Below are 60,948 nucleotides of genomic sequence, written 5' to 3'. Positions count from 1 at the left end.
ACTATGCCCTTTTCCATGGGAAGAGGTGCTCATTCCCCCAGTCTTGTGTCATTTCATAGGTAGCCTTTGGGGCTCTGTGGTCATCCGGAAACCTGTTACTTGGCTACTTTTATTTTGGACAAATCCATCATAGGTCTCATGTTTAGGAGGTGTCACTTCACTCTTGGCTACACGTTGAGTTGTCGCCCACTGTGGCTGTTTTCCTGGGGACAAGAACTCATTCCCGAAGTGTGAAGAGATTTATGATATTCTGGAATTCCAAATCTAAAACTTGTACTATTTTTTCCTGTGGTGTTTAATGCCTTACCTCCTTTCTTCTTTTTCAATCTGTGCACATTTGGAAACTAGTTCCTGTTTACTGGAGTTTTGCTACTCTCAAGTCATTTTCAAAAGCCTCTCATCACAGCATGCAAGTCTCAACAACAATCTTTAATCTACAGAATCCATGAATAATAACAAAGCATTTTCTAAAATAATTGTGATTTGTAACGTCCCCAAAAGTAATTTGTACTAGATGAACAATGACAATGATTAATTTTTTGTGTCAGATTTTTGTTGCCTTCTCCACCTTACCACTCTCCCCATCCCTAGGGGTTTTTCAACCTGGATTATTTCAGTCCATGCCCTTATAAGTTGCTTTAATTCTATGTGGAGGAGGCAGTCTAGGTGAGGCATAGAAGCAGGACCAAGCTGCAAAGGTGGTAAAACCCAGGATATTTTAAGTCAGGTTTACTGCTAAAAGACACTTCACATTGGAAGTTGCACACTAAATCTCCAGCGCCTTTGTTCCATCTATGTTGCAGGTTATTTCCTCTCCTTTTCCCTCAGCTATGCTGGATACATAAGGCTCACTTTGGCAGACAAAATTATTGGTATGTTTAATGTCTCTACTTTATTAGGGGAAAACTGGCACAAAACTCTTGCTTTTCAGTATATCAAAGATAAGTTGTTTGCCCCTTTCAGTGCTGATTAGTAGGAAAGTCCAGAGTGACCTGTCTGGTCTCCAGGATTGAGTGGTTTATCACTGGGTCCTTCAGCTCTGTCTAGGTTTTCTAAATCACAATACTCAGAGAGAACTCATGCAGGATGTCTCAATGGTGTTTCTTACAAACTGACTGCTTGCAAAACTACAATAGAATTCCAAAGACCAAGCAGTAGGCAAAAACCAAAAATGCTGTTTTAGCAATTCCCCGTGAAGAACTCGGGAGGAGTTACACTAAGGAGAAACCCACACAGCCAAGTGCTTGATGCAGTGCTTGAGTAGGCAGCATTTTCTTTATTGTAGGGAAAAGTTCAGACTTATGCTGTCAGGCTGTCTGGCAGAAGCTGTGTAAGGGCAAGGGGGTTCTTTGTGAGAGCAGCATGGGCTTGGGGTGCTGGGGAATTCTTGAGGTACAGAGATAAATCAGAAATACTGCTGGGAGGCCAATGAGTGTTCCAGGCAGTTGCTTTCAGTACAGGCAGGACACTACTGGCTGCAGGCTTGTCTTTCCAACTTCACAGTACACTGTGAAACACTTTGTGCATACCTCAGCTGTACCTGTTTCTGAAAGTCCCAGGCAGGAAGGAGGATTGTAGTGCTTTGTGACTGCCGTAGCTGCTTCTGTTGCTACCCAGCTGCTGCAGGGAAGAGAAAAAGCTCTTGGGCGCTGCCCTGCCCTGCAGGCAGAGGCTCTGAGGAGGATGAGTTCAGCCAGGTGTCAGCGCACAGGTCAGGCCTCGAAATTTCTGCACGTACATCCTATCAGCAGCAGACCCTTTTTGTGCACTGCAGATGGTTCAGCTGCCAGTAGCAACTCCCAAGGCCACTGGGAAGACTGGAGGGAAAGATACTGTCTTCTGCAAAGGTGTGCTGGAGTGTAGGCTGCAAGCCAGGTTTAAAACCATGAACTGTAGTGGTTTGGGACATGGTCTTCAGCAAAATGAAAATGAGATGTTCGGGAGAGAGCTGTGATACCGTGCACTGCATCTCTGATGGAAGAAAATTATGCTCCCCCATCATTTGGGGACACCTCAATATTCATCATTATGTAATTCTTTTTTTTTCAGATTGTATTTTTGCCTAATAGGGCTAACTAACTGTATTCTCTAAATTCAGCCAGACGAATTCTCGCTCAATAGGAAATTGTGTTGATGGGGGAGTTTAAGTTGTAGTTATTATACTTGTGTTTAGGGAATGTATTCTGAAATAAGCAGTCCAAATGAAATGCAGAAAGGCCTTGTATAAGGAAGGACACAAAGAGAGAAAGGAGTAGAATGAACACTGGGAATAGAAATGAAAAGGAAGATGAACACATAAAGCAGTCACTAGAAGGCAGCAAGTGTCACAGAATTTTGGAGAGACATGTAGCAAGGCAGGATCAGAAAAAAAGACGTGGATGGAATAAAGAACAGGGAAGGTATGGGAAAACAAATATTGTCCATATGGCATGAGAAAAATTAATCTAAGTCTAACATAAAATAAGGCCTAGAAGAAAGCCAGATATCTAAGTGTATCAAAGTCATAACAAAGAATCACAAGAGAAATGGAATATTGAAGAGAGATGTAGAAAGCAAGAGAATAAGCAAACTGTAGAAACGCTATACGGATTTTAAAGATTTTTTTTATCTCTTCTTCCTTATTAAGCCTCATCATTAACAGGAATACTGTTTGATCTTATTTATAGCATCAATATACTGCTACTGTAAAATCTCCCAATATTGTATCAGCAGCAGCAGCTGCAAGTAAATTTGGAAGCTTCTGCAGAGTAGTGCAAGATAAAGCCACAATCAGCCATTCATTTCCCTCATTTCCAATGATGCGGATCCTTTGGACTTCAGATCAGTTCTCCTCTGCTGAGGGGCTTTTTAGACTCTCCAGCACCTTCCTTGGAAAAATGTACAGAGCAGGCTTTCAGAGTAACAAGAAGCCTATTGTGGTAATGATTGATTCGGAGAAGAAAAGGAGAACAAGCTGCTAGGGAACCCACATTTGTTAACCACTGCTAGAAATAATGGGGTTAATACTATAAATTTAAAAACAATCATGAAAGAGGGCTATGGCTAATAATAGAGAGAGGAATGGGGGAGAGTAGGTGGGAACACTTCAGATAATGGCAATAAGGTATGAATGCAGAGAATAGATACTACATGTAAATGAACCTTTTGGAGTAAGATAAATACTGCCATGCATTAATGTCAGTTTTGACAGTAATAGTGATTAGTGTGAGTTGATAATTGACAGCAAGCAACTACAGCCAGAGCAGAAACTCTGTACGAAAGTCCTGTGACACTATTACTTAACTCAATTAGCTCAAATGACAGAGGTGTAGCTGAATAAGCAATATTATGAACTGTGACTCACATAAGCATTTCACTCTGGGAAGGTAATTCAGAATCTACTAACTAGAAGCTAATAGCCAGCAGGAGCACATGCACAATTTATGACTTTCATTTAAACAGGACTGCTTAATACAAAATAGCTACTTTAAAAATGAGAGTGCTTAAGTCTGTGTTAACACCTTTCTCAGCACTAGAGAAAAACCTGTGTTAAAACCACCTTTACAACCTGTAAAACTCTCATGTTTTGCCACTAATGTTGGCAAAAATAGATGCAGCTTCATCAACATGGGCACATCCTTATGTCAGAAAGGTGCCATTAGCTTTACTTCGAACATCAGCTAAACTGTGGTTCGAAAGAGTATATTTTTGAGTATACCTCATTTCATCTAGCATCTGACATTGGCTACCTGGTTCAACTTGCCCACCACATTGATCCAGGTGGTGTTTCTTCTGGCTCTCACATCTATTACCTCAAGCAGAGTCAGATCAATTGAATCTAAAGGTGAAAATATTAAAGTAGCAGTGAGAGCTTTCTCTGAAAAGCTCTTCAAAACTTTCCCCAGAAGGAAAAAAAATCCCTCAGTATTTATAATTGCCACCTCAGATTCACCAGCTATACAAAGCCCATTTCTTAAAGCAGGATGAATTTTTCTCATCATCACGTCAACTGTCACGTATATCCAGTCTGAGAAAGTCATTGTTCCTGTGGTCATCAAGGAATATGAGACCTCTTTATCTTCTCTTCAAATTCTCACCTCCACCTCACCAGGACTTGGAGGAACTTTGGGGAACTTGGGCAGACATACTGTTGCTGATTTGTGAGGTTTCCTGCTTTCAGCTCATGGGTTATTTCCTAAGATTTCTCTCACTGTGTTTTGTGCCTGCTACATGTGAGAAGATATTTTTGGGTTTAATGATGGTATGAACTGAGTCTTGAGCTTTCACAAACAGATGTGTAGAGCCATACACAATGCTGAGAGAGAATCAGATTTTCCTCAGAACATCTGCCAGATGTGGCATTGCCCAGGGCACATCATGCCATTGATCCCATTAATTGACAGCACAGCCTGCTGTGTACTTCAGTAAGTCCAAGTAGTTGTCATTAGAGGACATAGTATTTCTTGCAACTCACTTTCTCCTTGGTTTCCACTCATTCTTGTGCTTAAAAATGCAGCTCCTGCTTTGAATATGCACCGGAAATCCTGACAGGATAGAACAATTCTTGTTTTCATATATGAAAGACTGACATTGTTAAAAAAATAAAAAGCCCCACAAAACTCTCTTATGTCACAGGTGTGCTTCTTCTCATCTAATAACTTCTCCACAAAGTCTCTCTCCTATAACAATTGCAGCTGATGTGGCATTATCTCATTTTTAAGGACTTGCTCAGAAATTATTTTCGTGTATTTTCTTTCTGCCACACTGATAGCTTAGCAACAAAAACAAAACAAACCTGCAAAACCAAAAACCAACCAACCAAACAAACAAAAAAACCCAGGTTAAAACTACCTGGAAGTTTTTAGTGGATTATAACACAACATGTAGATCAAATCTAGGTTGAGAAACATTTCCAGAGCTGGGGTTCTAAACATGTAATGATTCAGGCCTAAACTACAGATCATTTCCATTGCTAAAAAATCACAAAAAAAAAAAAGGATTTTGAGACCTATGTCTTAATAGCTATCGTTAGGTCTCTTTACTCAGTTGGTATCTGGAACATATGGGCATCTGAGGAGAGACTGGTTTTTGCACTTTAAAGTCCCTCAGGTGCCTGAATTTGCTTCTCAGCATTGTGTCAGCAATCCTGACCAGACTCTGACTCATAGCGTCAAGGCTACATGCAAACAAGTCAGAGCTCAGACACTGGGCATTGCCTTAGTCCCTGTGGAGCTTATTCTAGCAGGAATGGCCCCAGTGTGCCAGCTGCCTTGATTGGCTTGGGCTTCTGAACTGAGACTGGAATTAGGGATTGCCAAATCAGGGAGATGGAGATCCCAGTCCAATGTATCCGCTGCACAAGGATTTTAAACACCCATGTGTCACTGTCCAGGGTACTGACCTTGATGTTAAAATGCTCTAAGAAAGTGTCAGTAAGATTGCTGGAAAAACTGTGCTGTTGTGCAGAGGGTGCAGAAAGGAGGCAGAGTCTCTGCAGGGAAAGAGTTCTGCTCACAGCCTGGTTTTGCTAACCTGGAAGGAAGGGAAGAAAAGTGGAATATATGCTGCTGTGATCTACTTGCTCCAGTGGCTCAAAAAGCTCATGTATTTTTCAGTGTTGACTACCCTTGTTTTGCAGGTGATGAATTACAGACCCTTTAGCAGCTATGACACTCTCTCTAATTGTGTTTCCTCAAATTAGCTCAGAGCTCTGAGAAACTGGCATGAAGTGAGACAGCCCAGTGGGAGTATGGGATTTTCCTGCCCTTGCACAGTGCATAAATAAAGGCTCCTTTCTACAATCCTTATGAACAGATAGCCAGCTCCTTGCCTGAAGCTGGTCAGAATAGACCCAGTGACTTCAGTGAGGCTGTGCATGTTCACATCAGCTGAGAATCTGGCCTGAAGTATTATTAAATTAGGTATTTCAGCTCTATAAATAGCCCTGCCCTGCTGAGATGATGTGCCTGATTTATCGGGCCTGTTTTGCTGCATAGGGCAGTTGATGGGCAAGATACCAACAGTCAGATCATTAGAACACAATTAGACAGAAGGAAGCCAGAAATTCAGCCGTGATCCTCCCTCTCCCTTTTGTGGCCCAGCATACGCTGGCAATTCCTGCGGAAAGCTGGAGACACACGAGGATGTTACCTCCTAGCTGCCCTGCCATACCTTCTCCAAGGAGAGCAGCAGCTGAAAAGCAGATTGCCTTCCTGAAAATGGGACATCCTGTCAGCAGGGAAAAGCAAACCGAACAAAAGGTCTGTGTGAAAATTATGCAGGCATCCTCCAGCACAAGTTATATTCAAACCGATTCTTCATTAATTCTTTTAGATGGCTTGTCCAAATAAAAGCAAGCAATATGTGAAGCAGCAGGACATATGTGGATATGTATGGACTTCTTCTCATTCCGAAACCAAGGCTTTTCTTGTAGGTAATGATTGTTTCTACTGGTCACAGTAGAAATATTTGAGCTTCTATCTGAAAAGAAGTTAGAACATACCAGAATCTTTTCCTCAGGTGATATTTCCCAGAACTATGTAATGGCAATATCTCTTTCCAGGACAGTAAACTGTCTTGGCCAAGCCTGTTTTTGTATAGATGGAATTAAACTTGTTTTCTTTAGAATATGGTACTACCTTTATCTAAATTTAATGTCTCCACTCCTTTTATCTCCAGTCAATGCTAGAGATCTTCCTGCACCTTTACAAATCCACTTTCCCTTTTCACTAACTTGGGCAAGCAAGTATTGGCAGCTGCCTTTGCAACCTCAGTGTTGTGCTGTTTTCCAAATCACCTATGGGTAGTTATCTAGCATAACTTGCTTTTCTTCAATAAAATTGTGCTAAAAAAAATCTGTATTGGCTGAGACCTTTTTGCTCTGCTGTCAGTAGAGTTTTCATGTTGATTTTAATGGGGCTAGGGCTGCACACACCAGGATTAGGTTTTTCCAGCACTTCTTTTATTTGATTTTTAGAAAGACAGAAATTAATAAATTTTAGTTCTTCTCTTCCTTTTTTTTTTTGTTTCTCTCAGCTCTATAAAGCCTATAAACCCTTAAACAAGAATGAATCAGTTTTAAGAGAATGTAACACAGGGTTACATCATGGTTAATGTAACATCATGGTTAATATTTTCTTGCACTGTTCTGCCTTGTAATACATTATTACAGATAGTCTGCAAAATATTGTCATCTTGCCTTTAAGAGAGCTGAGGTTTCAATTTTTGGAATTAGAATGGAGGCAAGCCCTGGTAAAACTACTGCAGAATTATTTAGCAGAAATATGAAGTCATTTATACTATGTAAACTGAATGTACCAAGGTCTGAAAATTCCTCTTTGTAGTAATGCTTAGTATTTATACAGTGTCTTACATCTTCAACAAAGAATGCAAACATCCATTAATTATTCTTCACACCTTACAGGTAACCTGGAGCTGCCATTCTTTTTTTACATGTGAGATGCTTATTTAATATCCCATCTCACATCAGCTACAGGCTCTTTACATTTCTCTGAAGGAAAAGCTGAAGATTCTGGACTTTTTTTTTTTTAATTTTTATTCACACTACCTGCTTTCAAAATTGTCAAAGCCTCTGTCGCTTCTTCTCACCTCATCACAAGCTGTAAATATAGTCTTTACATATTTAGCCATTTTTGGAAACCTGCTATTTCTTTTTACAAAATAGGAAGTATGAAATTGCGTATGTAACTTATATAAAGTGTAAGAGCTTCAGCTAGAAGATATGTAGCAGTCTGTGAAAAATGTTACTTTTAATTTTTAATTTAGAAAATGCGTAATGACCCACTTTTAAATGCAGCTATATGTAGTTAGTTGATCACTTGATCCTTCCTTTATGCCTTTTTTGGCAACAACCAGAATTTCCCAAATATTTCCCAGATATTCCTTTCCTTTATGATAATTAGAAACTTTAATTAAAATTAGTTTCAAAGCTACTCTAGATAAAGTTTCTCAATCTTACTACCAGTTAATCTAATATTAACTGGTTTTATATAACTGGTTAACTGGTTTTATGTAACTTTTCTGTTTATTTATGATTTAAAGTGTCCAAAGTCTACAAGTAGCTCTTCAGTATGCCAGGAGCCCTCTTAATATCAATCAATATTACATATTGTTTTAAGCCTGCAATTTCAGTGCTTCTTTGGACATTTCTAGGTTCATGTTTTGTGGCAATAAGATGTCATGTATTAGTGTGATGAAGAGGAAGGCAGAGTAAGAATAATTAATAATTATTGCCAATGAACTCTAAATCTGAGGAGAAGGGTGTATTACAGGTAGTCACCTCTAATGTGAGCTCTTTCTTCTCCAAATGGACCAGAGCAGTGTTTTAAGCTGTACTCCAGGCACTGTGTAAGGGTAATCTAACTCACAGAATGTGCACATGGGCTCAGCTTTTCAGAATTGATTTCTCTGTTATGGAGGCTGCTCAGAGAGTGCATAACCTTAGTCTTCAGGACCAATTAGTGGACTCTGTTGATGAAGGCTGCTTTCATTAGCATACACTGCTTCAGACACCTCATGTGTGAAGGACAGGGATAGTTATCCAAATACCTTGCTGTCCCATCTGTCCTGTCTGTTCTGCATCCTACCCAAGAACCTGCTTTTAATTTCTTCACAAAGCTGCAGCATGTTGTTGTCAAAGTCATCGTTTTCCTGTTGCCTAAAATGTGTCATGTTTTAGGATCTAATACTTAATTTTGTCCATACTCATATATGAAGCTGTTTTTTCCACTGTTTCATTCCTTGGCATCCATCTGACCATGGTGGTTACAGATAGCTGTGTATTCCTCATGGTGCTGCTACCGGTGCTAGAGGTGACCTGACATGCTGTTCTCCAACCTTCTCATCCCCTTCTCAAATTCAACAGATGCTGAGTTTGTCTCCCATTCAGTGGCTGCCATTTGCCTCATGGAGTTTGGCATTTGCTTTGTAATCTCCAAATGACCCAGTGAGGTCTTCTTTGGTGCCCAGCCACTTCTGATTAAACATGCACATTTTTGGTGGGTAATGATGGCAGGTAAAATCACTGTCTTCATCCTTCATTGCGCTTCATTGACCCAAATGACAGCCTCTCCATACACCCTTCTGGGTTGTGGTTGTTGAATGATGCAGGAGGAATGCTGGGTAGAAATGAGGCAGACATTTCTGATAACTCCAACAGTTTGAAAATTTTCATGTTTGTTTTATAATTCAGTTTGTGTTGCCATGGTCTCACGAACACTCTTGATGTATTTAATGTTACCTTTATCTTAAACTGGTCCTTGCCAAAGGCAGCATAGAAATACATATGGTTCAAATTCTGCATGGTTGGTTATCTTTGTATCCTAAATATTTATAAACATTTCAAAGGAACGTTTGAACTTAAGAAGAGTTGCCCACAACATTTTTCCATAAAGCTTTTATATTGTTGACTGTTGTAGCACTGACTGTTGTGAGAGTACAATCTCACTCAAGATTGTGCAATTTTTTAGGAACTGTCAAAGTTCCAGACAAACTAAGTCACTGCTCAGTGCTGATGGACTGGTGCAGGTTGAGGAGTCTTTAAAGCCCAGGTCAAATGTGCAGCTTAAGTAAAGGGAAGTGGCTTTAGTTGTGGTTGAAGAGACCCAATACCAGCTTGCTAGCAGGAGGCTGGGCTGTGATCTGAGACTGCTAACGCAATTCCACTGAGAAGACACTTGAGAGGAAAATGAGGTGACACTCAGAAATGTAAATGAAATTGAAATTAGTTGTAAATGAGACTTTACATACCGTGGGAGATCAGAGGCTGAATGTGTGGCCTGGGTGATGGACTCAGGTACTTGGATACCTTCTTTCTAAGAAACAATCCTGGTGCATGCACTCTGTACATAGCATCCAATTATTTATGCCTAAATATATGAAATTTGATTGTCCTTGAGTACCTGATTTGTGCCTAGTACAAAGCCAGGACTGATAGGGTACATGGAAAGGGAAAACATTGCAATGGGAAGGGAAAGTTGGTGGAGCTGTTAAGCCATTAGGCTCCCAGGTTCTTATAGTCTTCCTGAGAGCTTTTTAGGATTTGTGAGTTACAAAGAAGGAGTCAATTTAAGGTCTTTATAAAGTTTCCTGAAAGTCCAATAAATCGTTTCATAGTACAGCTATTCTATCTTTAGGGCCAGTGATACACTTCTTCCCACTCTTCTTTGCACATGTATGAAACACTAAGGTGAACAGCATATTTTGTAAAAGGCTGTCTATCCTACATCTTTCAAATACCTTGACTGGATTCTTGGCTGAGGCTGTATGGAGTATTTTTTTTTAAATTACTGCTCAAAAACATGTACAACCTGATAGAAAATATGTGGAGAAGGGGAAAAAATCCCTATTTTGATTCTTTTTTCGGTCCACAGACCCCTGTTAAAAATATTAAATTAATGCAGTACAGACTTTTTACTGTCTGAAAGGAAGTCAGCTGTGAATTCACGTCAGTAAAGTTTTAATGATGAATTGTACTATTGGAAAAACAAATATTTAAAATCAGAAAACCATGCAGGCATTATTTAAATGTGAAAATTACTTATTTTGATGTGCAAGTTACTAACACCTAGAACTTTGGCACCATTTAAAAAAAATAAGATATATTAATAAAATTGCTAAATATCTTTAAAATCTTATCATGTGCTTAGAAATTGAATATGCGTGTAGAATTCTCTGCTAATAATTTAGGGTTGTTAATGCATAATATAGAGTTGTTGTTGTTCAGAGAACAGTTTTTAGTGTGTCATGCTTGCATGAAGAGAGAAGCACTTTTCCCACCTAGACTTCTGAAATTAATTTCACATTTCTAAAACAAACTGATGTCCTTTTTATTCCTGGAGCATAAACAGACACTAAAAATTCAGCAATGTCTTATCTAGCAAAGCAAGAGCATATTAGTCAGAACAAGAGTTTAAAACCTTCGACCTATAGCTTTCAACGTGCAACTTACCAGCTCTCTTTCAGTTCAAGACCAGGGTATTTGATTCCCTCCCAGTGACCCTAGGAGTAGAAAGGTTGGCCCTGCTTCCTTTGTATGATTTCACATCCATGTCAGACTTCAAATCAAGCTTCACAGCCAGAACAGCCAAAAAGGCTTTTCATCACAACACTGGGGGGAAAAAGAGTGCACCAATGAGATCAAAACTTTAAAAGGCCTCCCTGTGTGGTCTGGGCGCAGTAGCAAAGCAATCCTGGCTAGATCTCCAGCATCACAGTCCATTATTCTCAGCAAATGATTTCCTGCTGACAAGATGCCCCTTTGCTTCTCTGTGTGTTGTAAACAATTGCTAGTTAATATAGAGATTAATTACTGCCTCTTTATTTTTGGGCACCCGTGGGCATAAAAGACCAACTGCATACTTGCAGAAGATACTCTCATTAGTGTCACCTTAGTATTATTGATCATTCTGACATCAGTCTTCTGTAACCTTTGATCCCACATGCCTGGGGTATATCAGGTTGATAAACCTAAATCGAAAGCACCACCAGCACACAATCTTGTTTTTCCAGAATAGATTTTTAAAAGCTTGTAAGTGAAAAGTTCTTCTTCCTCCCTAGCTTTCTGCAATACTGTGTCCCAAGAGTCTTGCTTGACTTCCACAAATGCAACAGGTGCACATATTCATACCTAACCTGAGCACTGCTAACGATGACTAAGTATCGAAAATAATTAAAAATTTCTCATGCAGTACTGGAATCATTACCTTTTATTTCCATGGAAACTTTTTGATGAATAATAATCAAGATTGGGTGGCTGACAGAGACAGCAAGCAGTCTGTTACTGCAATACATCAGCAGTCTTACTCATGACACTTCCATGCATTATTTAAGTATTTACACTAGAATTACTATGCAAAACTGTAATCTGAGGCAGATGAGTATAGCAAGTTTGGGTGGCTGTAGACCACAATTTTTTCTAAGGTTAACTGTGCTAAGCTTATAATGCTCCTGATTACTTTCTGGTTATTTAATGGACTTTGTTTAAAAAAAAGAAGAAATATTAAAACCAAGTAGTCGAGTGGCCAGTCCCTCTTTCTGCGCAGAAAGATAGATTGATCTGCAAGAAAAAAGAAATTGTGGCCTCATAAAATGGCAGGTCCATTACATGAACCACACATATTCCCTGGTTTATGTATTCTGTGAAAACTCACCAGCTGGCATTGGCACTATGGGTACACAGGGACTCTAAGCTTCATTTCTCTGCAAAATTTTAAATCCAAAACTTGGACTTGTGTCCTATAATTTGCATTAGACTTTTCTATCATGTTTATTGTAGAGATGTGATCCTCCCCCTCTACTCAGTCCTGATGAGCTGATGAGGTACATCTGGAGTGCTGTGTCTGGTTCTGGGCTCCCCAGGACAAGAGAGACATGGAGCTCCTGTAGCAAGTCCAGTGGAGGGTGACAAAGATGATGAAGGAGCATTTTTCTTGTGAGTACAGGCTGAGGGAGCTGTTCAGCCTGAAGAAAAGGTGACTCAGAGGGGACCTTACTGATGCCTATGTAAAATGTAATGTAAAAATGTAAATGGATATTGCTGATAATGCCTAAGTTTTATGGACTTGTAAACAGTAATTAAAAAGTCAAAGAACAAACTAGCTAGAATAGTCCTTTCTTTTGACTGGTAAAAATTTTAGCATATAGAAAAGGTTCTCCTCCTGACGCTTTGCAAGGACTAGATTTAGGGTTACTCTGCCCTGGACATGTGCTGTTGCACCTGGAGAGTGTCAACATCCCATCCTCAGGCTGTGTGAGATTCTCAACAGGAGCAAAACTCTGCTGTAGGGACTGCTCCTTTCTTCATCAGCATCTGACTTAATGAACAGCTGGCAGGGTTTTATGGAATACTCCATTTGTAAGGAAAAAATATTTTGAACATGCATCTGAATCACAGGTTGGGTCATTTTTACTCTGGTTTCCTCAAAACTTTGAATCTCTGGATGAACCCATTGTGCTTTTGATCTGTTCCTCTGCCTCTCCAGTGCAATGTCTCTGCTTCCTCAGAAGCAGATCTCTGGCTCTACACAACTACACAAAATGTGACAACATGAACCAGCTGGAGAATTCCCCAGCAGTGAAATCTGCCTCAAACACCTCCTTCCTCCTGCATAACTTTAGGGGACTTGTGATGCCCCAGGGTAGCTATGCAAGCATACGGAAGGGTTCTAGTTATGGAACTAATTAACAATTATCTATATGTGTGTCTTTCCTTGTAAAAAGGATCCTTTTGCCATTTGGATGACTGCCTGTTTGTGTATTGTATCTTTGCAGTAAGGAGGAAAAAAATTAAGGAAGAGAAAGGAGAATGAGGGGCTTGAGGGTCCTTTGTACTGAATATTGCACTGCTAGTAATGTAACATCACGAAGTGGTGGGTTCTCTAGTAGTCCCTCAGTATCCACTGCTGTAGAGACTGCACTGTTTGTAAATTCTTAATTTCTTAGTGTTTTTTATCTTGTAAATTCTTATTCCTGATTATGAATTCAAAGTATACTTATAGTCAGACTACTGGATATTGTGCTATTATTTAATAATTTTTCTACATAGGGTTTATCTGCTTGAAACATGTTGTTATATTTTTCTAGATGCAAAATCAATATAAGAATGTTAAATCGATATAGGTATGTCAAATGCCTTTGTCTTGGGCATAATAGAGCTGACTGAAGGACTACAGTCCCTTTTCAAAGCAGTCTTTGAGATTTTACAATTAGTTTTCCTTTTTTTTTCCCCTCAATTTTTAAACTAAAATTACTTTGGAAGTTTTAGAGGAAAAAAAAATACCTAAAGGTCAGTCTGTATGCTTTCCTAATAGTTATGAAAAAACAAAACAAAACAGAAAATAAGTCAGCTGGCAGTTGATTTACTTTTGCAATATGTAACCAGTCATAAGCACCTCCTCTCATGTCTTAGGCTACAGTTCATCCAATATATTGTACAATTTAAAGGTCTGTAAGGACCCAAATAGATTTAACTTGTAAACCTACTCTAGAACCTGGCATATTATTCCTCCAATTTATTTTCTCATGAAATAATCAAGGAAGACTCTTAAAATTTTCTGTGTTGATACATGATTGAGTTTTTAAAAGATACAAGTTTAAAAAAGAAAAAAAGAAAAAAAAAGAAACAGTGTGGCTGGGAGGCATATTGTGCTATCATTTGATTAAGAAGACATTTTAACCTTTTCCTTTCATCCTTTCCCCGTTCATTTGATGATTTTTTTTCCTTTGAATTATTTTATTTTATTTTTTTTCCTTTGAATTATTTTATTTTCAAATATGGCAAGTGGTCCTTTTCACAACCAAAGTATTATGACTTTTTGAAAATCTGTTTACAGACCTTCAAATAGATTTTGAGTGAGGGAGAAAATTGTAGCTGTATCCTATCACTTCTCACCTGAGCCATTCTGTCCCTCAGCAAGTGTGTTTTTCTGAATGAATTTTTAAGTGACTTATTTGCAGTGGCTGCACAGTGACAGCAATACTGAACAGAAGAAAGAGCCTCCATTGAGCTTCTCCTTGCCTTCTCACCTCTGCAAAGCAGAGACGCTTCACAAGTAAAATCCATCAGCGTATTTTATGGGCGGAAGTGAAGGACACAAGCCTTGTATATTTAATGTTAGAGAAGAAAAGAGGCTCTCTGATTTCCTGAGAGTCTTCAGGCTCAGTCTTCAGGCTTTATATGTGAGCCATTAAGTGCTATACATTTTTTAATCCCCTGAGCATTCATCAGTCTGATGCTGTAGAATGCAGAAAGGAAATTTGGATTGCTTTTTAAAGATTATGTTCTTAATGCTTAACTGGAAGAGCAAAGTGTAAAGAAACATGTCTAAACGCCTTACAGAACCACAGAATCATAGAATCAATTGGATTGGAAGGAATTTTAAAGACTGTCTGATTTCAACCCCTCTGCTACAGGCAGGGAGACCTTTCACTAGACCAGGTTGCTCAAGGCCCATCCAAGCCCAACCTGGCCTTGAACACTTCCAGGGATGGGAAATCCACAATGACTGTGGAAAACCTCTACCAGTGCCTCACCACACTCACAGTAAAGATTTTCTTCCAAATAGCTAACCTAAATCTACCATCTTTCAATTTGAAGCCATCACTTGTTGTAGGATGCTTTGTCTGTTCTGAATGGAAAAGTATGGGCAGTGCAGTGTCTACAGGAAGGCTTAAGGGCATTTTTAAAAAATACTTTGTGGGGGCTATATGTATGTAATGTTATTATATATTGATTTTAGATGAAGATCAAAGTATAATGACTCACAATTTTACAGCCTGCCATAAGCAGAAGAAAAGCTTGTTGTGCTTGAAATAGTTGTGTTGCTAAGGATATATTGTATGGTTCTAATCCAGCTGAGTGATGATCAAAACCTGTTATTATCCATCAGAGAGGAGTCCCTTGCCAGCCAGAGACAGAAATAATAATTCACAAAGGTTGCCACGTGATAGTTTAGTTTCTGGAAACTAAAGAGGCACAAATCAAATTAATAAGTTATTGGTGTTCACTGTCTATGAATAGCCACCTTGAATCCAAATTCTTTGAACATTTTCCTATGTCCAGCAAAAAGATCTGTTGTACTGATTCCTAAACCAGTTAAACCTGCTCCTGAGTCTGATCCTTCATGATCCTGTATCTTTTGCAGTCCCTTACTGTGACTGTTGGCTGTGAATGCCAAACTTCCTGTTTATTAGGCGGGCCTAAGGAACTTGTAATTAAGAAGCACCATTTCTTTTAGCCTTTGCTCAAGTACAGGTTTTCCCCTTCCTCTTGAACTTTACCTTCTGTTGACCAAGACTAAGAAAAGACATGGAGTTTTTGGTTGCAAGCATATACCTCACTGGTTCTAAAGCTGTACCAAGCACTCAGAGTGTCTCTGGGTCAAGTTGTGTTTTGCATGTGTAATTTCTGTGACTTTCCTGAATCCAAAGTGTATGTGGCTTTGAAAAGCAGTTGCTTCTGGTTGGTTTAGCAATTCTCTCTCAAAGTGCAAACAGATTGTGGAGTTATATTCTCCAGATCATCCCAAATACTGTTTTGTTTCTCCTTGCCACTGTGGCTGAGCAATGATAAGTTATAAAAGAGTTACAGAAGATCTCTATTTTAGACTATGGGATTTTTCTGTTCTCCTGAATGAACTTGCCAAAGATGGATAGGCCCCTTTCACCTGAGTGTGATTATGGCACTAATGCTTTGAAGTAAGCAGACTTCCGTCAAAGATGAGTTCAGTCCTGCTGAATGCTTTCCTTCCCTGTGTGAATGTGCCTCTGTGAGAGAATATTTATTTATAATTGTGCTTGTATCTGTAATAAAAACACTTTTTTAAATGAGAGGAAGGGGAATGAGTGACAGTAGGTGCTCAGCCCATGGGGTGGATGAGCAGACAAAGGCGAGCAGCTCAGCAGCCCTGCTGAGCCAACGCGTGCTGCCAGGCAGTGCTGCCTGCAGCTGCTCACTGGGGGCCACTGATCCATTGGATGAACAAGGCTTGAATCAAAGACCAGGAGACAAGCCAGGCCCTTTCCCTTTCCACTCCTTTGCTATCCATTAACCCCCACAGACTTTCCTCTAACAAAAAAATGCAGGCATACACACACAACCATCTGTCCTTCTCGCTGGGTTTCATTTTCAAGATGACTGATGAGGGGAAAAAACCTCTTCAGAGATGTTCACTGATAACATATCAGATAAGACACAAAAATAAGCTCACTGTATGTATTTCAGGATTTACTTTTCCTGAAATAGGTGTTCTTTCCTGTCATGAAACACACTAACAAAGAAATAGGCAGGTAGCTCTTTAGCTGCAATACTAACTGCAAGTGACCTTTAGTGCAAGAACATTATGGAACTTGAAGTAGAAAATGCTGCTTCGGAGGAAGATAATGCTGATGGATTGCGCCATAACAGAGCTACGTAACACTTTGAGCACAGGTCTAAGTGAGCTTAGGCCCATATATTGGCCTCTATTTGCTCAGTGATAAAGAACATGTACTGCTCATACTTAATGAACTTTTCAGCCATGCAACTGAAAGCGTTAAAAAAGGAACCCATTGTTTAAGTGATCTAATGGCACCTCTGTTTAAATTTTGAACTGCATGGCACTGCTGGTGAGGAATATTAACTTTTCTGTTTTGCACAAGAAAGAATGCCTAAATCCAATGCAGTTCCCTATTACCTCAAATTTTCAGAGGTGTTTGAACCTGGAATTGATTTTAAAATCAATTTTAAATGTCAATAGATTTTTTTCTGGTCAATATTATCAGAGCTATGACAAATACATCACTAACATTAAACACAGGAGTGAGGATAAAGAATTTGATTTTGCTATAATCATGTCAATTGGGGTCGACTGTGCTGCGGAGTTGGTATTTATACCTGTTTCAAAAAAACACAATGAAGTGTTTTTTTGAAAATTTTACTCACAGGACAGAAATTTGGCATCTAAGGTCAGGATAAGGTTGCACTGACTGCTTACATTGTAATGTGTGAAGAAGAGCAATGAAAATTAGTACAGATAAGCTGTTGTTTAATGATTACTCAGAATATGCTATTCTGGTTTTTGTTGCTTGGATTTCACATGACACAAATCTGGTGAAGGTCAGGTTTCAGGGTCAGAGACAATAACTTTTCTTTGGAGAGTTTTGTTACATTCAGACTGTGACTCAAAGCCAGACTGCTCTTTACACAGACCTGAGGTAGAAATCCCAGGCTGAAATTGTGAGCATGTGAAAGGGACTTAGATCTGCGCTTCTGCTCTGCAGTGCTCAACCTTTCCTGGAGAAAAAGGGAGAAGAATCCTTAAGTTATCAGCAGCAATGCAAGTGCTGTGTAACATATGGGTTCTGTGAGAGCCAGTCCCTTAGTAACAATCCACATTTCAAAACTGATATTTGCTTCTGGCAAGAAGTTCAAAAACTGCGCTCTGGTGTCTCTAGGTTACTGTAACACTGGCTTTGGCCATGATTTTCAAAGGTTTTGAAGGACTTTTTAAGCTGTATCAGGATCCCAAAAAGGGAAAAAAAATAGTTCATAACCTCCAAACCAGCCAGTTCCTTACATTCCAAGATTTCCTTCAGCTTGGAGGAGTGTGGTCATGGGGAAGTAGTGATCTTGAGGTTTGTCAGGGATTTCCTGATTAGAAAGAGGTATCTTTGCCTTCCATGTTAAAGTGCTGTGAAGAAGTTGAATGACAATAACAGGAAGTTACTGTTTTGGCAAACATCTACATTTTTAGAAAATTTGAATCAGTGATTGAATTGATAGCAGGATATATCTTAAGAGAAATGGAAATTATATTGCACTTGCTTAATTATACTGCTTATCTTCCTTGAAACATTTCCCAGCAATGTATAATATGCAATGCCCACTAGAAAGGAAATTTGATCCAGGGACTAATAATTGTATCCACCTTAATAAAATGTTAAGTATACTGTAATATGCCACATTAAGGAGACATTTGCTTAGTGTGCCCAATCCCAACAGAGACTACTCCTAATTTTCTGGCACAACCTTGGAAACATTGCAAATGATCTGTCTTCTCATATTCCCTGCATCACTAAGAAGAGAAAGGTACCTTGCTCTAGCAGCAGTGCTGGAGAGGAACAAGTCACTTCAGGCTGTTTTCTTAAGTTGCACTGGAGCAGCAGGATGTTTTTCATTTTTAAGATACTGTTATTTAAGCATTATTTGGCTAATGAATTGACTTAACACAGTGGCCGTTAATGAGTTCCAGCACACATAAGTCATACTTGCATGGAAAAAAAGAACATGAAACCAAACAGTTTTCTAGCTGTGAGAGCTGAAAAGGGATTGATTTCTTTGTCCAGTGGCCTTTTGGCCTTTTATTTTTTTCTTCCTGGAGAACACTTCTTGACTGGGGCAGCTGTGATGGAGAAGCCTGTGTGCAATAGCTTGGGAAGGAAGGAGCACCCTCCTCCTCGCTGAGGTTCAGCCCATGGTTAGTTGATGAGCCTGAACAAATCACCTTACCTACTGCAGCCTCACAACTTCACCCTACAAATTAGAGGCAATCATGCTTTTCTACACTGACTGGGAAACAACAAATCCATATTTCATTACCAAGGAGCACTTAAGGGCTTGCTTCATGCAGTTAGAGAGGCACATCTGCATGCAGTGGAGGGTATTCTCCTGTCAATACCCATCCATGGCTGCTTCTCTGCCTCTTTTCCCCCAGAACTGGGCAGACTATTCTACAATGGTTTAGACTGAGAAAAATTTCGTAGCAACTTTATGGTTCAGTGTAAGGTGCATCCTTGTACCTGTCTCAGAGAAGAGAGGCAGTCCTTTATGTCACTAATGTCTTTTTTAATATACCTAAAAATTATGCTGTAGGTTTTATGTTTTTGCTTCATCCTTGTTCTCAGAAGTGAGTTTGAAATGCTTTTCTCCTTTGAGAAAAATGTAAGCTCATTTCACTAGATGGCCATATATATTACTGACAGGTGTCAAAAGTGCAATTCACCTGCCAAATAGTCTCCTATGTATCTCTAGTGAAGAATTTTTACTGTTCTCTAGCTTGCATCCTTTTGTCCACTGCACTGGGACAAAGGTAACCGTAGATTTAGTGTGTAAAGCTTTGGTTTTCCACCTCTGGGATAATGGCTCACATCCAACTTGACCCTCTTAAGTGCAGCCACTGAAACAGATGGAGATGACGCTTGGGTCGGCATGAATCTGACCAGTTATGAGGATGGTTTGTAGCAATTTGGACTCACTAGACAGAGAAGGCAAAATATACTTGAGTAATGGGAATCACATTGAGCACGTCCTTCTGAGGAACACCAGTACATGCACAGGGAAGAAAAAGAAATAAAAAGGGTTTTCAGAAAACTACTAATTGGGCTGATGTTTTCAGAGGAACACAGGGAGTTGGGCAAGTAATGTGGCCTGCTGTTTTGCACTGCAGCATCTGAAGGCAAAGGGGATTGTGCTGAGCCTACGTAATCTTCTCTGTATGATGCTTCTGATCATCACAGGGTGGAGTTCTGATTATTTTAACATAAAGGTGCCTAAAAAAGATAAAAAGGAATTCAGAACTCAGATGTAGGGAGCAAAAAGGAGATCTTTGATATACTTGGGGCTCTGGAGACAGCTGTTAGGTTTCACCTTGAAAATTTGTAGGGAGTGTTCAAAGCTTGAACACTAATGGCTTCAGTAACAGGGTTCTCCTTGGATATGTAGAATTATTGCTGTTTTCTCCACAACTCATTTACAAATTCCTTATGACCTTTCATGGACTTTAGTCAAAAGTAAAGTTGTCCAATCTGAGTAGTTCAGGGTTTTTTTCCCCAGGATTTTTGTATAGGCCCAATAGAAACACTTTGCAAGATTTTGAAACTGCAAGCTCATGTTCTGTGGTCTTTAAGAAGTGCAGCTGAGCTTATAAAGAGGGGAGGGGAAGGTAATTTTTTTTTTTATTTAAACACCTTCAAATTCTTACTCCCTGCCTCAGGTAACATTTTAGCTTTTGTTTGGGGGCAGGGGAGAGGTCTGTTGGTTTGTTTGTTGGGGTTTTTTTTGCCACAGGAAGTTTTTATTTTCCACCCCACCACCCTGAATTACTGCAACTAACACACTTGAGTTTCAGCTTTTAGTTGGTGGTGTTAGTAATTCTCTTTTTTTTGGATCCCACATCTGCACTTTTCTCTTAATCTTTAATTGTGTTTTGAATGCTGGCATATTTAGATCAGCAGCTACCAGGTGAGGAAAGTTGAAACAGCCATTTAATCAAGTTGAAAAAACCCTAGTTTGGGGGAGTTGTGTGGCATGCTGTTTTTTCCTTTTCCTTTTTTTTCTCAGGTACTTTTCAGAGGCACTCTAAGTATACTAATTTTTATTATTCTAATTATTTGTGTACAGACATATTTCTTGTCTGTTGTTTTATATAACAACATCTATAGGCCCACTTTGAGAAATTTATAAGCACTATCCCAAAGAGCCATAGTTGGACCATTCAAATTAATAATCTACGATTTGAAGTCTTTTAAGATAGGTTTGGTTTCCCTCTGACCCCACTTGTATGGGCAAGGAAGCAAAGTTTTCCATAAGTCATTCTTAGTTAAGAGTAAACGAACAAGCAAATGAACACTCTGTGGGCAATCTGGTGCAATTAATGTGAGAGCTGTCAGGGGGGTATATTATAATAAGATGAGTTGACAATGCTATTCAAAGGCTGAAACAAAAGTTTCTACTCCAAGGAGAGAATTATATTTATGCTGATTATAACATGTTCTTCAATGACAGGCTGCTTTTATGAGATATAAATTTATTTTGTTTTTTTTGGGGTAGTTGAGGGGAAAAAAATGTTCCTTTCCTTGAAGGAACTGGCTTAGAACTTTAAATCACAGTGGCTGAAACATTAGGGGAAAATAGAAAGCTCATAACAAACACTCAACAGCTGCTTCTGCTGTATATTTAATATGTACAGCTCTATTAGATTGGTTTATTAATCCATCTGCAGGTATCCTGTAACAGGGGCCAGATGGCTCAGGAGATGAATAACAGCATAAAAAGGTTTGCAAGTAGCAATGTACTGCAGGTCAGAAATAGCCAAATGATGTTGCCTTCAGGTGTCTGTTCAGGAAGCAGCAGGGATGACTCCAGAGGGATGCTCTCGCTCCTGCACCTCATCCTGTACCACCAGAACTGCTCCAAGAATTCTCCCAAATGAAAAGAAAAACAAAACACTAGAAATGGAGACAGGCAGTCGGGCAAGTGCTGCCTACACATCGGTGATGATGCTCCCTGGTAGGATGCTGCAGGATGTTTTATTCTGGGATAAAGCCCAGCAGGTGACTCTATAGGTGACAGTGGAACCATGCTCACAGCTGTCTCCTGGGCTCTGAAACGTGCACACAGCAAGCTTCCAAAAAGTGGCATCGAGGTCTGTGCTGTAAAACTGCAAAGGAATTGCATATTTTGTACACACTGTAATACACAGATTTGTGCACACAGTAATATAATAGACTCCATTTTTAAACTTACATGATCAAATCTGGTCTTGAATTGTAAATCAAACTGCATTCTTTTAGCGAGGATTTCTGAAAACCTAGGCAACAAAATATTAGGGAAAAAAATGAGTGCCAGGCTTTTGTACTTGCTTCTCTGCATTTAACTTCTAAAAGTGTAGGAGTGGTTTGTTGTTCTGAATTTATGAATATGGAAACTCGTATTATTAGGTAACAGCAGGCAGAAAAAAAGAAAGACATGCTACCATGTCTTTCTACCAATAAAGCTAGTAGAAAATGAGTTATACAGATGCAATATAAACATGATTCTGCTTTCTCTATTTGATGGGACCATAAAGAATCATGGTAAGATTCACCATATGACCAAACCTGCAAAAATCAGTTTCATAGTCAAAGCATGCTGCAGGTGTATTTCTCCAGACAGCTGCAGGTGTATTTCTCCAGACACCCTACCTATGTGTGGATATTACCACAGCACTCAGAGTAGTATGACATTGTCATAATACAATATATGAATTGTATCAGATCCCTTCTGTCAATTCTGGTTTCAGACATCAAAAGTAAAATTAATTGGTCCTGCCTCTTGGGCCTCAGGAAGGAAATGCTTTGCCTTTAATCCTTGGAACTGCTTTTGGAATTAAGGCACAGATACAACCTGAGTTGTAGGCTTACACTTGGAGGCCTGTTGTGATGTTAGCAAGGCCAGGTGTACCAGAGGACAAATGATGCATGTGTGAGTAAAGAGGATTAACTACAGCATGAAAACAGACTGTGAAGGCCTTTGCACCCAGATGGAGTGGGATGCTGCCTGACATTGCCCTATTTTAAGTCTGGAGGTGTGCTTAGAAGATATGTTGAGGGTGGTCTAGGAAGGTATCTGTGACACTAAGATAAGTGGTTCTCTCATAGCTCTGTCTCTTGTGATATTCTAAGGGTATTTGTACCTTGCAGGACACTTTGTAATAAGTCACTCTGATGACTGTTTAGAACTGATGCCTTGTGAAGGCTGACCTAGAACAGAGGCTAGATGGAGTTAAAAAATAAAGTAGGTATTTATTAGAAGGCCTCAATGGTTACACCCTGGGCAACACCAGAGTCCAGCCAGGGCTACACACAAGATGGACCCAAAATGGTCACAAAATGGACAACCGGTCACAAGGTTTCACACTTTCATAAGTTCTGGTCCATCTGTATATTGGAGTTAATTGTCTAATTATAGCTTTAGCTTATGAAGTCTCATCCTTCTTGTTTTCTCACTTCAGTTCACTGTTGTTTATGCCCTTGGACCTGAGATTTGGATCATTCGTCCTTGGTCCCCAACTAGAGAAGGAATTGTTTTGTCAACCTACTTTGTGAAGAGAGCTTAATATCCTCTAATATGAAGCTCAGAACTACACACTAAAGCAGCACAGAACCTGAAAAATATAAAAGCTAAAACTTAAGGCATCAGTACAACCATGTCCTGTTGCTGCAATTCAAATAATCCCTTGGTTTCCTTGCATTTCAGGGCATCTGTTGAAACTTAAAGTCTTCATCCCCAGATGCTAACAGATATGGCTGCCAAAATAAACCCAGAGTGCCTTAAAATTAACTGTTATTTTGGGATTCATGTAATGCTGGTTCTTTGTGTGCTTTTCTTAAAATTTACTATTTGTTTGTTAGGGTCTTTGTCAAGCTTTGTTGTTGCTAGTCTGGTAGATTATACCAAAGATAGAAAATCCTGAGATTTCAAACAGAAACAGGGGAAGGGCTGGATTCAGAGCCACAGCTACATGTGTGTAATTCTTGAGAATGATTCTGTTGAAGCACATCAGTCTTGTGTTTGCATGTGTGTGTCTGTGCATTTCTCAGCTCATGCACATTAGTGAAGTAAGAGATGTTAAAATGCAGAAATAAAGGCCCGATATTTAAGTGGTTTAAATAGATTCAACTTCATAACTTCCCTGGACCCAAAGCAGGTTGCATTTGCTGAGGATTTGACTCAGTATACGAAGTCCAAATAGCTAGAAAAATAAAACCTGTAAAAACAATAAAATATTAAGAACCATGTTACATAATTAATTTGAAATCTTAATTCTTCAATGAAATGAGATAATTTGACATGAAAATACAACTTTAATATTGTAGATGAAAAGAATGGCTATTAATATTGTTGTTAATATGACTAGACAGTAAGAACTATTCAGTGAAACATGAGCTGAAGGACTGGGAATGTAAAAGCAGTTAGTTTAAGTACAAAATTACATCCTGTATGGATTCAGGTGGAAGAATCAGATTTGAAGTGTTAAATCTGAGCCCAACAAGAATTTATTTCTACTATCTAGTGATTTTTAAGTTGATCTTCTCTAACAGATAAGTAATTACCATATCTAAAAACAACTCCCTCTATTTTATTTACTTAGGATGCTTTCAGGCTGTCATCTACCTTAGAAAAAATAACAGGAAGGCGAGCAAGAAGGTTCTTGGCTAAAATTGAGTATATTTGCCTTTACAAGGCAAGAATCTAATGAAACGCTTTACCAACATCTTCATAAAAACAATTTCATAAATTGTATCAATACTTAATTAATTTTAAAATTGCTGCATCTATCCTTCATTCATCCCGGGTGTCCTACCTAAAGGGAGCTCTGAAACTGCCTGTTTAGTGTTCCCTGGATGGCTGCAGATGGCCACTATTTAGTCATCTTTTAGCTCCTTTTGTTTCCATTGAGTGGGTTTTCTTTTTTTTTTTTATGGAGAGTTTATCACGTCCTTTAACTTCCCCCCTCTGTTCTCTCTTGGCACTACTTATCTTCATCACACATCTCTTTCAATCTGTCCCAAAATTCACTCTTGCTTTTTGCTCTGTATCTCCTCACTGCTCACACATGGGTAATGCTTCATTCTTCCAATCATGTGTTACTCAGTCACTTTTCATGCACGGGAATAAAAAAGGCTTTTCACAGTGGCTGCTGTCAACTTCATTTAAGGGACTGTACTCATGGCAGAGAGTAAAAACTATGGCTGGGGGCAATTAAATGCACTAGTGAAGCAGAGGAGTTTCCTGACTGCAGGGTCCATATGAGCATAATCCATCCAAGGAAGTCTTATCCTTCACTGAGGCCGTGGGGAGCTGAAAGTCTCTGAACGCTTTGCAGGAGCAAGTAATCAAATTTATGGAGAAGACAAAGAATGCCTCATAAGGATGACTTAATGAAACCTTACTCTTGCCTTGTAGGGGCCCACAGGTTTTATGATGCTGCCTTGGTCAAGGCAATACCATTGTCAACATGGTAAGAACCTTGGCAGCACATCAGTTATGAGATAAAACTGGAAAATGCTCTAGTGAGACCTAGATTTTGCTGGTTTCTCTGATGCCTTGCTACAGCAGTGGCACTGCTCTGCTCTTCAGTGACAATAAAAGCAAATACCACATAACCATGATAGTAGGAGTGTTAAAAATGTACAAAGCCGTGCTAATAATCCTGCCCCTTTTTTAGTACATGGGTTGAGGTGGTTAGTTGTGCAAAGAGCTGGAATAGCATCTCAAAATATGGTTCTCTAGTCTGAATTTGTTAATAAACTAATTGGTGTGAATATTAAAAAAGGTTCTTAAGGTATTTACACATGTACAATAGAAGACTTTCAGTCTTTTATCTACTTGGCTGCAATAAAGAAAATCAGTTAAATGAAATAAAATGCCATCTACTAAGGATTAGTGTTTGCAGAGATTTCATTCAGTAATGATTTTTCAAGAGGAACAGCTTAACCTGGTAGATTTCGGGGATTTGGGTTTTCTGGTTGGTGGGGTTTTTTTTTGTTTGTTTGCTTTTTTCCTTTTTAACCTTAATGGTTTTACTTTCACATGTGTTTCAATTAATTTAAGTATTCCACTTGTGCATTCCTCTTTCCATCTACTTCTGTGCTCACCAAACAAAAAATTCATGTGCCAGCACAGAAGAGTATTGTAATCCTTTAAATTACATTGAAACCTTTAAAATGTAGAGAAGCAAATATAAGAGAGGTTTCAAGGATATGCAGCATGCTTCTAGTAAGTATGGATCAAGAGCAATAGCACTGTTTCAAAATTAACTAGCTCCAAAACAGCAAAATCCTGCTCTATCTTCCCTTAAAAAAACTGGCTTAGATTATTTCATGTGAATTAAATGAAGCTGGAACACCAGCTTCATCCAAAAATTATTCTGTTCTGCTTTCTTTATCCATCTCTCTCAATTTGCCTTGCTGACCAGCACTGGGCAGACTTAGTGTCCAGTGTATTCCTGCACTCAAAATGTTAAATCTCATTATACACTCAATATCCAAAGATGCTGTGCCACTGTGCTTCTTCTGGGGGTCAGAACAACAGTTTCTGGCATAATTTATTCCTCAATTCCCACTCACCTGGCTATCCACACCAATTGGAAAGGTGTTCCCATATTGCTATCCTCTCCTGCATACAGGGAGAATTCACACCTGTTGTGCACAGACACAGATTTGAGAGCTGCCCCCTGACTTAAGCACTGAGTGAGTTTGATCTCTAACTGCAAAAATTGTTTTAACAAGATGGTCCTCAAAAAACAATTTATACGATACTTCAGAAGGATAAATATGCTGCTGATTTAAAACATGGCTGCCAAAATTTTGCTAAGTGGAAAGGTAGCTGATACTCATATGGAAAGTTTTGCTAACTGATTTTGCTGCTGAATGTTCCCAGATGACCTTACATATTGATTTAACTCCCCAGTCCAGCCTGCCTGAAATTTGTATCAGTGTTTTTGTTGCCTATCAATGAGTGTGTGTATCTGTGTATGTTTGGATCTGCATGGCCACACTCAGTAAAAGTGATTTTTCTCTTTAGTGGAATGGGCCAGGACTTGAAGGAACATCTTCAAAATGAAGTTGGAGTAACCATCCCAAAATGCTGCATTTCTGAGAGCTGATTCCATGCCTGATGGATTCCTATTCAGTGGGGCTTATGTATATAATATTCAGATCAGAATTATACTAGGGGAAATAATAGCAAAACATCATGATTGGTTTGAGGTAGAACAATTATAATACAACTAACTACACTGCTTAAATATTAATTTTTATGAAAGACATTCATTATGTTCTTCATCTGGTAAGTTGCTCTCACTTAAGACTCATTCCAGTGTTCAATCTCTGGTAGAACATTGGAAAAAAATCATAAAATATTAAATGCTCTCATTATGTTTTGGGCAGCTTGTATTGGCAGTGAATCTCACACTTCTTTTACAACCAAGCTTACAATTTTTGCCACTTAGGCATAGCTGCAGCTCCTCTGAGTCTTTGCTGCTAAGAGTTAAAATGACAATTGCTGTGAGAGAACAGACTGAAAACTATAAAGCCTTTGACTAGTGTACCATTTTTAAGACCAGCACTGAACACTTATCTTAATTTATTGGGCAGATAACAACAGCTAGACACACTGCGTGGCACCCAGCATTACATACAACACCGTCCATCACAGTATGTAAAAAATACATAAAGATTAAAATGGCATGAAATGGGTTTCTTATATGTTATTGCATTTTAATTTCTTATCTTGTGCTTTGTTCTCTCTTCCTCAGTACAACTTCTGCCAGTTCTTAGTAAAAAACCAACAGGTACGTCTGTAATTTCATGCAATTACTAAACCACCTATTGTTGAATGTGTGCCTGTCTTAAGAATGAATTGTGGTGTTTTTGCTATGTAGCTGTCTTAGATGTCCACCTCTCTAGCAAAACCAGTTTTCCTTTGGCAGGGAGAATCTCAGAGACACCGTGATCTCTTTTGCCTTTGTGCTGAAATCTTGTCTGTAAGAACATATTCCTTGAAGATAAACTGAAAAAGATCCTTGTATATCATTGGACAGAGGCTAGCCACAGCAACTCTGAGGCTGCCCTTCATAAAGGCTTTTCAAAACTACTGTTCTTCTCTGAATATTTTGAGGAAGGCTTTGTTCTAGCTACATCTGCCCCTGAATTCTCTGTAAAGTCTTCCAGGAATATTCTAAATGGTGAGGACAACCATGATTGCCAGCCACCTTACAGATGCATCCTTGGGCCCTGACTAATAGCTTAAAGCACAGATGGTAGGTTTCAACAGTTTTTCTGTGAATTTATAATGAGAAAAAAAGTTTGAAATTAGTATAACTTGTATAATGACTTTGACTTCAGCCTTCTCTGCCCTCCATCTGCATGACACACATCCTGGAATATAGGTTTTTTAAGGTGAGACATTGTATTTTCACCAGTATTTGCCTAATGCTTTGGCCAACAGTGCCTTATTGACTTGAAGGTCTAGATATGGCTGTAACGTAAAAATTAATTAGAATTTAACCCTCTGAGAAGGTAAGAAGTTGTTTTCCCCTTCCTAAGGTAACAAGAGCAAAGAATGATCACAGCTGCTTTAGCTGCATGAACCAGTTATGTCCAATCAGATAAATGGAGATGAATGAGTTTAGTGACAGAAAACACTTAATTGATTGTGGCTTTCTATTCGGAATTTCTCATTGATGCTTTAGGACCCATCTTAATATATGTGAACTTAAAATCCTCTCTGTCATGAACAAAATGACAGTAAGAGAAAGGATATTTATTTTGTAATGATGAAAATGTTCAGGTAAGTTTTGGGGAGTACCAAATACAATGTGGTGTCAGACCCTTTCTGAAGCTTCAAAGAACTGTGGCAATACAAATAACAGGAATACTCTGCTGAGGTCTTCACTGTGAGGTGATATTGACAGAGCATTTCCCAGAAAAAAAAAAGCTGTTGCAGATAACCTTGCATCATGGAAGATAAGCAGAATAAAATACTATGAGACTATCTAAAATACCTACAGCAGGATGAGGGAACAGATTAGGACCAGGTGCTGGAGGGATGCCTTCATTTTGGAGTCATGCTGAAACTGAAACATGGCAGGATTCTCTGGAAGGAGGAAAGGATCAGGAGAGGTGATGGAACATTAGGTTATTGGACACTTGCACTGGAGTGTGATGAACAAACCTAACTCATGATCTTGTCCTGAAAACTGAAGGTTGTTTTTTGCCTTTCACAGATTCATTGTCAAGTGCTTTTACAAGCTGCCTTTGTGAATTTTTTCACCTCCACTGAGGTTTTTCTCTTTCTTTATGCTCATTACTTAGAAATGGGAGTGGCATTGCTTTTTTAGAGTACCTTACATTGCAATTAGTTAACCCCCAAATTCTACACTGATGAACCTTGCATCATTTTAACAGGAAATCTTAGTTACTTCTACCCATCCTTTGTGGCAACTGCACCTAACAAAATGGTTATAACAGTAAAGCATTCCCTGTTTGATACTTTTGCAATGTTGATTTATTCAGTAGCAATTGTGAAGGATTATTCAAAGCACAGACCAATGGGCAGCATCAAGAGCAATGCCTTCACAAATGCTGGGTAATCAATGATGGCTATTTTTTGAACAAGAATATTTTCAGTTGTGCTGCAGACTGAATTCCCTTTGGTTGAATAAGCTGCTGAAGTGGAAAATTTTATTTAACAGCATTTGGTAAGAGTCTTGCAAGTCTCCAGTGAGTCATTAGGAGTGTTACAAAGAGTCCACTTTAGCTGAGAGTTGATTTTTGAGTCCTTCCTGAGTGAATATTGTTATGAGCGGTTGCAGTAGCCCTGCTGTTTTCTGTAACACCCTTCCTGTCCATCCACACAGAGCAGCAATGTGAGTCTCGGTCAAGGACTCCTGGGTAAAATTGCCCAGCTTTCCAAAATTCACCAGCTGTGTCGAAAAACTAAAACATCAGGATATGCAAATATACAGAATTTGAGTTTACTCTGTTAAATCAATGCTTACCAGAAACCCCCAGATTTCACCATTTATCTGCAAAACCAAATGTTTCAGCCAGACCAAACATGGTTTGGTAAGGGGCGTGCTGACCAGTGAGCCAGAGAGCTCCCAAGGGCTAATGTCAGTTTTACCTGTGTTTCTTCATTTACCTCTCCAGTACCATGAGCATTACACACGTACTTCAAGAGCAAAAGGTTGCTATATGATGTCCTGTCATGTTTCCTATGGCTTCACTGAGGTATGTCCAAACACGTCAGGTATCATCAGAAAATGCCAACTGATCAAGCTTGGCCTTACCCAGCCCAAACATATGCACAGGATGAGCATTTCCTTACGAAATGGGAAACAATTTTTCAAATTTTTCTACCATTTAATAGAGCATAAGCTTTCCAGGCTAGAGTCCTGTGAAGGAAACATGTCTCTCCTTTTGGGGACCTCCCACCCTGTACAAAGTAGCTGTGATTTGTCTGCCTTGGTGCAAACTTTTGCTGATCCAAACCTCTTGCTGAACTTACAGAAGTTCTAGGCAGTCTGTCCTTCTCTTTGATTCTTCTTTCACTCATATTTCAGGGGCAGAGGGAGAAAAATAAGATATTACTGTGAATATTTTGATTGTATCTTGATATTGGAGGTGAGAAAATATATAATAAAGTATAGGTGGGAAGGGAAAACAGGTTCTGAGAAACTATATTTACAGCACGAATTTCCCTTGGTTGTCTGAGTGAAATAATTTGTACACTTTCTGGTCAAATTAGAAATCTATGGCTAACCTGTTGCTAACACTTTCATAACATTTGTGGAGATACCACATCATTGAAAAGATGAGCAAAGGCATCCTACAGCTTTTACGTCAACTCAACTTGATGGCCCCTCTCTGGGTCCAGCTGTAGCCTGGCACAGAAAGAGAGAGCAGCAAGAAAACTCTGTCCTTTCTTCTCTTCCCTCAATGTCAGGCTCTGCATTAGCTGAGCTCCCCTGAGCCAACATTGCACTTGCACCAGCCCCCAGGGCCAGGAGACAAATGAGTGCACCTCAGAAGGAACCTGACTGAGTAATAGCAGAGCCAGCTGGAAAGGTTAAAGGCCACCCACCATTTGCGCTGCAGTAGGTCTCCTGTACAGCGCAGCCACAAAAAAAAAGCAAAACTTGTGACTTTGAGCCTATTATTTTGAGTTGCCAGAATGTTTTAACTGAAGCAGAGTAGGCAAAGTCATTTCAAAGAGTTATAAACTGTTTGTCTGCACAGGAGACATCCGGACAGCATGCTCTCCTCTCCTGAAGGGATACCTGAGCTAGCTCTCGGAGCTAGTTCATCTACTGGGAGTAATAGAACCAGACTAGCATGGCACTGTGCCCAGACTCATTTATCTGTCTTTCTGAAAGCAGCAAGTCTGACAGGTCTGCTTTATTCAGTGCCTTAGTTATCACTAATGAGCGCTGTGTAACCAGAGCCTCTGAACAGCACAGTAATCAATTTAAAACTGCTCTCTCAAGAACTCCTTCAAGTTGAGTTCTTAGCCCTGATGCAGGGCTGAGAGTCCACCTATGTAGCCGGGCTGTCTAGAGCAAGCTTGAGGGAAAACTACAGAAGCACAACACGAGGTAGAAGCCAGGTCTCTGTGGCTGGAAGCAGACACACCAGCTTCAGGTCTGAAACACCAGGGTTGGCCCACCTGTGCACCTACTGAAAACCAAAGCTAAAACATCAAGGACTTGATAGAGTGCTCAACTTGTGCTTGAAAAATCCCACCCGCTGTCTGTAATGACCCTGTTTCAGCTATTACTGCATTTTAAATTCCTCAGCGTGCTGTTAAGTCAAGCCATCAGTGAGAGGGCAGCAGAGTTGTTAAGCCTCACAGTCTGGCCCTGGCACTTTGCTTTGATATTTTTATCAGTTTTTCACTTCTTTTGTCTGTTTAATCTATTTCACTTTCCAAAGCCATCATCTGTCTTCCAAATTTATTTTCTTTCCAGGTGTTATTTTTTTAAATTTATTTATTTCAAGGTGTTATTGACAGGTATGATGCAGGCAAACTGATACATAATGCAATAATAAATCAGCTACAGCTGAATCCTAGTTTCCTGATATAATCATATTGGGAGAAAGTATTGTGTTATACACATGAGACCCTAATGAAGTCAACCAGACTCCTCATGTGTTAAACCAGCAGAATTTGATCCACTGACTTCAGCTGCATCTGGCAGCTCTCCAGATTTTCTGAGCAGAAATATTCTAGTTTCAGACTTCATAGTTGCCAGTAGGAGCCAGTAACATTCAACATCAGAGTAGAACTTCCCTGAGATACTCCTCTCTAGAGGCAATTAAAATAACATGACCTCCAGACATTTAATATCAACAACTATTTTACAGTCATTGCTTGAGGGAATATTAGTGTACTGTGCATTACATTGTAACATTCAAAATAATATTTATCATAGCCTGAACCAATTTTTTGCTCAGAGCCATTTGTAAAAGTTAATGAAAGCATGAATTAATCTCCTAACTCTATTCTAATGCTTCAGAAACCACTATATCCTTTCTTGAGTTCTTTCCTCTGAACTACAATTTTAGTTTGTGCACTTCACCCCACTTTTTTTTCTAGTTTTCATATTAAAATCAGAAAAAAAAATTGAATTACCGAATCTTCCTCGTCAAACTCTGCTATGTCTTGTCCAGAAGATGGTGACTCATAACACCCTCCTTTATTTCATATTCTTTTCCAACTGGTGTCTCCAGGCATGGCATCCAGGCTATGTCTGCTTCAGAGAGATGTTTTAGATTTTTTTTGTCTTTAAATCATAAAAGCAACTCTAAGACAAGAGGGATTTTTTGCTTCTCTAAATGCTTAATTAGCTCATCTACTCTGATCACATCTCAAGTGCTACAACATCCTTTTCAATGGTTTTGAAAAAGTATATCTTAAATAAGCAGCATCTTCCTGAAAGTGACATTTACCTTACTAATGGCTCCTTCATTAATTTCTTTCACATCTATTCTCAGATGTGAAAATATGCACCTAATTTTCTATTATGCCACAAAACTGTTCAGTCTATTCAAGTGAGATGATTTTCGTAATAATTTTAGGCATGCATTCTATGGGCATGCATTCTTTCCTGTTCATATTATTTGCACGTTGCATCTTGAAATTTATTTTGACTCAGTTCAATAGGATAGAGTGGTAGATCCATGCAGTCCTTAGCCTGAAGCTTTTCTAATAACAAGGATTTACAAGCACAGCACAAGTATAAATTACAAGGTCAACAGTATCTTTAATTTATGTAGAAGGAATAGCAAGTATCATTTCAGTGGCTTTTTAACTGCATACTCCCATGCTTACCCCTGCTAAAATAGGTATCGAGAATATGGAGCTTCTGAATAATGTGAGATACTGGCAAAGCAGAAAATTATTTCAAAACAAGCAAACAAAACCAAATCAAAGAGTAATCAATATACTTAGACAAAGGCAAAAGCAATGAGAAATAAACTACTAGTGATGTTAAATGCTTCCACTATTTTCTTCCACATTTTCATACTACTTGAATGGATGAAACCGAAGAAAATTCCCCTCAAGTTAGATATTCTATCCTGTAACATACCAGGGAATATGAGAAAGTAGTTTTGTCCAAGGTATGTATTGAGTCTTGATGATACAGTAAATCCAACAATAAAATGTATAAGTTGGGGATGTGCATGAGCACGGCTTCTACTCGCTGAAACTCACGTGGGCTCAGTACTCCAAAATTTGTTAGCCACCAGCTCTGAAGGACGTGCCACCAGAGAGCTGCTTTTGGAACTAATACTCTGGCCTTCTTAGAGAAGAACATACTAACACATACTCTATTTTGTTGGTCTTTCTCAGAATCCTTTTCCTGCCAATATGTAAATAAGATGCTAATCAAGAGGTGTGCAGGGAAAACGTATGCTGACACGTTGGTGCACGGCGTTTTCAAGCAATACACAGCACATTTATCACGGTGTTAATGTGAGATCCCAGAGGCAGTGCTGCCTTTAAGGCATACTTGAGCATGCCAAAGTTTTCCCTTTCGTAGGAGGGAGGAAAAATAGAAGATAAATTTTTCATTCATGAGAATGTGAAGATTCCCTGAGTTATGCAAAGCAACCAGAAACCCTAAAATAAAATAATATTTTGTGCAGAGATTATTTTTTCCTTATTTAAACACCAGCAGTTTACTATCCACATTACTTTCCCCCTTTTAGAGATGACACAACTGAGGCAGAGTTTAATAAAACATTTTTTCAATAATGCTGGCCAGCATTTTGGCTGCTTTTGGTGTTAAACACAAATAGTTTCCTTGCCTTTTCCTTTGGTAACTTACACATGAAAAGATTATCTAAATAAAGCAAATAAAGAACACCAAATCCTCAAGCCACTTGCTCAAGGTCACACAGCAAGTCAGTGCAAGGGCTGGGAAAATATTTAGGACTTCTATTTCTCAGCTCATTCCACCCCTCAAGTCAGATAATACTCCAAAAGCTTAAAAGATATTCCAAATGCCATATGAATTTTCTTTGAGAAGGGATGCAAATCTGAAGGATGGGGCTTATGGTAAGGAACAGCTTTTTCCTGTGAGCTATAGGTGGTGAGGTTTAGCTATATTCCTGTATGAGTAAATGTCCTCAACTTTCAGGTATCCCAGGTTTAATTTGAAAATGTATTTGATAACAAGTTAGCCTGTATCTCCTTATGCTTTTCCTTCTACTTCTTCACAAAAATTAAGGCACAGAAATAACAATGAAAATACAAAATTTATGGTAACGGAAACCATTTCCACATAGAAACTCAGTGATTTGGAGGTTGAACCCATGTCCCTCCTTCCAAAATTACAAATACGTAGCACGCATAAATGCACCTTAATCACCTTAATACCAGTTAGATATCTTAACTTCTCTCTTTACTAGAAGCTGCTCCAGAAAAAAAGAGTGTCACTCATAAAACGTAGATCTCATATATCTGCAAATTATTAGCTATCATCAAACCACTCAGCAAAAGGCAAACAAATCCCATCCAACAAAGAGCAAGCACTTTGTTCCTTCACCTCCAGCAAGAAATTACACATGACGAGTTCAGATGACATACTGGAGAAAGGTGTGTGTTCTGTTTCCTACCAAAGACCCTGAACCCAAGATGCAGTTTGCTAATATTATCAGTTATTGCTCTGGCTTCTATCATGTTGTTTATTGATAGTGGCTCAAGTGTCAGAAATATGCTTTGGATTGTCATGGATGATTACTTATCCATCTGTATCTACCTATACATTTATGTCATTTTGCTGAGAATAAAAATAGTGGCAAAGACATGCTCATTAAGGGTTTCAGATGTCTGAAAATTCAGTTAAATTCAAAGCCAGTAAAAACATGAAAACCATAAGAGAAGCCACATCTTTTTGGTTCTTGATTCCTTTAACACCTTAACCTCCCTGTGAATGTTTTAGGTAGGCTTAATCATTTCTATGTACATGGTTCAGTTAGGCAGTTTTCTCTACAGTACAATAAAACTGCACCAAACCAAAATGCTTCTGATCAGCAGTGCTAAAATTTGTAAATGTTGCTTGTTTTTATATGATCATGAATACTTTTTTGCTTCATCCTACATTACTTTACTTTGTTTTAATCTTATCTACCTGCATTGAGGCAGAGACCAATGGCTTAGAATGGCAAATTTGTCACAGTTAACTAAACAAGCAAAATCTGCATCAGAGGAATGCAACATTTGCCAATGACTTTGGCTTGGCTTTTTCTTAGTTGCCAGGAACCTTCAATAAAATGGGATGCATTTATGATACTGAGGAAAAGTTAAATTGACATTCAACTAAAATCAAATAGAAAAGGGCACTATACCTTAAGAGCTTTATGAGGAATAACATAAGCTTTTGAGCTTATGTTAAAACAGTACAAACAAAGGAGTATCTATTAAAAAAAAGGAAAGTACAAATTAACAAAGTAATTGAAAGCAGAAAATAAATGAAGAATTGTTAGTTGGATAGAAAGCTCACTAACAAAACAACACAGTATCTGTGAATCCCGTTCATTAGTTGTGTTCTTTAATAAAAGGAGGTAATTTGTATCAGCACTGCTGTCCCAGAACAAGTTTTCCTTTCAAGATCCTTCACATGCTCTTGGCGTTAATGGGCTCATGCTGAAAACCCTCCATCTGTATTCCAGGTGCTTCAAAGTATACCTTCAGTTCATTTACCTTCATGGCGCTCAGGTGAAACAAGCAATTATTTTCCCATCTTCCATAATCCTCTTATTTGCCAGCCCTTGAGTCAGTAAATTTTTATAAAATTAATTAAAAACAATGTAAAATCTAACTATCATTTGATAAAGCACAGTGAAGTTCTCAGGAAGGCAAAACACTCGTTCTCCTAGACAGCACTTTCTTTGGAAGCCCTGCAGCAGGCATTTTACAGGACTCAATGAGACTCTGCCACGCACATCAGTTAACAGAGAAGGCTGAACGTCTGCTGCTGGCTCTGACGGTGCTCAAGTTGCTGTTGTGACAACAGAGAAACCTCTCCTTATTTTCCATAGACCTTGCCACAACACTCAAACTGTCCTTGAGTAGAGCTCAGAGTACGTGTCGTCCTTCACAAACATTTAGTTGAAGTTCCTTTAAACGCTTGCTTTCCAAGTTGTATAACTAAAAAGCAGATTTTCCTGAATTAAGGAACAATAAGACTCACCCTAGCTACCCACACAGGTAAGTGTGTACCCAGCTCGACGAGCACCAGCTGGAAGGTATCACCTGCCCAGCCCAAAGGAGCAAAGAACAATGGAGCTTCAGGCATCAGTGAAAAATTCACGCTTCTTTCTTCTTTCTTGCATTGAATTGTAGATTTCACCCTATTTACGCATCTATTTACTAAATCTAAATATTTCAGAAAAGGAAAGTTGAGCTCAGAAAAAGGTGTCATGAGTCCATGTTGCAATACCAGCTGCAGGCCCTGACAAGGAAGGAGGAGGGTGAGGTAGCACAGCACAGGGAGCACAGTTGCTGGCAAAGCAACATGAGTGGGCCCACGAGCAAATCACTGAGCAAATCATGAGCAAATCACGAAATGGGCAAGGGACACATGGGGGGAAAGGGGAGACCCGCACAGGGAGCAGAGCTGAAGGGTAACAGCAGAGCCAGGATCCCAAGCCCTGACTGCCAGGATGCTCAGACCGGGGCACACCACTGCCAAAGTCCTTGGCACAAGCAGCTTTAGGGCTGGCAGTAGTGCCTCTCTCACCCACTGTGATGCTTTGTCTTAGGGCATGGGGGTTAATTGCTGGGAATGTCAAATGAGGAGAGTTAATGATGAGCTGAAGGAAATATCAGTATTGCTACTGAACCCTCTGATTACTTGGGTAACACTGTGGGAGTAAAAAACTCTAATGCTATCATCATTTTCTTCCAGGCAGTTAATTCTTTTATATATATTTATATATTTTTCTGTATAAATACATGCACACAGATACATTTTCTCATTCCAGCAATGCTGGGACATGAAATAAGAAGCCTAGCACTTTTTGTCAGTGCTAGCCTGCTAAGATGCCACATCAGCAGCACTAGGAGAAGTGAAGAGCTCCCTGAATGTGTTTTACCTCTTTGTTATGGCTACCTCGTTATTGAATCTCCCATCCTATTATCCAAAACTTATACACATTTATAACATGGCTGATACTTCTAGGTCATGTGTGTCTAAAAGTTTTCTGAATTCTCAGCACTTTTAAGGATTATTTTGTGACATGTTCTAATAAATAATAATTTTTTTCTTACTGCAGCTCCAGTGCCTCCTCTTCATCTGGAACACTTATTTGAGAACTAGTGAGATAATTCAGTGTATCAACTATTCCTAAAAACATTTTTATGCAAGTGCTGTTTCACTCTTTCAACATCAGTGCTTTAAAAATAGCTAAAGAAACAAAACATTTTTCAAGGAAACTTCTATGACTGTGAATAGTATCACAAAAGTGTCTTTCTGTGTCCACCACAAATAGCCAAGTGTAGATACCCACAATGTAATTCAAAATCCATGTGTTTTTATCTCATAATAAATGCCATTAATTGTTTGCTAGAGAGTGCAAAAATCTCCTTTTGTTCTAGCTGTTCTGCTACAATTAGAAAACTGTATTTTTTTTTCATTTTAACATTACTGCATTTCTCAGATTTAACTTATTGCTGTGTAATTACCCAACATTTAAAAACAGAATGGCATTCAATCCCAGAACATATCACAGAGGAGTCTTAGCCAGCAGGAGATATCTATTTAATCACTACTTCACATTGTTACCACGACAGCAGGAGAACTACAGAAAGAATTGTCTTAAAAATTAAACCATGGAGGATGTTAGGACTGCCAAAGAGTGGATTTCTAAAGAAAAAAAAGAAAATTCTGACACTCACAAACAAATCTGTTCTGTTTTTTTTGTTATGATAAGGGTTTCCCATAATTATGCAAAGAACATTTAGGTTATTTCATTTAGGTTATTTCACTAAAATCAAGGTACCACAATCATGAAGACTCAGAAATTTTCATGCTCCTGAAGACAGATATTCAACTTACCTGCCGTGTTCTCAGGATGCAGCCTAGTGTTGCGATGCCCTGAAGACACCCTGCCCTCACAGTCACCCTCCACCTCACGTGGCTACTAATGTGGCATTCCCAGTCCAGCAGCACTTTTAAATGCATCACCAGAGAGCTGGATAAAAATACAGGTTAAAAACGCCTGTCTTTTAAAGCAGAACTGATATTATTCATTAGCCTGCGGTGGCTACCCTCTGTCTTAAGTAACACGCATTACTAAAGCTGCTCAGATGCTCTAAGCATCTACTCAAAAGGGCCCCAATGACTCTGAAAAAGCTGCAAACAATGTACTTGCTGCCAGACTTTATTTTTCAGTGCATTCTGAAACAAAGATTTTGTATCTGAAAGACTTCAGGTCCTTAGGTAGAACAAAGACTCTTTTTCTTCTGTGTTATACTGATATTAGGACTTCTGGCATCTTTATCAGAGAAAGAGACCTTTTGAGAGCCTAAGTAAGCTTGTCAGGATTTACCAGGAATGCTTTGTATTTTCTCAGAGATCCAGCAGAGCACACAGGATAAAACTTATTTTCCTGGGAAAAGTAGAAAATGCCTTCCTGCTTTTCACTTCATGTTAGTTTTGTTGGTTTTTTCTCACTTAAAGTAGCATTAATTTTGTTACTAGAAAGCCATCAAGTGGTGTATTTATCATTTACACTGTTTATTAGCAGATGAGTGCTATCCCTGGGTGAACCCATGCATGGCTGTAATACTCCAAAACTCTATGGTTTAGGATCAAGTAGAGCAGGCAACACAGCTATCGACAGAAATCAGCATGCCTCAGTGCTTGCACACTACCAGTACCAGAACTGATCATTCCCAATAACAAAATTTAAGATCCATGAGCCATGATGTGATGGGGCATTTGCTTAGAAGAGGACTGCATCAACTCTTACCAACTCATTAACAACCAGGGCATTGTACTTCTGTCTTCTCAACGGGTGCCCCTGCCCAGCACAGGGAAGGAAACTCATGCTGAAAGAAAGACCTGTGGTGAGGCTGCCCCACTGCAGTAAGTACTAAATACTGGTTAAAATGGACAAGTGAGTTAATTCATAATGTGAATTGACTCTTATTAATAATCCTAGAATCATTAAGGTTGGAAAAGATCTCCAAGAACATCAAGTCAAATCTTCAATTTGAACATCACCATGTTAACTAGGCCGTGGCACTATGTGCCACATCCAGTTTTTTCTCTAACAATTCCGGGGATCATGACTCCATCACTTCCCTGAGCAGCCTGTTGCAACACTGACAGCCCTTTCAGTGAATAAATTCTTCCTGAAATCCAACCTGAACGTCCCCTGGTGAAGGTAGCTTGAAGCAATTTCCTCTCATCCTGTCACTACTTGCTTGGGAAAAGAGACTGACCCACACCTTACTAGGACATCTGTTCAGGGAGTTGTTTACAGGGATAAGGACTCCAGACCAAACATCCCCAACTCTCTCAGCCATTCCACGTAGGAGGTTCCCTCTAGACCCTTCCCCAGCTCTGTTGCCCTTCTTTGGACACACTCCAGCACTTCAATGTCCTTCTTGCAATGAGGGACCCAGAACTGGACGCAGCTCTTGAGCTCTGGCCTCACCAGTGCCCAGTACAGGGGACAATCACTGCTCCTGCTGGCCACACCACTGCTGATACAGGCCAGGATGCCCTTGGCCTTCTTGGCCGCCTGGGCACACACTGGCTCATGTTCAGCCGCTGCTGACCAGCACCCCCGGGTCCTTTTCCACTGGGCAGCTTCCCAGCCACTGCCCCCAGCCTGTGGCACTGCCTGGGGCTGCAGTGACCCAAATGCAGGACTCAGCACTTGGCTTTGTTGAACCTCATTCTGTTGGTCTCAGGCCATTGATCCAGTCCAGATCCCCTGCAGAGCCTTCCTGCCCTCCAGCAGACCAACACTGCCACCCAACTTAGTGTCATCTATGAACTTACTGAGGCTGCACTTGATCCCCTCACTCAGATCAAAAGAGATACCAAGCAGGACTGACCCCAGTACCGAGCCTTGGGGAACCTTATTAGTGATGAGCCACCCACTGCATGCAGTGTCATTCACCACCAGTAATAAAATCCGTGGTATCTCTGCATGACATTACATTGACTAGCCAACAATGCACAGCATCCCTGTAACTGTACCTCCCAATCTGCCTAAAGTTGGGGGTCTGGTCCTGTTCTAGTTGTCTTCTGAAAATTATGCTTTTATTTTTCACATTTGAAAACTATATGGGTTTTGATTTCATCCAAGAGCTGGTATTGCATTTCCTTCACATACACCCACACACCCCCCCATCCCCTTCACCTAAGAGAAAACTTTGCAAACAAATAAGTACTGTGGTTTATATTTAATGATCTTTTGCTCTGACAGCATTATTTAAACAAAAGTTTTGTTGCTTTAGCTGTAAGTCCACTGGTTAATTGGAGGACTTGCCCTTTTTTTTTAATTTAAGCATTCACCTAGTCCTTTGCAGTGGCTGAAAACTTTTAGTTGAAACAGTTTCTGTGTGAGAAATGTCACTGAACTAAAACCACTTTCCTAAAGATGTAACAACCTTTTTTTACAGCATTGTTTTATGGCAAAAAAAAAGTATTTTCAACACTTCCAGACATTCATTTGTTCAGCTCCTTTGGAGTATGGATTTTAAACAATTAGGAGTAGTGCTCCATTATGTAAATTGTAAGGATGGAGTGGAGGAAAAAGGTTTACTAGAAATTTTAACACCATCAGTAAATGGACTGTGGCTGTGACACATTATTTCAGATGTTCTTGCCTTTATGAGAAAATAATAAATCCATGTGCTCCCTTTGTTTTTAGGAAATGTAATTTATGGATGTCTTATAATAGAGGTGAAAAAGCACCCAATGATGCACAGATTTAATTCCCATCTACTCATATTGAGAAGAGTATTCTGCAGCATGTGTTGCTTTTTAGAAATCTCCTGTAGCATATCCGTGTATTCAAGTCACCAAAGGCTTGGATCTTGGTTTTGCTCTAAAATCCCCATCGTACACCACGACTTTTAGGACTTGGAGGCTGTGCCTGCAAAACAGCTGGGCAGTCTTAAGGAGGTTGAGATTTAATACTGGACTATATGCCCCAGTGGACTTGGGAATGACAAATGCTGAGCACAGCCAGTCCTGTGGAGCGTTCTGCTGGCACTTACTCTGAAGCCCCACACTCCAAGCTTTCTCTTATCTCCCACCCTTTGGCCAGTAAGGTACTTGAGAAAGGGAACTTTTGGCATTGAAAAGAACTTGGAAATATCATTTTATCTCCTCTGACACCTTCGGGGAAAAAAAGGATAAGTCTCTCCTAAATTTGACACAAAGCCAAAGCTTTAGCCTTCTTGATGCTGTCAGTGAGTGGAGAGGCAGGGAAAAAGCTCATATTGATTCCAGAAGGTTAAACCTAAAAGGACTGTGAAAATGCAGGTTTTCACACAGCCTTAAGAAAAACTGTTTGTGCTTCAGAGATGCTAAAATGTTGGTTTGAAGTTGTAAGCTGTGTCTAATGGCTTTAGGAACACTGCTATGTAAATTTGGTGCTGAAGTGACTCAACGTGTACCATCTAGATGTACACAGAAAAGTACATTCTGTGTGTATGAAGTGTGCCCTATTCTATTCATAACACTCCCTTCTTTTTTTAGTTGTTTAGATACAAGAGATTAAAAAAAACCCTCTTACAAAAACCTGGACAGCCTCCCTTGTGGCAACAATGTGGTTTGATATATTGTGCTTGTTTACACACACACACCTCTTTTATCTATGAAATAGTTGCAGTACGTATTTTGCCACTCAAAGTTTGTGCACACAACTTTTTATCTCGTAGTGTCTGGAAAAGCTACATTAAAAATACTATGTGCTTCTAAAGTTCTTTTCTATGTTTTCCAGGAGCACATGTGAAAAATGTTCTTGTCTGATACTGGAAGTGATCCCTATCAGTTCTACTTCATAAAATTCCTAGAGCTTTCATTTTCATGCACTTTCACATTCTTCACAACCACTGGTATTGATATGCCATATAACAACCTCTCTCCAGGATGACTGCTGCAAATAAGTACTACTAAAAACATCACAAAGATTGATCCTTTTTCTCTTGCCCAGTTATCAATGTTCAAATTATTAGATAGTCCCCCTGGGCATAAACATGAAAAACAAAATGAAGCCTCTGAGAAGCAGCATAGAACACTCTGGACGGGGATTGAATTTTGCAGAGACTTGGACAATCCTTAACCAAAATTTATATGTATTAAATCACTCTCTTTTATGTGAAAAGAGTACAAGATCATAGCATCTATGGTCCTCTAGTCTACCCAGGGTTTTCCCTGGCCAATTTGTGTTAAAATTGGCTTATTGCTACGTGAGCAAACAAGAGGTAGATTCTGACACAGACCCCAGTGGTGCCACTATGAATGTGTTTGCTTCAAGGCTGCACAGTTTCATTACACTTTAGATGAGCTGGTCTAACCTGTAATAACAGATCAATAGCTCTACGTGTATTAGCCTTGACGTGGCAGTTTTTGTGATCTGGTGTACCTGTACACAGTGGTCTGATCCATGTGTCTCTGACATGCTCTTCTCACTGCACATGCTGCAAATGATTCCAAGAAACATCCAGGATTTTTTTAAATTGCAGTTTACAAGCCTCCAGTGCCCAGAAAGCCAGGAATTCCCTCTGCAACAATATCATTACTCCTGTTGAGTATAGTCTGCTCTGTAAGGAAAAAAAAGAAACATTCGGTCCTTGTGTATATATTTTATGTGACTGCAAGAACATGTGACAGCACTTACCAGACATGCATATCTACGTTGTCGTAGAATCACAGAATGGTGCAGATTGGAAGGGAACGAAAGGTCATTTAATTCCAGCTCCCTGCTGCCATGGACAGGGACACCTTCCAGTAGACCAGGCTGCTCAGGTTCTCATCCAATCAGTCCTTGAACACTTCCAGAGTTGGAGTATTTCTTTCTGGACAACATTTTCCAGAATCTCACCTCCTGCACATTAAGGAACTTCTTCCTAATAACCAATCTAATCCTGCCCTCTTTTTTGTTTAAAGCCATTCCTCCTTGTTCTATCACTGCACACTCTTGTAAGAAGTCCCTCTCCTGCTTTCTTTAGGCCCCCTTTAGGTACTGAAAAGCTGTGAAAAAGTCACCCCAGATTTGTTTTCTCCAGTCTGAACAATGTAAACTCTCTCAGGTTTTCCTCACAGGAAAGGGGTTTCATCCCTATCATCTTCTTCTACACATATATTAATAAACAATAGTAGGAACAGAAAAAATTAGAATACATGCAGCCATGCTTCCTGGTGTGATGACTTTGATAAGCTTGGGACTGAACTAAGACAATTGCGAGCATTTCTACTTCATCCTCCTGACTGGGCTTTTCAGATCTGCAGAGAAGCCAATTGAACTACCCGATGTCTAAAAAACCGCAAGGGAGAAGAGAAATATCCTGGACAGCCGCTCAGAGGTGAGTTACATCCTTTGGTAACATTGAATAACAGTTTGTTTCTAACAGCAGTTTTACTCAGCCACATGCACCAACAACAGATTGCACCTCCTCAAAACACTTCACTGGGTACCTGACTCTCCAAGAAAAAGACCTGCTCTTTCCTTTCAATCAAATGCCCCATGTCCAAGGCAGCCTGATGCCTTTTTTTCTGCTTGTGTAGCAGAAGCAACAGACATCTTATGCCCACCTACAAGAAGGGAAGGAATCTCCTCAAGAAACTTGAGTTGGAGGCGCACTGGATCCAGACGATTTTTGGATCTAGAGGATTGGGGTGCAAAGGCTGGGGAACAGAGTGGGGAGAAACTTTCCAGGGAGAAATGTAGGGATTCTGGATTTTTTTTTTCCTCTGAAGAGGGGAATACAGCAGCAATGCTTTGAGGAGAGCAGAGTATAGAGGATTAGTGGATTTAGAGTAAAACAACAGAAGTAAAACTGTGGAGATGCATCTTTGCTTGAAATACTAGCAGGACCTTTTTTTGGCTTACACTTCCTTTATTAAGTACTGTCTTTCAGAAGGGAGATGCAGAAGTTTGATAACTTTGGTTTAGTGATCGATTATACAGCACCAATAAAAAAGGTAGTGGTGGAGGAAGCTCATTCCTTCCAAATTCCTAATAGCTAGTGAAAACTGTGACAGAGTCATTACTGCCATAGGGGTTCTGATTACCTCTGTGGTTACAAGATTTTTCTTGGCCCACAGTCAAATGCCGTCTCTGCAAACAGCTCACAGCAATTCTGCCCCTGAGGGGTTATTTTGGAGCCGCTGACTTAGGTGGCACAGTTGGGTTTACTGTTTGCTTGTGAATGTTCCCAGACATTTTGGTGCCTGCCTAAGTACAGGACTCACCAAGAGCAGCCAATACAGGTCATAAAACACTGTAAAAAGAGAATTTCCATTTCGGCTGTGCCTCTGTCCTGAATTCAGGACGTCTGCCTCTGAAGCACTGCACTTAAGGGTGCTTATGATTCACAAGAAGTTTCCAGCCCACACAGTAGTTGCAGCTTTTATCTCTTTGGCTTTGATCTCCTCTGTATTCTCTTAAATATAATTAAACCTGTCACATCATTTCCCATCTTACAGCTTTCTCTCTGAAACAAAACATTTATACACAAATTAGAAATTTTATACAAAGACAGTTCCAAAGAGTAATAAAATATATTTGGGACATTTCAGCTCCACCTCATATATCACTTACTGACAAATGTGGTGTATTCCATTCTGACTAACTCCTGAACCAGAACATTTTATTTAATTTTTTTTCTAGCACAGTGTATTTTACTGCAACTTTTGTTAATGTCTGCCATTGCTGACTTGGAATCTTCTTGTTATATGAATTTGACAACTCTGGCATAAAACAAAGCACAAGTCTCTCTGACAAACTGCATTAACTCCATCTTGTGGTTTGACACATTGATTTAACTAATGAAAAAGATCTTTAGGGAAACAAATTCTTTGAAACTTTCGACAAATCTGTGCATGGTTCACAGTTTTACCACAGGCCAAAGCTGTGTTTGCCCCCTTAAACAACTGTACCAAAGCTCAGTGTCTAAAGAGATGTGAAGTGCACATAATTGCTATGAACCATGCATTTTATTCCTTACTGTGCATGCAGTTTTGCACAGCAGAGAGAAACAAAAAACAAACCATTTTTCAAAGCTGTTTTGCATTGTCCTGTTAAAATCTGAACTCAGTCCTCCAAATTGCTGTATCTCCAGGAAGAATTCTCCACTTTTTATCAGTAAGATCTTTCCTTGCATCTCTAATTGCTATATCCCTTTACATTCCACGTAGTTACAGGTTTATCCTCACAATGCTCCCTCCCATCCCATAGCAGCAAAATTATTACTGTCTTACAGATAAGATGGTAATGATTACATGATTACCCACTGGAGCAACAGAATTTTGAAGCATAGCAAATTGTTATCCCATGTTGAAGGAATGCTTTAACACTGACACTAGAATCATCTGCAAATAAGAAGAAAAATTAAAAATAGCTTGTTAAGAGCAGCACCCGGTATGATTAACTCAACTGAATATAATGGATTACATGAAAGATTGATGAGTTACATGAAAAACTACAGAAACTACTAAATGCACTGTGATGAATTTCATTAAAATTGTACCTGAGTTACAGGACATGATGGCTCCCTCAGAAGGGCAGGAGCTTGTGGTTAACACCCATAAAAGATGAATCACAAAAGGGCCTGTACTTTACCTTGCTAGATCATGTGAAGAGTTTCTCTGAACTCTATCTAAACAGGTCAGAAGCCCTGTCCAAGTGACCTGAGCCAGGTGAGAGCAGCCAGAATGAGGTAAAGTTTCTGTGCCCATGTACTTTGGCTGTGATTGCATCAGTTTTTGTGTTTCCCAAGACCACTGGGGCAAATGCACACATGCAAGAGCTCTCAATGATTCTAAAGGCAGCTATTGCTTAATACCAGCCAAGTGACAAGTCTAGAAACCAGAGATCCTGGATTTAGCTAGTTTATCCATAAGAAGAGTAAAAAAGGATCCATTTGGTTTTAAGAATACTTAGAGGGGGAAAAAAATGAACACCAGGTATTTCCTCAAGCTAAAAAAAGATCACACTGCAAGGTGTTGTCAGTGCATGGGAACAGAAGCTACATAAATTTCAGGGGCTTAAATTGATGAGATTTTTTCACCTTTAATCCAAGTCTCATGATATCAGGATTTTTCATAAAGCCTCCAACTGCTGCAATTACTTCATTCCTAGCATCAGTGTTTCCACTTAAAAAAAAGAAAACTGTTTCTATCCCTCAGTGCTTCAGACAAAATACCTTTCAACTATGAACACTGAAGTCTAAATTACAGAACAAGAATGAAAAAATATCCACAACTTTTTAATGTATTATTTTGGCAATGGGGATATTAAGCTAGGAATTAAATGCACAACAGTTTAAAGTGAATATAAGAGGTACTTAGCAACAGATTGTACAGATGTGTTGCCCCATTACATGGAGTCCTTAATTTGCATGAATATCTGGAATGAAAGTAAGTTTATTCATTCTCTTGAATATGAAAATATTAAAGGTACTTTGGCTTGTGCTGTGCAAAAAAATGGAGTTAGATACCTGTCATGGTTCTTCCCTGACTTTAAAAAATGCCCACAGATTATGATTCCCAGCCCTGTGTCCTGTTTGCAATGCATCCTGGAGAGATGCTCTGTCAGCCTCTAGCTGCAAATACCCTGCAAGAGCTGTCTCGTACCTTCTCAGAGGATTTGTTATCTTTCAGTCACAGATCTTTGGTACTGCTACTTAATAAAAGCTTCAAAGAAAAAAGAATAAAAAAGAAAGGAAAACACGAGTAGATGCTCAGAATGAAAGGATGAATAAACAAAACAGGAGCCCAATACCTTGAGAATGTGTGACTACTCTGAGTCTGTGTTTTACAGGTAAATGAAGGCTAGATAAGTGAGCACACAGTGGTCTTGAAGACAGAACATTCTCTTTTAGGAAAAAAAAAACAAAAAAGAAAAAGATAAAAGGTACATAATCCAGTTCTTTTACCATATGTTGTATATTTTTTTCAGTCATACCAGACACAATCTGATGTAACAAGTTTTGTCAGCAGCTTGATATGCCAGCATAACCTGACTCAAGAGATTCTCAAAGGAACTGATTGTTTCAGGTGTGCTTTGTTTAGAAACACAATCTTTTCCCAGCTTTCAGTCTTCAAAATTGTGCCAGGCTGGAGCAGACTCATATTGCTGGAAGACACAGATACTTTTGCTGAGCTGACAAGAGGATATCCCTTCTAGATGTGCTATGTAAAGCATGTGGGGCTGTCACATGTGTCTCATTAAATGAACTGAAATGCTGAGCTAGCAGCATAGGTTTTTATTTATAGAGCCCTACTCTTACAGATATGTACAGAAGATAGTGCCTAATATGTAGGACTATCCATACTTCTCAGTTTGAGCACTGAGCATATTCATTTTGGAAAGAGAATGGAAAAGGTGAAGTATAATGAATGGAGAAAAAAATGTGAACCAGTTGTGAACACCACCTTAAGCCTCTACTTTGAGAGCACCATTTAGTTACTATATCAATAAATTGTCTCATCCCATCTAAATGGAAATTTTCTTTCCCTGTTTTCTTGTACTGCGCTAGGTCCACTGCTGACATCTTGCACTTTGCCAGCAAAACCAACTCAGTAATTACCAAGGACTCATTAGAAGGGAAGAAGCACAAACTTCACATAGTCCTCATTCTCACAGAAAAGCCTGTGGGACATGCTGCAGTAATAGAGGGAAAACTTAAAAGGATACAGAGAAATATTATCAGTTATTGTTTGTGATTTATTTGGCTAAAAGATAATACCAGTTCTTCAGTTGTCCTAAGTGTGCCACTGTATTTCTAATTATTGTACAAAAAGGGGAGATATCATATAGGAGGTAGGTGGGAGAGTATGATTTTCAACTTACCATGATATAGTTGTGGAAGGTTTATTTACTAGGGCAGGAAGAATTAAAATAATTGACATTTATCCCTTCAAACAAATAAGATTTAAACATAGATTTCAGCATGGTCAGCATGACTTAAGGAAAGCAAAAGCCCTCTGCAGTGGCTGAGGTATGATACAGACCTACGCATTGACAGAAATGTCAAAGAAGCTTCACAACCTACTTCAGATCACACAACAAAGGAGGTGAAATGCTGTCTTCAGAGAAATAGGTTCAAAAGGTTTATCACTTGACCATTTTCTAGTGGACTTAGAGCTACAAAACACCTTCAAAAGATTGTGAGCAACAGTGTGACAAATAAACAGCAAGAGACATAGAGTAAGGGAATGGAAAAATGGAACAAAAGTTGCAAAATTGAAAACATAATATAAATTGAATAATCATGGAAGTCAATAACATTTACAACTGTGACATTCCTTGAGATCCAAGAAGACTTAAGGGGAATAAATGGAAAAAAAAATTTCTACAATTAGGGGAGTCAAATTTTGTTTGAAACCTTCTCCCAATCTTTCTCTGCGACCTCTAGATCTAGCTGGAGAAATCTGGTATTTTTGTAGCTGGCCAAAAGTTGGTAGGAAAGCTTCATTCAATTCACTTGAATATTTTTAACTTTACAGCCTTTGGAAGAGTTTGCTGGGCTTCACGTCTAATGAATCAGTGAAGTCAGTGGGTTCCAGTGAAGTTGTAAAAATAAAACAGCGTCAAAATGGGTGTGACAAAAAGGGTCTTGGAAAGCCACTGACACATGTACAGTGTGAGTGTTCAAAAATAGATAAGCAAGAAGAGCAGCGGCCTAAACCAGTACAAACACTACACGCTTCAGCTGATGCCTCAGGTTTTAGCTTTTATATCTTTCAGATTTTATTCTGCTTTAGTGTGCAAGCCTAGCCTTCATATTACGGGATGGTAGACTCTCTTCACAGAGCAGCTAGACAAAACAGTTCCTTCTCTAGCTGGGGACCAAGGACAGCCGATACAGATCTCACGCCCAAGAGCATAAACAACAGGGGGTGGACTGAAGAGAGAAAAACAAGAAGGGTGGGACTTCATGGGCTAAAGCTATAAATGAACAATTAACTCCAATATGCTAATGGACCAGAACTTATAAAAGTGTGAGACGCTGTGACCTGTCGTCCATTTTGTGGCCATTTTGGGTTGTACTGCCCAAGGTGGATCTATTGAGGCTCTTAATAAAATACCTACTTTATTCTTTAGCTCCATCTAGTCTCTGTTCTAGGTCAGCCTTCACAAGGAGTCACAGCCAAATCTGCTCTCTTTGCATACTTGCCTCTTGACTGGATCCACGTATGGCTTATTCTATGCTCTTATTTCTAAATAAAGGAATGTCTGAGTCAAGCAACCCTTCTGTTTACTGTCGCCCTCCGTACTTGAGCAGTGGAGATGAGAAGCCTTTCAAGAACCACTCTGTGTGGTGACATCATTTGTGTTGATAATACGGAGAAAATATTCTTTGTGCAGCCAGCACCATCTCAAATACAGTGTAAAGGTAGCTGTGCCTAATTACAATAGGTGGCTTTTTGTCAAAGGCCTTGAGAACAAACTGTGTGTCTTACTTGTCAGGAGAGCTGCTCCAATTGTTAGCAAGGCACACCCACAATTCTTTGTGGGCTTGGCGTGTTGTTTCTGCTTTCACTGATTAATGAGATAGTGGCCCTTATGGCAGGTCACAAATTGGATTCTGTAAAAAAGGACATTAGAGGTTCACAGCTTTTTTTGGGAAAAGAAAGGTAAAGCAAAAGCAAGCAAGAGCACGACACAATGGGCATTGACCAGCTCTATTGGAATTTTGTCATTATAGCACCAGGGAACAAATTATCATTTCTTGAAGACTACTGATATTCTGATCTACAGCGCAGACACATTCAGCACATTTTCATCCCTGAAACTTTATTCTCACTGAATCTTGAGTGTAAACCTAGTAAAGTCTTGGTATGTGTCCCACTCTCTCTAACATCCTTGGGAAACATGAAGAGCTTCTCAGCAGCAGGCTGACTTTAGGTGCCCCTCCATCACTTCTGAGAAAGGACCACTTCAGTGTGTTGGTAGCAGCACAACAAGATTGAGAACCTCTTGAAACCACCTGCATTACACAGTACATCACAGCTACTGACAAGGCACATTACCTAGGTGATATCCATCTGATCTTTCACCGCAATGACGGCACTTTGGTGAGCTGTTAAGGCAGGAATTGCTCTTTTCATCTGCCATAGTCCAGCAGTTCTACAGAAATATTTGGTCTTAACTAAATGATATGATGGTCAAATATGCTTTATTTTTAATCACTGTTTGGATGATTTATTTTGTGTATACTCAATCTAATGGGTAAGTTCTTCCAAGAGTAAACATATTAAGCAGCTCTTGAAAAACCTACACAAAACATGATTCTAAATATGCTTGCAGTGCATTAATCAAATGGCAGAGTAAGCAAATATTGATATGTAATTTAATCTTACAAACTGTCCACAAATAAAGACATATAAATCCATACACAGAGTTTCCATATCTGTCCCCTGGTTCATAAACAAGCATAAGCCCCACTGTGTTATAAGGCAGGGAACATGAATTTGGAAATGTGCTTCCTAATCATCTGAACTAGAGAGTGCAAAAATCTATCAATAACAGCTTTTAATTAAAAGCAAAGCAGACATTAATACCAAAAGCAACCTCACAATGGATTTGTGCATGACGGCTGGACACATTTTTAGACCTTACCAGGTTGGTAAGGTTGGCAGTGGGCTTTAGGGCACAACTGTTAATGGCAGGATGTTGCCAATCTGCAAACAGAGCTCAGCAGTGTTAGCAAAATTAACTGCAACAACTGCAAGGAAGGCTGTACTGTAGGCAGAGAAACTCAACCTCTATGAGGCAGGGATAAAAAGCTTAAAGATGTCCTACTCCTGCCTAAAGCGAGCCATTGCTTTAATGACACACCCTGGCTCTGAGTGACCCTGGAATAGAGCTGTCCCTTCCACATCTGAGCTCCCACAGCTCTGCCATGCCAAATCCTGCACAGGTACAAGGACTCCTTCTGTATGGCTGGTATAAAACTCTTTTTGAAGGTGCAGCTCCTGACAACAGATATCTCTGAAGCAGAGACTCCCCTGCAATGCCTATAGAGAGCACACTGGAGAGGATATCCATGCTGCTGGCCCATGTTGGAGCAGGGGAATATTCCCTTAGAAGAAAAAGCCTCTGATGGAGCAGGTCTATCCTGAAGGACTGCTGCCCATGGAGGACCCCGACCAGAGCAAGGGAGCAGCGTGAGAGGGAAGGAGAAGCAAAAAGGAGCTATCAGGGGATCACAGCTGCCCATTTTCCATCCCCCTGTGCTGTTGGGTAGGGGAAGGTAGAAGAGTGGTATCAGAGAGAGAAACTGAGCCTAAAAGAAGCCATGATTTGTGGAGAATCCTAATTTTTGGTTTGCTTGAACTCACGCCTTGGACTGGAACACACAGGATAGGCATGCTCTTTTCCTGCCTGGGCAGGGCATTAGTCTGACGCTCACATAGGTGAACCACTTATACATACAATTTACAAGGCTCTAAACTCCTGCCTTTTCAGGCTCACAATCAATAAATGGCTTCTGATGTTTACTTAAAATAATTTGATTTAAATACCCATTAAACTATTTCAAAGGTCAAGACCAAGATTCATAAATCTGTGGACAAAGAATGCATGTGCAGAACACCAAGAAGAAATGGAGCTATAGGAAATAAATTCACAATGTAATAATGAGAGATTAAACAGATGATACAAGTATGATTGATGAGCTTTATCATTGAAAAATTGCAAAAGCTCTCTGATTTCTTCTAGAAAAGGATTATGGGTATCAAAACCTCAGAATTTATTATTCTGATAGATATCACATATGAATTACTTCCAGCATCTTTTAGCATACTGACAAACGCCTTCCTATCAGGACAACATCCATTTTAAAGAACAATAAGCATCTAGTTTCCTTCATTAGAAGGAAACTATATACACAAAAATAAAATATGAAAATAGCAGTACTGGATATGAGTTCAAATAAAACATACTCTTCCTTTCCATCGGCCACATCCAGATGAGGACAAGAACCTTTCACTTAAACTGGTTTTGATATTTCTATACTATGAAGTCCCAAATCTAATAAAGTTTTTTTTCATAGAACCACTAGTTTCTGCAGGAAACAGTATATGTGGCTGTCTTTCCAGACAAAGCATTTTCTGTCAAGTGTATTCGCCAGGCCATAAGAGAATTGTCTCTGTAATCCATGCCAAAGAAAGTTTTTCCCTACCAGAAGAATCCTTTTCTTTATCAGACTCCACTGTAAACTAAAAACTTCTCGTGTCTAACTTCCGAGCTGTTGCATTCACTCATTGCTGTGATTTTTGCTGGCACATGCTCTGTCTGCCCCATGGAGCTGCTCACCAGTGCTGCTTTGGCAATTCTTTGCAGGTGTGAGGCCGAAGAGTCACCTTCCACATGCAAAGATTTAAGTCATTTCTGGAACTGTTGGCTCCTGAGGGTGTGGAAGGGGCCCAGGAAGGCAAAGCTGGCTGCACAGACCCTTGAATAAATGAGAAGAGCCTTAGGGCACCTAGAGGCAGTTCAAGCAGAAGGAGCTACCTTTGCCTTTTGCACTTGATGCCCTGTAAAATTTAGACCTTGGAATGCTGTACTCATTGGAAAGAAAAGTCCTAAAATGTCACTGCTTACAACATGAGACACATTTAAAACTGTCCTCTGATTGCAGCATGTCTGTCTCCTTCCTCCCTTCCTAGTACTTCCCAGGAAAACAGTGATGTACTGTGAAGAAGCTGCACCAGGCGTGCTTTGTTAGAGCCTCACTTCTGTGGTGTGAGGGTCATACACACTGTACAAAGCATTTGTTTGCTGTAATGCAACATGAACCTGATATGGGAAAGATGTATGTTTATGAAAATTCAGAATTTTAGAAGCATATAATGTACTTAGGCGGATGGAGCACAACAGAAATATATAAAAATATAACTATAAATATAAATATAAATATAAATATAAATATAAATATAAATATAAATATAAATATAAATATAAATATATATGTAGCTTATTTATCAAGCTTGCAAAAGTACAGAACACAGTTTGTAACAGGAATGTAACTTGCTAGGTAGAGACAACTTGTAAACAGAACACATAGGAATTTACTTGCTACGTAAAGGCCATAAAGATAAGAAAACTCAGCAAAGCAAGACTCAGGTATGGTTGAAACCCATAAAGCAGAACCTTTTTGCTTAAGGAGCCAGCAAGAACCAGGCTCCTGATTTTGGCCAGGGGAAACTGACCTGGGAGTTAGCGAACACCAAGGAAGATGATGTTACTTCATCGAAGACCCCTGCCCACGACCACCAGGAGGCATGGCACCACCAGACATAATTATAATATGAAGCACAAGGAGGCAGAGAGTGGGCAGGGAATGGGCGGGCAGGGAGGGAGGTGTGGGCTTGTGGGATCAATGTTTATTTAAACCTGGAACCTGTGTCACCAGGTATGCATGTATGGTGGAAATATCCCCCATGCATCCCAGTTGAAATAAAACTTGCCTGCTTTAAAATTTTAATTTTGAAGCCCTTATTCACCAACTCAAATCAAGGTTCTGTGCTTAAAAATGGTAATTTGTTTCCCTGCAAAATGTAAACATGGGCTCTAACAAACTCTGAGCCACAGATGAAGGCTTCCTGAAGCCCTTCAGAAAAAATACAATGCCTTGTTCCAAAGATAATGGAAGATATAGCACTGGCAGAAACAAGGAGAACAAAAGGGAAATCAGGTTCCTGAGAATGTCAAAGCATCTTTCCCATGAGTTCTAAATTTATGTATTTTTTCAATGTTGCAATTCACAGAGAATAGCTGAATTTCCTGATTCTCCATGGTGTAAGGCATTTTTGTAAGGATTTCTGATCACAATTTGCCCAGTTGGTTTCATTTGAAGCTAACAAGGTATTTGGTGTGGGAACTGTACCTATCCAATCTGGCATGATTCTTTAGGCAGTGAGATAAACACACTGAATTATTGCCCATGGAAAGGAATCACCATGCAGTGACAGGGGAAATGGCAAGGCAGCAGAAATCAAGAAAGGATTTCAAGTAGATAGATCTGGACGGGGAAAGGTTGCACCTGGCCTCTGGTATTTCCAGACTGCTGTTTTAAAATGTGCGTAGCTTGTTCACAATTGGAAGTTTCAGGTATCAGTTTTGATTCTTGTTTTGATTGCCAGCTATACAAAACATGTTTTTTAGATGGAAAACAAAAAAAGAATGATCATTAGTGTCTCATGCTCTGGCACTGGATGCCAGTGTTTTCCAATCTGCAGAGCTGCAGCATTGACATCTCTGTCATTCTAGGTACAGTAAGAGAATCTCAGTAATTTATGAATTGCATCATATATAATCATAATGAGTATGTAGCAAAGAATTTTCTAGATTTGCTCCACTGATAACATGCACCTTAACAACTGATACAACTGCATCAGTTCATTAACTGGCAGTACCTTCCAAACACATTAAGTCTTCTTTTGTAGGTCTTTTGTGATGAAGAGTTGTAAGTTGAAATGAAATAAAAATTGAGGTACATTTTTGTCCCATATCTGAATTAATGTTCTTCTTGTTTTTTAAAGGAAGATCTTAACAAATTTTCTAGATTTGTTCTCTGATATTACTTATCATCCAAGGATGATATAATAATATAGTCATAATTTAGGCTCCTATTCTTCATGTATTTCTGTCTAAAGTGGGTTTAACCTGATTCCTAATGAACTTTGTTATTTTTACGGCATTAAGAAATGAAATGTCAATTTCTAAAAGAAACTGATGGGTTTAAACTCCTACAAGCTACAGACGTTAATTAGGATCCAGGCTATATTAGGTTTTTTGGTTGGCTTTTTTTTTTTTTTGTCTCAACATCTAGGACTTAAAGGTAAGGTTGTTAACTGCCTTTAATTAGAAAATTGACTTTACATTCTCTGACATTTGCTCCACATTTTTTCTACACTTGACTCAGTGGAAATTAATTTGGAAATGATACAAGGCAAGGTGTCACTTTCCAGTTGCATTTGGTTGTGACTATTCTCCTTTTAAAGAAGGAAATATTAACTGCCTCTACTGTCTCTGTAGATACCTCTCTCTGACATGATTCTCTGATCCACTCTTACCTTCCCGCTGCCCACCCTCCACGGCTTTGTGGTCACCTCCCCACTCAGTTTCACAGGAAGGGAGCACTCCTTGTCCTGTGCTGGGAACCCCACAGCAACACTCCCCAGCTGACAAACAGCACAAGCATTAATTGCTGTCTGCATCCATTTGTGTGCCAAAACTAGCTGCTTTCTGTCTCTGAAGAAAATTGCATACAAAATCAATAAGCTCAGGGAAAATGGCTATAAAAATGCAATTCTTTAAGTGGAAGGAAAGTAAATTGCCTATACTGCTCAGGTAGTTTTGGATTTGTTGCCTGTTTCCGTATGAGAGATTTCCTTCCCAATAACTTAAGTCTCAGAAATTATTGTTAGTCAGTGTAGGCTTAAAAGTCTGATGCATTAATCTTTATATATGTTCCTTTCTATTGCCTCTTGCTTTATTTATGGAAATCATTTTGCCGGAGTAATACCATAAGCTATACAACTTGTTTTCATGAGGAACTGAAGTTGTAAAAAATAACTCAAAATAAAACTAGACATGAAATATCATTTGAAAAGCACCACATAACAATTACAAATATTTATTACTTGTAGTAAATATTGTGCCAGTTTCTATGTAGGTGAGGCTTTTTAATACTGCTACAAGCTACTATTTATACCTCTTCTTTATCATCCAGGAGTTTAAAACCTCTCAAGTGCCTCCTCCTTACTTTGAGGATTCACGGGCCACCTAGTATCTTTTAACACACAGCCCATCTAAACAATAGATTTACAACTCTGAAAATAAACTCAGACTGCATGCTTTGCCCACAACAGAGATAGTGGTGGGGGTTTTTTGGATAGAAAAGAAAAACTCACTTTTTGCAAAAGGAAAGTAACTAAATCTAACCTGAATGGCAGTAAAATATTATGTGAAAGGACTTTATTTACCTCCAGTATCTCATCAGCCATTCTCAAACTGGTTTGATTCTTTTAGAATCTCAGTGAGCTCCAAGCTTTTATACCGGCAAGCCAGACACTCAGCTTGGAAGAAACCACCAGAGGTGTAAGTACTGTAGATGCCACAGTGTTTACAGCACCTGGTCCATGAACTAAAGGAGAATAATGAAATAAGTAAGATAATTGAACGTGTGCAAATAAACTGAGCTTAATTTGCATCTGTATCTCTGGAGCTGGGTATGCAAATATGAGTCTTTATGCACTAATGTTGCACCTGCAGGAATAATCAGAAACAGTGTTTCTGGTGTGAAATGCTTTGCTTAGGTATGAATGTGAAATTTTAATTTAAAAAACCCCCAAAAACAAATAAACAAAACAAATCCACCTCTAAAACCTGTGAAGATCTTGATTCTTGGGTACTGAGGAGACAGGGAGGGAGTTAAGAAATTGTGATCTAGTTGGTATCTGAAAACCTCCATCTAAACTTTTCTTATTATCTGTCATCCTGGGAAGTATCTCCAAGCCTGTTATTCTGCTCCTACCCTGACACTTCAATCACAAAAGGTAACAATTACTGTAACCCTGTGGGCACCATGTGTGTCCCACAGTGGGGCTGCACGCACGGGGTGTACGATGTCAAAAATGTATCAGGTTTTGCAGACATTTCAGGATCTAAATACTCTTAGTATTTAAGAGTATGAATTAGATTAATTGTTCATTAATTTAATGAATAATTTGATTCGTTAGATTTACAGATGACAAAGAATTTGTGATTTAAGCACACTGACATCACCATCAGCCATCTTTCGTGCTCACAGTAAGGACTGCTTGTGAACTGTGGTGGAAACATTACTCCCTCATCCCATAACCACACTAAAAGGGCAGATGCTCTTCCCAGAATCTCTTCACTAGAATCCTAATTAAAATACCATTTGCACTAGTGAAACTCTGCAAAATTGGTGTTTTCTATTTTGTTTTGAAACTAATGCAAAAAAGTGCAAAATAAAAGGTACCTAAATTGCTGTAAAAGTGACTCAAATGTGATCTATTCCCAGGATTTATGAATAAGATTATAAACAGCTTCATTTTGTCTTATTCACAAACAAGTTGTGATTGACCAGAATTTTGTTTCACTGGCCCAAATCCCTATCTAAACATGCTTCTTTCTGGTGGTAGATAGCAATATCAACATTCAAATTAATTAGTTTACAAAACACCACATAAACAGCTCAGAACACTTCTAAACCTCTTTTCAAATTGGTTTGTAATTTCAGTACTGACAAAACAATTGTGTTTTTGCTTTTCAGTAACTTGCCGAATATTTTCATAGAATCATAGAAAGGAAAGTGAGTTGGAAAGGACTCATAAGGATCACCAAAGTCCAGCTCCTGGCCTAGTAGAGGACACCACAAGAATCACACCATGTTCCTGAGAATGTTTTGCACACGCTTTTTGAACTCTGTCAGGCTTAGGACTGTGACCACTTCCCTGAAGAGCCTTTTAAAGTGCCTGGTGGTTAGTTTAATGTTCAGGTAAAAGCTAAGCCTTTACACAAGCCTGTTAGCCTCAGTTTATGTCCTGAAATGGTAACTAAATACCTGACAGGTCCCCCAGAGAGATGTGGAAGGTCCATTTTTTGTGCAGGATTTTAAGAGCAGGTTAAACAAAGATGAAGCAATGACGGCCAACACGCTGCCTTTGCAGGAGTTGAACAGAAGCTGGTATTGCTCCTTTAGCCTGCAGACCGCTAATGGTCTGTAATTACGAGAGACTGTTTAGAAAATACTCAGAATAACAAAAAAACACCAAAAAATTGAATATTCCTGCTTCCACAAGAAACAGATACTTTATATCAAGGAAAATGCGAGCAAGAAATGCATGCTCCCCAGCCAGTTATCTTTCCAAATGATCCCCTAGGAAATCTCCAGATGAAAGTGTGGCAATTCTGAGGTTAAAACAGCAGTTCCTATACTCCCACATGAAAAGTATAAGCTTTAAGCATACCAGTCCAGCCGGTATAAAGAAGCATCTTTCAAGGATTAATCCTTAAATATACACAGGAGTTCTAGGGTAAGAGTTTGCATCTTAGTTAAGCCACAAAAGGAAAGAGTTCTAAGTATTTCCCAAATGCATGTGGCTGCTCACAGATCCTCACCTTGCCACAGGCACCTGACAAAACTCAACAGAGAGAGCCCTTGAGCTGGACAAATGGATATTTTTCAATGCAACTCACTTAAATGTAAACCTTCCATCAAGGAGCACAGTCCTGCAGCTGGGTGAATCCTCTCCTGTATCTTGTTCCCTACGAACTATGTCACACTCTCTCTCCAGCCCCACCACCTCTGCTCCCTTTCTCTGCCCAGCATTCAGCAGAGCCTGCCTTCAACTTTGATGTCAGTGAAAAAAGCCAGCCTGTTACCTCCAAGTGCTTTGTGCCCAGGCCCAGGAATACAATATACAACAGCTTGCAAACTACCTGGCAGTGCACGCACGACTCCGTCTGATTCTGCACAGGCAGCATTTTAACACAATCCCATAAACATACGAATAGAGGATTTAAAACTCTACAAAATGTTTTCTTTGTTCATTTTTCAGTATTTTCTGCAATCAAACTTGTAACTATTTTGGTTTGTTTTGTACAGCTTCTTGCATGATAGGGCTCTGTTGCCTTATGAGGATCAATGCCTATATGTTCTGTTCATGTAAATGGTAATTAATGACTTGAAGAGTTTGTGCTCATCTTTGCAGTGCATTTAGGCTACACAAACATTTTTACAAATGCTGGCAGCTGGCAAAATACTGGTAAATAATGAATAATATAACTTAGTTAATAACAGAAAACCAAACGCATTGATTTCATTACAAATCAGCTGTTGGTACTTGCGGAGAGCAGTATCTTTCTCCATATTGCTAATTACTTCAAAACATCAAAAGCTTTGAGCACTCTAAATTTCATAGCTTAATTACTCAAATGGAGAGAGATTTGCATTTCAGGTAGGCAGACCCATTGGAATTAGACTACTATTATCACTTTATTTTGACACCTAATTACAAATAAGTACTTTAGGTCAGATGACTGATTGCATCCAAGATCTGCTGACGCAGCAGAAGGGCAGTTAAATAAGGAAAAAGCCAGCTTAAAGTCATCTTTAAGAGCTCCCACGTCTCAGCATAATTTAAAGTTTTAGATATGCCGGCAATAGCCTTCAGAAAACAATTATTCTAAGCAAAGACCTTGGCATTTCAGCAACACTTAAGCCACTCCATCTTCTTATTATCTACTTCTACACTCTGAATTAGGGCTTTTTACTCAGTTTGTGTGGCAACCCAAAACTTCTGATAGCGAGGGAGAACATCTCTGAGAAACTGCCAGAAGCTTCCTTGTGTCTGGCAGAGCCAATGCTAGCTGATACCAAGACGGATCTGCCTCTGGCCAAGGCCAAGTTCATCAGCAGCAGTGGCACTGCCTCTGGGATAATGTATTTAAAAGGGGGAAAAAAAAGAAGGTATTGCTGAGAAACAAGTTGCAGCCAGAGAAGAGTGAGACTACATGATGGGAACAACTTTATAGACATCAAGGTCAATGTAAAAGGAGGGGGAAGATGCACGCCGGGTGCTGGAGCTGAGATTCCCCTACAGCCTGGAGCACTCCGCACCAGAGCAGGTGAATGCCTGAAGGAAGGAGTGACCATGTGTGAAGCCCACACTGGAGTAGGTAAGACCTGTGGACTCAAGGAGAGAGAAGCCCATGCTGGAGCAGATTTGCTGGCAGGACTTGTGGCCCCAAGGAGAACATACACTGGGGCAGCCTGTGCCTAAAAGGTTGCACCCCGTGGAAAAGGACCTACACTGGAGCAGCTCATGAGCTGTAGCTCAGGGGAAGAGCTCACCCTGGAGAAGTCTGTGGAGAGCTGTCTTGTATGAGAGGGAGCTCATGTTACAGCAGGGGAAGAACTCCTCTACCCTAGGAGGGAGCAGAAAGAACATGGGATGAACTGATAATCATAATCTGCATTCCCCATCTCCCTGCACCACTAGGAGAGAACAGGTAGAGAATTGGGTTTAAAAGTTGGCCCTGGATGGAGGAAGGATTGATGGAAGATGTTTTTAAGATTTGGGTTTACTTCTCATGATCCTGCTCTGATTTGATTGACAAAAAATTAATTTCATTTTCTGCAAGTCAAGTTTGTTTTGCCCATGCTGGTAACTGGTAAGCGATCTCTCTCTGTCCTTAGCTCAGTTCAAGGTCAAGCCACCACAGGCTTGTCCCAATCCCAGGCTTGTCCCGCTGCCAGAATGCCCTGCCCAGTGCAGGCATGTACCAGATCTGCTAAGAAGGAAGCAGGTATAGAGCAAGAAATGTTGTTTTTTTCTGGGGCAGTTATATCAGGTAACCACAGTACAAGTGTTAAAACATATATCCCACCTTATGGTTTTTGTTTTTAAC

General features: G+C 39.5%; 1 long non-coding RNA gene across 19 annotated transcripts; it reads right to left on the bottom strand.

The window, feature by feature from the left end:
* Positions 1 to 18,650: 18,650 nt before the first annotated feature.
* LOC119700656 lies at positions 18,651 to 46,172 on the bottom strand. Of its 19 annotated transcripts, none has more exons than XR_005256851.1 (9): positions 46,025 to 46,144; positions 43,174 to 45,866; positions 42,919 to 43,057; positions 38,364 to 38,499; positions 32,432 to 32,552; positions 28,807 to 28,894; positions 26,365 to 26,436; positions 22,001 to 24,002; positions 18,651 to 21,914 (listed from the first exon to the last, which is right to left on the bottom strand). It is a non-coding gene; the product is annotated as an uncharacterized LOC119700656 (long non-coding RNA). The 19 variants fall into 19 exon arrangements; XR_005256848.1 differs by having other exon boundaries at positions 42,919 to 43,096; positions 46,025 to 46,143; XR_005256847.1 differs by having other exon boundaries at positions 42,919 to 45,866; positions 46,117 to 46,172.
* Positions 46,173 to 60,948: the final 14,776 nt, after the last annotated feature.

Source organism: Motacilla alba, chromosome 4, assembly GCF_015832195.1.
Source record: "Motacilla alba alba isolate MOTALB_02 chromosome 4, Motacilla_alba_V1.0_pri, whole genome shotgun sequence".
NCBI lineage: Eukaryota > Metazoa > Chordata > Aves > Passeriformes > Motacillidae > Motacilla > Motacilla alba.
Note: the sequence above shows the minus strand (reverse complement) of the source record. Positions and strands in the feature narration are given on the sequence as shown.